General features: G+C 43.2%; 3 protein-coding genes, 1 long non-coding RNA gene and 2 pseudogenes across 5 annotated transcripts; 5 read left to right on the plus strand and 1 right to left on the minus strand.

Moving 5' to 3' along the window:
* The first annotated feature begins 6,417 nt into the window (after positions 1 to 6,417).
* On the plus strand, positions 6,418 to 7,340 carry OR8A1 (olfactory receptor family 8 subfamily A member 1). Its single transcript, XM_025893992.2, is given in 2 exon segments — positions 6,418 to 6,727; positions 6,730 to 7,340. Coding segments are annotated over 2 exon segments (918 nt in total). The 5' UTR covers positions 6,418 to 6,420.
* A 14,939-nt stretch (positions 7,341 to 22,279) lies between these two features.
* Positions 22,280 to 22,903, plus strand: LOC112840441 (uncharacterized protein C1orf50 pseudogene; annotated as a pseudogene).
* A 7,951-nt stretch (positions 22,904 to 30,854) lies between these two features.
* LOC141374548 (uncharacterized) lies at positions 30,855 to 49,192 on the minus strand. Of its 2 annotated transcripts, none has more exons than XR_012381541.1 (2): positions 48,836 to 49,192; positions 30,855 to 34,022 (listed from the first exon to the last, which is right to left on the minus strand). It is a non-coding gene; the product is annotated as an uncharacterized lncRNA (long non-coding RNA). The 2 variants fall into 2 exon arrangements; XR_012381542.1 differs by having other exon boundaries at positions 48,804 to 49,192.
* Positions 39,243 to 45,755, plus strand: PANX3 (pannexin 3). The gene is made up of 4 exons (XM_025893859.2): positions 39,243 to 39,532; positions 40,722 to 40,864; positions 43,326 to 43,540; positions 45,068 to 45,755. The coding sequence occupies exons 1-4, from the start codon at positions 39,352 to 39,354 to the stop codon at positions 45,705 to 45,707; spliced, it is 1,179 nt and encodes a 392-aa protein (XP_025749644.1). The 5' UTR covers positions 39,243 to 39,351; the 3' UTR covers positions 45,708 to 45,755.
* A 53-nt stretch (positions 49,193 to 49,245) lies between the features above and the next one.
* Positions 49,246 to 60,720, plus strand: TBRG1 (transforming growth factor beta regulator 1). The gene is made up of 9 exons (XM_025893467.2): positions 49,246 to 49,604; positions 51,440 to 51,510; positions 52,151 to 52,383; positions 52,972 to 53,108; positions 53,403 to 53,549; positions 58,709 to 58,806; positions 59,069 to 59,179; positions 59,559 to 59,701; positions 60,393 to 60,720. Exons 1-9 carry the CDS (start codon positions 49,455 to 49,457, stop codon positions 60,536 to 60,538), a joined length of 1,236 nt encoding a protein of 411 aa, XP_025749252.1. The 5' UTR covers positions 49,246 to 49,454; the 3' UTR covers positions 60,539 to 60,720.
* Positions 53,563 to 54,932, plus strand: LOC112840235 (adenosine 5'-monophosphoramidase HINT1 pseudogene; annotated as a pseudogene).
* Positions 60,721 to 60,948: the final 228 nt, after the last annotated feature.

Raw genomic sequence — 60,948 nt, forward strand, 5'->3', positions numbered from 1 at the left:
AAGTGGTGGCAGTAGTGAGGATGACGGGGTTGTTGGCTATCAGATATTTGAAGGCTGGCATAAGACTCTTAAGTTTCCCAAGCTGAAGATGACTCCAAATAAAAGGAAAACTAACACACCTGGGAGACAAACCATGCTTCACAGCAGAGGCGTGCACCAAGACTAATTGCTCCTTCAGCAAAGACTCCCGGCCCCGAAGTGACTGCGTCCCAGGAGGTTCTGCCTGTGTGCTATATAAAGAGACCCCCAGTCTCCCAGGCTCAGTGACCTCATTTTTCATAACCGTGCTGGCCCCTCAGAATACATTTAGGACTAAATACAAATCTGTATGGTTCTCTCCTTTCTTGCTGTTTATTTCCTGACAACTGGAATCAAGGCATCCCGTAAAATTTCCAAGAGACCGTGTTGTTTTTTTCTCACCACAGGTATTCAGTTATGGATTTAAAGCAATTGTATGAGAAAAATATTTCTTCCATGAACTCCTATTTCTAGTGCAGTCTTCATTTCTAACATTTGTCGACCTTCATCTCTAAGTGTCTTTTCTTTGTGTGCTGCGTTCTCATCATCAGCAATCCCAAGCTTCTGATGGTCTGGTAAAGCTCGAGGTAATCATTGTAGTAACTGATATCAATTACACAGATCATGTTTGCCTATTTTATACCATTAGATGATTATAGAAGTAAAAAATTAACTTATTGCTGTCTAGGATTTTCGCCATCTGCACCACACTGAGTGGTGTTTACCCTACACTGCTTTGTAAAGCAATTTGATTTCTGGTAATGGTATATTCAAGGTGGATTTTCTATGTTTCTTATTGCTTTAAGAGGTGAAAATTGGGTACAGGGGATATGTAAGATATTTTAACCTATTGTTATCCAGAAGAAATTTGTTTTCTCCTCTAATAAATGGGAAAAAGTTAGCTACTTCTGAGACGAGTTATTGCGAAGTTAAATGCCATACCACCAATAACTTAACATATGAAGTTTACAATGCAATGCAGATTTTCTTGTCTTCACACCACATCCTAAGGATTTAAAAACTGTTATATCTAAGAAAAGGAAATACAGTTAGTGCCAGAGTTATTATTATTATAGGAATCAAATGAGACAATGTATTATAAAGTACTTTTTAAAAGAGGTTACAAAATGTTTTTTTAAAAAATGCACATACATTTATACACATGTAAATATATATATATGTATATATATATAAAATCTAGAAATATAGTCACTGCCACTATTAGTTTCCAGATCGCGGGGAAATGGTGTTTTTACTTTTGCTCATTTGTATTTTTTTTTTAAGATTCATTTATTTTAGGGGGAGGGGCAGAAGGAGAGAGAGAGAGATCGAGAATCCCAAGCAGACTCCACGCTCAGCAGGGAGCCCGACATGGGGCTCGATCCCACGCCTCCAGGATCATGACCTGAGCCAAAGGCAAAGGCTTAACCAACGGACCCACCCAGGCTTCCCTGCCTTTGTAATTTCTTAAATGCCCCTGAAATTCACAATGAAATCCATCCTGCATCTCCAAAAATTCAATAAATTAAGTTTACTAAATAATAATAAAGTGCTACCCAAAGATAAGCTACAGCAAAACAATACAGTTTAATGGAAACAAAACAGATGATAGAAGTCCTGGGTTATAGCCTAGGTCTGCCTCTACTAACCATATGATTTGGGGTAATGTTTAGAGTTCCAATTTACTAGAGGATGAAAAAAAAATAATGTAATATTCCTCTTTTCTCATCGCTGTGCACAAGCTAAGACATCGAGCGTAAAGCACTTTCAACCACCACATCGCTTCGAACTGTAGGTGTGCGGATATGCAAGGCTGCATACTTGGGTGTGCAGAAATGAGCTCAGAGATCAGGTGAGAAGGGTTTGAGTTCTAAGTCACTGATCATTAGTATGCTTCAAGCAAGTCACTGAGGATCTGGCACTTCTGTTTTCTTAATAGGAAAATGGAAATAAAAATCCTAGTCAGAACACATTTCTCCTCATACCCAAAATTTTAGGAGTTAGAGATTGACCTTTGAGGGCATTATACAAAAGTTAGTAATTATATGCGGAAGCAATAAAAAGAGTGAGAACTTAAGGTTTTTAGCCTAAGCACTATATCTTAGAGATGGGATGTCTGTAATTATCAGGTCCAGCAAGGATGATCCATGCTTCTTAGGGACATGTTGACAATTTGAGTACCTTGTCATTAGGGAGATCGTGGAGCCCGGCTTCATGTTACAATCTGAAAATCATCATCATAACAATAATGGCCTTTGGGCACTTACTCTGTACTATATTATGTGCCAGTGCCCACGCTGCACCACAGATCAATTAAATCTGAACCTCTATGGGTGGAGCCCAGGCATCAATACTTACAAATGCTCCGGGTGATTACAGTATACAGTCAATGTTGAGAACCACTGTCTTAAAGCCTCAAGTCCAGTGAAAAACTAAGAACAAATTCCAGACACCTAATGACAACTCACTTTTATGGGAACTGAGTGCTTGAAAAACAATTTCTAAATATGCATTATCCCATGTTATTTTTACAACCACCTTTGAAATTGATATTACTGATTTCTTTTTTTAATTTAAATTCAATTAGCCAACATATAGTACATCATTAGTTTCAGATATAGTGTTCATCACATCACATGCCCTCCTTAATGCTCACCACCCAATTACCCCATCCCCCCCACCTCCCCTCCAGCAACCCTGTTTGTTTCCTATAGTTAAGAGTCTCTCATGGTTTGTCTCCCTCTTTGATGGCTTCCCATCCAGTTTTCCCTCCCTTCCCCTATGATCCTCTGCACTGTTCCTTACAGTCCACATATGAGTGAAAAAACCACATGATAGTTGTTTTTCTCTGACTGACTTATTTCACTCAGCATAATACCCTCCAGTTCCATCCACATTGATGTAAATGTTAAGTATTCATCCTTTCTGACGGCTGAGTAATATTCCATTGTGTGTGTGTGTGTGTGTGTGTGTGTGTGTGTGTGTGTGTATACCACATCTTCTTTATCCATTCACCTGTCAATGGATATCTCAGCTCTTTCCACGGTTTTCTATTCTGGACATTGCTGCTATAAACAGTGGGGTGTAGGTGACCCTTCAGATTACTACATTTGTATCTTTGGGGTAAATACCTAGTAGTGCAATTGGTGGGTTGTAGGGTAGCTCTATTTTTAACGTCTTGAGGAACATCCATACTGTTTTCCAAAGTGGCTGTACCAGCTTGCATGCCCACCAACAGTGTAAGAAAGTTCCCCTTTCTCCACATCCTCTCCAACACTTGGTGTTTCCTGTCTTGTTAATTTTATCCATTCTGACTGGTGTGAGGTGATATCTCGTTGTGGTTTTGATTTGTATTTCCCTGATGCCGAGAGATGTTGAGCACTTTTTCATGTGTCTGTTGGCCATTTGGATGTCTTCTCCGAAGAAATGTCTGTTCATCTCTTCTGCCCATTTCTTGACTGGATTATTTGTTCTTTGGGTGTTGAGTTTGATAAGTTCTTTATAGATCTTGGATACTAGCCCTTTATCTGATATGTCATTTGCAAATATCTTCTCCCATTCCATAGGTTGCCTTTTAGTTTTGTGGACTGTTTCCTTTGCTGTGCAAAAGCTTTTTATACTGATGAAGTTCCAAAAGTTCATTTTTGCTTTTGTTTCCCTTGCCTTTGGAGACGTGTCTTGCAAGAAGCTGCTGCAGCCAAGGTTAAAGTGGTGTTCTACTCAAGGATTTCAATGGACTCCTGTCTCACATTTAGGTCTTTCATCCATTTTGAGTTTATCTTTGTGTCTGGTGTAAGAAAATGGTCTAGTTTCATTCTTTTACATGTGGCTGTCCAATTTTCCCAGCACCATTTGCTGAAGAGACTGTCCTTTTTCCATTAGATATTCTTTCCTGCTTTGTCGAAGAATAGTTGACTATTGAGTTCTGGGTTTTCTATTGTTTTCTATTTATCTGTGTCTGTTTTTGTGCCAGTACCATACTGTCTTTATGATTACAGCTTTGTAATGTAGCTTGAAGTCCAGCATTGTGATGCCACCAGCTTTGGTTTTCTTTTTCAACATCCCTCTGGCTATTCGGGGTCTTTTCTGGTTCCATACAAGTTTTAGGATTATTTGTTCCAGCTCTGTGAAGAATGTCGATGGTATTTTGAAAGGGATTGCATTGAATGTATAGATTGCTCTGGGTAGCATAGACATTTTAACAATATTTATTCTTCCAGTCCATGAGCATGGAATGTTTTTTCCATTTCTTCGTGTCTTCCTCAATATCTTAGTAAATGTTCTGTTGTTTTTAGAGTACAGATCCTTTACCTCTTTGGTTAGGTTTATTCCTAGGTAGCTTACGGTTTTTGGTGCTATTGTAAATGGAATTGATTCCTTAATTTCCATTTCTTCTGTCTCATTGTTAGTGTATAGAGATGCCACTGATTTCTGTGCATTGATTTTATATCCTGCCACTTTGCTGAATTCCTGTATGAGTTCTAGCAGTTTTGGGGTGGAGTCTTTTGGGTTTTCCACAGACAGTATCATATCATCCGTGAGGAGTGAGAGTTTAACTTCTTCTTTGCCTACTCAGATGCCTTTTATTTCTTTTTGTTGTCTGATTGCTGAGGCTAGGACTTCTAGTACTGTGTTGAACAACAGTGGTGAGAGTGGGCATCCCTGTCGTGTTTCTGACCTCAGGAGAAAAGCTCTCAGTTTTTCCCCATTGTGAATGATATTCGCTGTGGGCTTTTCATAGATGGCTTTTATGATATTGAGATATGTTCTCTCTATCCCTATAGTATGGAGAGTTTTAATGAAGAAAGGATGCTGTATTTAGTCAAATGCTTTTTCTGTATCTATTGAGAGGATCATATGGTTCTAGTCTTTTCTTTTATTAATGTAGCGTATCACATTGATTGATTTGTGGATGTCAAACCACCCTTGCAGCCCAGGAATACATCCCACTTGGTCGTGGTGAATAATCCTTTTAATGTACCATTGAATCCTATTGGCTAGTATCTTGGTGAGAATTTTGGCATCCGTGTTCATCAGGGCTATTGGTCTGTAATTCTCCTTTTGGGGTGTTGTCTGGGGTCTTTGTCTGGTTTTGGGATCAAGGTAATGCTGGCCTCATAGAACGAGTTTGGAAATTTTCCTTCCATTTCTATTTTTTTGAAACAGCTTCAGAAGAATAGGTATTAATTCTTCTTTAAATGCTTGGTAGATTTCCCCCTGGGAACCCATCGGGCCCTGGACTGATTTCTTTGTCAACAAAAAACATCTTGGAATGCAAGGACTCCTCCGAGGCAAGGAAAAGATTCATTGCCCTGCAGTTTGCAAACCAAGGACACATGGCCTAGGGCTACAAACCAAAGTAGCTCTGTCAGGGAAGTTCAGGCTCGGGGTTTAAACAGGCAAATGTCTAGGGCAGTCTCTGTGCCCGTCATGGACGTTGGTCAGACTCAGGTCCCAAGCTGCAAGTTTCAGGAGCAAGGCGGCAAGCAGGACATAAAGCTCGCTATTTCCCGGTAACAGTTTCAGGACAGCGCAGCCGCTGAAGAGCAGGATAAGATGCGTTGCAAAGGGTTTTTTTCGAAAATGTTGCTGAATTTTGTGCAAGCCTGTCATCTCAGGCTGTGCTGACTGGTTTTGTTCCCTGTGGTCATTCGGCCTGACTAAAATTTTAGTGTTTCTCCCTTGACATGAGGGCACCCATCTTGCCTGTTAGCCATTACTGTCTAATTATTGGGGCTTTTTGTTCTCATCTTCATCTTTCAGATACAGACATTGACTTGTCACTCAGTGATACAGTTGTAACTACCATATTATCCTGACACTGTGGTTTTGAAATGGGTATTTGTGCATTCACACTCAGAGACTGTTTGGGAATTGCACGGATGACAGGGAAATTTTATTTCTGAAGCAAAATACATCTCCAAGTACAAAATATGAAATATGCTGCTTGTTACCTATAGGATAGAGGTTCTCAAACCTGAGCATGCATCAGCATCACAGGAGAGAGTGTTAAACCCAGATTGTTGGCCCCACCCGCAGGGGTTTCTGATTTGGTAGGTCCTGGGTGAGGCCTGAGAGTTTGTATCTCTAACATGATGCTAACGCTGCTGGTCCAGGGAACACACTTTAAGAACCATTGCTGTAGGATATCTGAGAAACATAAAAGTGGTAAAAGTCCCAGATCTTGCCCCCTTTTTCTTCTCATCCTCATGATCTTTGAAACACCCAGAGGCTGGTCTTTCACCCTGCAAACAGCAAGATGAGGGGAGGATTCATCAGGAAAGAGCCCAGGATCACCCAGCTGACCCCAAGTGCTCAAAACTAGCTTCACCCAAAAGTCCAAGGTGCAGCCTTTCATGGGCTCTTCTCTCCCATCCCCACAGGGCTCCCAAACACAGGAGAATGGCTGCAGAAAATCACTCTACAGTGACCGAGTTCATTCTCAGGGGATTGACAAATCAGCCAGAGCTCCAGCTCCCCCTTTTCTTCCTCTTCCTTGAGATCTACTTGGTCACCATGATAGGGAACCTGGGCATGCTCACACTGATTTGTCTGAATCCTCAGCTTCACACCCCCATGTGCTACTTCCTCAGCAATCTGTCACTTGTGGATCTCTGCTACTCCTCTGTCATTACCCGGAAAATGTTGGTGAACTTCGTGTCAGAGAAGAACACCGTCTCCTACGTAGGGTGCATGTCACAGCTCTTCTTGTGTTTGTCATTGCCGAGTGTTACATGCTGACAGTGATGGCCTATGACCACTATGTCGCCATCTGCAGCCCTTTGCTCTACAATGTCATCATGTGTCATCAAGTCTGCTCCCTGCTGGTGGCTGTGGTCTATGCCATGGGGCTCATTGGCTCAACAATAGAGACTGGCCTCATGTTAAAACTGTCCCATTGTGAACTCTTCATCAGTCATTACTTCTGTGACATCCTCCTCATGAAACTTTCCTGCTCTAGCACCTATGATATTGAGATGACAGTCTTCTTTTTGGCTGGATTCAACATCATAGTCACCAGTTTAACAGTCCTTGTTTCCTACGTCTTCATCCTCTCCAGCATCCTCCGCATCAGCTCCACAGAGGGCAGGTCCAAAGCCTTCAGCACCTGTAGCTCCCACCTTGCAGCTGTGGGGATGTTCTATGGATCTACTGCATTCATGTACTTAAAACCGTCCACAGCCAGTTCCCTGGCCCAGGAGAACGTGGCCTCCGTGTTCTATACCACAGTGATCCCCGTGCTGAACCCCCTGACCTACAGCTTGAGGAATAAGGAGGTAAAGGCTGCCATGCAGAAAACACTGAGGAGAAAAGCGTTTTGAGGTAAATGTTATTCGTTCTCAATTTTAAAATTAAGTTGCTTTAATACCAGAGGGAAGCCCCCTGAATGCTTATCCAAGTGTGATGGGAAATAGGCGCTTGACTACATGGTTGCCTCCCCTTCTTCTCTCTTCCTTCCCTCCCTCTCTGGACTCTCATTTCTGTTTGAAATCAAATTATTTCAAGTTCATGTTTTCTTTCACTTGAGATCCAGTTTCTCTGTCCTGAACCCTTTGGTAAACATTTACTACCTTAACTGTAATTTAACATAAATTTTAAACTTTCAGCACTGAGTTTGAAAGTCATCCATTGTTTTATTGCCTTCCCTATAGAAAATATTACTCAACCCAATTCTTTTTTTTTTTTTTTTTGTGCCAGGGAGTACACAGGCAAGGAGAGGTGAGTGTGAAAGCCACCAAGAAGTGAGACACAGATTCTTGTTCATCCAGACCTCTTCTGTCTTCACTCCTCTCTACTCGTTCTTGCCCAAGAACCTCTACATGATCCCTTTATGTAATTTCGTAGTAACAATAAAAATTGTAAGAGCCAGTCACATATTTTGAGATGCTTACTCTGAGCCATGCAACTCCCCTAAATGCTTTATATGCATTATTTCAATGATGCCTCACAACACGTAGGTACTGTTGTTATCCCCATCTCACAGATACGCAAACTTGGTTCAGTAACTTGCTAAGGTCACATAGCTGGCAAACAAACAACACTGGGATCCAAATCGAACTCAGAGCCCACAGTCAGCTCTCACACACTATCCCTTCACCTGTAGGCCGACACTCCTTTTGAACAGCCTCTTAAGCTTGACCTAATTATACTTTTCCAGTTTTAGATACCTCCAAAAAACCAATTCGTCAGATCCCCACCTTTTATCACCTGCCTTAGCCTCTTTCCCTTTGTAGACAACTTCTTCAAGATGACTAAGGAAAGATTACACCAGAGTGACCAACTTGGCCCTGTTTGATGGGCCCTTTCCCATCATTAGCACTGAAAGCCCTCCATCTCGGGAAATCTCTCAGTCCCAGACAAAGCAGGATGATGGGTCACCCTAGATTACACAGGGTGTAAAACCTCTTGCTGCAAAACCTTTTGTCCTGCTTAAATAATTGATAGATCTACTGTCAGCCTCTCAGTAAATCCAGTGGCCATGGGACAAATTCCCCCCTGCTCCCCTTGCTTATAATGCTATCAAGGATAAAAGGGTTTTAGACTCAGCGGCCTGACATATAGGGCAAAGGATTTATGGACATCCTCTTGTCATTTATAGCTGCTTTTGGTATGCTTTTGTATCAGGCTGTGGTTTATTATGGGAAACAGAAATAACTAGTCTTCTCAAGCAGAAAGGAATCTAATACAGGAAACTAGTTGCTTACAGATTTTTTGAATGACTGGAGGAGGGAGGTGGCCCCCAGGGTGACTTCACAGTAGACATGACCTAGGGGTCCTACTGCCCCTGTCCCTGCTGCCCCCATGAAAATTGCCTCTCACACTCACGAAGAGCAGAACCTAGGATGCGCATCACCTGGACACCTGTCAGAAATGCAAATTTTCAGGCCCTCTGTAGGCTCCAGGCCTATAAAATTAGCCACAATCTTGTGCTTTAATAAACCCTCAGGTGATTCTGAGACAAAATGAAGTATGGGAACCCCCTCCTACCACCTTTCCAAGGACAATTAATTCACATCCCAGCGCTCCAGCTACCAGAGCATCTGGGTATGTAATTTTTAGTTTTTAACCTGACCAGAAGGAGAGTAGAATGGGTATTGAAAGAGCCATTCACAAGTGGCTACCCATTTTTTCCTGACCTTTCTCCTGAGATCAGATCACTACCACTATAGAGGCCCGCTGGTTAGAAAAAAAACATAGGAAAATACTTGTTCGCTGAAGGTGAGAAACCATAAAGCCAAATAAATTGGTGAATTTCATTATATCAAAAATTAGGACATTTGTTCAGCAAAGGACACAGGGGATGGAGTTAATAGAAATAGAATGGAACGATATCTAACTAGCCTATATTAGAAACACGGGCAAACCAACAAGAAGAAAAACATCAACAGAAAAAATGGGCAAGGTATATACAACAAACACTTTCTTTACATGACAAAACCTGAAGTGCCACCAAGCATGTGAAAGAGATGCTTAAACTAATTACTAATCAGAGCAGTGCAAATTAAAACAATGAGCTCTCTCTTTACACCCACCACTGGGTACATAAAAGGACAGGGTGCGGCAGAGACTTGGCAGCAGTTAGAAGCAGAGGATTAGCTACGGGCAATAGAGCCTAGAGCTCGAGGGCTGTGCGAGATCTACAACACATTGCTTGTGTATATAAAATTACATGCACACAAACCAGAAAAAAAAAAAAACACATTTAGAGAGAAAAAAATAACATAAAATATACATTAAGTAGGTTAGAATGGTTACCCAGAGAGATAAGACGCATGGAAGTAGGGAGTGGGGAAAAGAGAAACAGAAATAAAAGTTCCTTTTTCTAGACTCACCCGCCCCCCCAGAGGCATACCAATCAACACGCCCCAAGAGCCCTGGCTCAGAGCTGGCCACTGACCTGCTGAATGGGGAGACAGGCAGGCCCACCCTCAATATCTGTGAGGCCTGGAGAAAGCTTCTCTAAATATCTGGAAGTTAAAAATCAAGCTAACAAAATGTTAAATATTTTCTTCTTCCTACCTTGACAAATATACCTTCATAACAAGCTAAAATGCCAGGTTCAAATTTAGAAATCTCAGAATGCTAAGAGTTCTGCACCAGAATGTGATATTAAAGGAAGACTGTGCCTGGTCTTCAGCCCCCTGCCCACAGCCCCAGCATGCTCCCTCCATGTTCCACCACCAAGTCTGGCCCCCTCCACAAGGGGCCTCACGCAGACACATTTACGGATATCCTCGCATCCAAACTCCATCCATATCCCCCTGTACGCAGCCATCCCCTGGTCATCCCTTTGGTCTCGGGGTGAACAACCAGCTGTGTGACCTACTTGTAGGGGATGGACCTTAGGAAGAGCGTTATAAGCAGGCCAAGGGTATGTGAGCAGGGAATTCTGGTATCCCAACATTGAAAGCAAGTCCAAAATGAAGTACAGAGGTTCTGGCTGAGCATGTCCCCTCAGCTCTGTTCATCCTGTGGGGAGGGGCACAGCCAGAGAAGGGCCGAGGACAGAACACCTCTCACCAAGTCTAAGAAGGCTGTTATGGAGGCCAGGTGACCTTTGCCCATGTGTCTGCCCATAGCTGCTTCTCTCCCTGACTGGCTAGTCCTACAGTTGAGATGTTTGTCCTTCATATTACACTTTACAAAGCATCTTTTTTTTTTAGAGTGAATTCAAATTTATTTGCAGAAGACTATTCTTTATGAGAAAGCATATTAAGTTTTAGATAACTTTGATTTCAGCTTTCTCAGGGGTTTTTTCTACTTGTTATGGGTGTGGCATAGAGTTTTCTTAAAAAGAGAGGAAAGCTATGTGAGTACATAAGCTCTTTTCTCATTTTTCATACCATCAGAGATAGAGTGTGTACACAAGGAACATCCTCTCTCATGTGTCCTCTGAGAAGTACACTCAGCCTAAACTTCAAAGGGTCTCTTTCTTTTTTTTTTGCCTGCAGTTAACAATATGGTATTGTATATTTAAAAATTTGCTAAGATTGTAAATCTTATGTTCTTGTCCCCCCAAAAATTTTTTAAATAGGAGACAGAAGGAAACCTTTGGAGGCGATGCATATGTTCATGGCATTGAGTGTGGTGATGGTTTTCACGGATGTATACTTCTCTACAAGCTCATCAAGTTGTATGCATTCAATGCGTACAGCATTTTGTATGTCAATCACACCTCAATAAAGTGTTTTTCTTTTAAATGGCATCTTAACGCTCAACAGCAATCAATACTTACCATCTTGTGAGATCACCTTATATAATGTTTACAAATAAGAAAAATAGGGGGCGCCCGGGTGGCTCAGTCGGTTGGGGCTCCAACTCTTGATTTTGGCTCAGGTCATGATCTCGGGGTCATGAGGTAGTGGGATCGAGCCGCATTGGACTCTGTTCTCAGTGGGAAGTCTGCTTCTCTCCCTCTCCTTCTGCCCCTCCCCCAACTCACACGCACATGTGCTCTCTCTCTTTCAAATAAATAAATAAATAAAGCTTAAAAAAATAAGAAAAATAGGGCTAAGTGAGTTATCCGAAGTGTGGAAAAAACAAAGACCACCAAATGAGAACAAGCAAAGGCTATTTATTCAGAGCTTGCCATAACAGGGAGCCAGCCACTATTGCTGGCCTTTGGTAGAGAAACTCATAAGTAGGCCAGGGAGTGAGAAAAAGGGGAAAGGCTTCAGTGGTGCTCTAATTGGAGGATGTTGGCATGGGGAAGCTGGAGGCAGGCTAACTAGAGCCGGGGCTCCCTCTGGGATTGGTTGGGGGAACATACTTGGCTTTCTCTGGTCCGGAGTTGGAACAGAAGGCAGAAATCAGCAAAGCTGGCAGTCAACAACTGAATCCTGACGACTCTGGGCTAATTATTGCAGAGGCTGTGGTTTGGCTTCACAGGCTGGTTGCTGCAGAGGTTGTGGGGAAGAATTCTATTTTTACACAAGGTCTGGCCATTATGCGTTTGTGTATTCAGATCCTCAAAAGTTACACAGCAAAAAACTGATAACTATGGTCCCTGGTCTTTTGACTGCAGCTATCAAAGTTCATGCTTTTTGTGCTTCTGTATCCTGCTATGCATTCCAGAGCTTTACAGAAGGCTCTCATGTAGTTGAAACAGCTTGGGAAAAGTCCAGGGCAAGGGTGTGGAAAGGATAGTCTTTAGCATCAAATGCTTAATCTCAGGAAACAAACTGAGGGTTGCTGGAGTGGTGGGGGGTGGGAGGGATGGGGTGGCTGGGTAATGGACATTGGGGAGGGTACGTGCTATGGTGAATGCTGTGAATTGTGCAAGACTGTTGAATCACAGACCTGTACCTCTGAAACAAATAATACATTATATGTTAAAAAAACAACAAAAAAGAAGAAGATAGCAGGAAGGGAAAAATGAAGGGGAGGAAATCAGAGAGGGAGACGAACCATGAGAGACGATGGACTCTGAAAAACAAACTGAGGGTTCTAGAGGGGAGGGGGGTGGGGGGATGGGTTAGCCTGGTGATGGGTATTAACAAGGGCAGGTTCTGCATGGAGCACTGGGTGTTATATGCAAATAATGAATCATGGAACACTACATCAAAAAAAAAAAATGCACAGCAGTTTTGGAATAGGAACCACAGTCCAGAGTTAAAACCTTCATTAGGAAAAAGAAGAAAATGCAGTTGTAATAATCCCAAGCAGAGTCTTGGGGTTCCATTCTCATTCAGAACCTTCAACACATTTAAGCAAACTCTGCTCAGACCCCACACCAATTATGGAGGGTCGCTGGCCCATAGCCTCCCTTTCCCTATCACCACACTGAAAATTCCTTTGTGAGGGTTTAGCACAAAGCAGTGGAGCTCCACCAGCTCAGGGGCAGCTCAGGGTAAGCAGTCTGGCACCAGGCCCAGCTGAAGTCGGATCCTCTTCCAGCAAAGACTCTCTCAAGGCCAAGCCTCCCTCTAATTACCCAAGGCCTGAACAGTTAGAGAAGCATCTCCTGCTCCTAGCGCAGACACCTGCTCAGAGCCACCTGCTGAAGCTGTTCTGTCCTCACCCTGCCTGTCCTGGGGTCCCTCCTGCTGTCTCTGCCTCCCCACCCTTGCCCATCCCTACCCCAGGGCTCAGCAGTATCTTGGGGCTTGTACACACAGCAGCAGGGCACTTGCACTCTGAAGCCCTGGTGGCCAACGGGGAATCACGGTCATAGCCTTGGGCTTCCTCCTGCCACTCATGCTGCTGGCCCAGGAGTTCCCCTCCAGTATGTTGCTGCCACTACATAATGCAGTGGGAGTCTCCACCACCTCATTTCCTGTCTTTGCACGGAATTTAGAGTAAGGCAACTCCAAGTGTGAAGCATACGTTGACCAAGTTTCATTACTTGGGGCTGGACTGAAAGCAATGAAGGAAGCAGATGAAGCAAGTGCTTAGACACCAGTAAATCAGGACACCAGAAAGATTTTAGAAAATATCTCTACAATCTCCCAGTCAAAAAAAAAGCCAGAAACTAATTTCAGAATAGAGGTAATTTTTGCTTCATTTCAAATGTTAAAATTATATTTTGAATTTCATGTGGCTGAGGGAGAGTGGGCACTATGATTGTTTCATGGCCTGAGACCCCAGTGTAATTGAAATATGTCCTTGACTAGTATCATGTGATCTCATTGATATGAGGAATTTGAGAAACAAGACAAAGGAATCATAGGGGAAGGGAGGGAAAAATGAAATAAGATGAAACCAGAGAAGGAGACAAACCATAAGAGACTCTTAATCTCAGGAAACAAACCGAGGGTTGCTGGAGTGGTGGGGGGGTGGGAGGGATGGGGTGGCTGGGTGATGGACATTGGGGAGGGTATGTGCTATGGTAAACACTGTGAATTGTGTGAGACTGATGAATCACAGACCTGTACCCCTGAAGCAAATAATACATTATATGTTAATAAAAAAATTTTTTAAAGGAAAAATAAAATGAAATATGTCCTTGACTGACAGAGGAGTGGGTTTCAAACTTTAGCCTGCATCAGAATAACCTAGGAGGCTTAGGAAGACAGCATGCAGGGCTGTACCCCAGAGTTTCTGATTTACTAGCTCTGGGGCCAGGATTGAGAACCTGTATTTCTAAAAAGTTCCCAGGTGATGCTGATGCTGCTAACTTGGGGATTGCACTTTCAGAAGCACCGCTTTAGTTAAAAAGTGTCCATGTGAGCCACTTTATCAGTATGCATAACCTTTTCGGCTTGTCCATTTCACCAGGAAGTTCTTCAACCTCCTTATTTAAGGTTGGGTTGGGATGGGCAAGGAATGAGTCCGCGAGACTGGCTGCCAGCATTCTAAAAACCCAGCAATGGAAAGAGTATCAGGATGTCACAATTCGGTACATAAGATATTGGTAGTGTTTCCATTTTACAGCTAAAGTAAACTGAGGTTAACAAAAGTGAAATAATTAGTTCAAGCTCAGGGGTTAGTAAGAAGCAGCACAGACATACAAGTGCACATCGCAACAGTATATCTCAAAAGATCGCGCTCGTTTTTAAGACACCACGTCCTTATTTATGTTAAGATTGGAAATTCGTGTATAAAGCCACATGGGCTCAAAGTGATAATTATCACCTAGATGCTCAGAGAAATGCAAACCTTGTAGCGGCATCAGACAGCACAAACTGCATGGGCTTTGTTGTCGGGCTGAGCTGAGTGCAAATTCTGATGCCTTCATTTACTGCCAGAACAAAAGGTGCCCCACTGGATTCTATTCCTATAGAGAAAAGGTGTTGCCAGTGCCAGTCACCTACAAGATAAGTGGATTCTCATCCAGGAAACCAACATTGTAAGAAGAGGGGCCTAGGTGGAAAAAGAGAGAGAAGCTGGCATCCCTTCCCCAGTTTGGACTTTGAGAAGTAGACAGGTCAAAGGTGATCCTGCACAGTGAGGGTAAAGGGTGGCCTCTGACACAGGAGCTGGCGTGTGGACACCTCTGTGGGACTCCCGAAGCTGCTAGTGATTAGACAATATCTCATAAGATGTATTCTGTTCACATGCTACCTGCTTATTTCCCTTCTGCCATCCCCTAGCCTCTAGGACAGTCATGTTGGAACCTTCTGGCCTTGTCTCAAGAGGCACCACAGGGCAACAAGGTTGTGCTCATTTGTCCGGTGTTGAGGAGAAGCAGTGGCCCTCTGAGGCCTGGCATGCTGGTGGGTGGACAGCAGAGAGGAGGGACAGGGAAATCTCCAGGACAGGGTCTGAGTCACTTGGCGCAATCACCTCTCCCCACCCTGAGAGTCCATCCCGGTTCCGAATTTGAATGTTCTGAGTTTATTTTAGGAAAAATGGCTTTTTTATAGAAGATTCGGCAAGTACACAGCAGTGACCAAGAGGCACATGAAAGAGAAATAAATATTTCTGTTTATTAAAATAACTATTAAAGCACCCATTCAGGAGGGCACGTGACATGATGAGCACTGGGTGTTAAACGCAACTGATAAATTATTGAACGATACATCTGAAACTAATGATGTACTATATGCTGGCTAACTGAATTTAAATAAAAAATAAAAATAAATAAAGCATCCATTCATTAAATTGAAAAATATTTATTGAAATTATAAATAATTCTGGCTATTATAAGCAGGAAAATAAAACCTATCACTAGAGACACATAAAAATAGTGGATAAGCAATATTAAAGCGATCTTTTATTATATGGTATGGTTTGTGGGAAAGTAAGGGAAATTGCTGTGAGGGGAAAAAAAAATGTAAGAAAGCAGGACTGTGACAGTGGACATGAAGCTGGAGTCAGGGTTGACCAGCGGGTGTCCTTGGGCCAAGAACCTGGATTTGCACACATGAGGGGCAAGAGATGAAGCTGGTGGCCCTGGCATGATGCTGAGTGGGAGCCGAGGCCATGTCACCTCCCACCACACTCACAAACCCATGCTCAAAGAAAGTGAGACTTGAGAGAACGAACCAGAAAAAAACTGCCCCCACACAGACAGAGGTCAAGGACCCAGGCTGGTCTCAGCCTTGGCTCTGGAGGAAGCAGGGAAAAAAGGAAAACCCTCTCCCCTGAGAACCCTAACCACACCTGCACCTGCATGTGTGTGGACCTAGAATTCACACCTCCTCTATGAGCTGCAAAACCTCACACCAGACATTTATCGTAAAGAGGCCCTAGATGTTACTAGATTGAATTAGAAGTGTGGTAATGCTCCAAGGGAAGGTACAGGGTTGGATGAAAGCATTAAATGGGGGAATTGAACTGAATTTCCAAGGTCAAGGATAGCTTCCCTGAGAAAGTGAAATTCAGAGAACTGAAGGATAGGTTGTAGTCGATACTGGGCTTCCCAGCACCAGAACCCCCTTCTCTGTCTGGAAACCTGCCCTGGTTTGACTATTGAATTCTCCCCATTTGGTAGCTAATAAGGCCAGACAATGCTCCCCAGATCTCTAAAAGGTACAGAGAGACCTCAGCCAATCAGATTCCCCCATGTAGGATTTGCTTCCAGAGCAGGTGGTACAAAGAAGCAAGGAGAATTTTGAGTCCATAATGGAAAGACAGAGATGATAATCTCTCGCAACCAGCGGTGCTACATTTGTAATGGGACCAGTGATAATGGCCAATGTCCAGTGTGACTTAAAGCAGCACATTCCTTACTTGAGGCCATAACTGTGATTCTAGCCACCAGGCTTCCCATGGTTCCTAAGTATTTCCTAAACTTGGCTCCCTAGGTTCTGTACAGTTTTGTGAATTGCCCCATATCTTTCCAATAAATTTCTTCCCTGCTGAAGTTAACCAGAGTCAGATTGCTTCTTGCAGCTAAGAACCATCATGGGCTGTAACGGGAGCTAAACAATTGGAGCTCCCAAGGGAAGGGAGGGAGGCAGAGAGCATTCCAGGCTGGAGAAGAGCTCGCACATCCTGTGACTGGTCAGTAGCCCTTCCACCATCTTGCTAGTGGGGCGAAAACAGCCCTCCCCTCTTGCTTCCACACAATACTCAGTATGTACTTATACTTGGGTTTTTTTCCCTTCCAGGTTCTTTTTATTGGTGTAGTACACCCCGCCCCCCAAAAAAGTACAAATAGGCCAGATTCCAGAGATTATTATTCTTTCAGAGAGTAACATCTTTGAGGAAGTGGGTAGGGGAAGTCTGTAGGCCATTTGTCTCACAAGAGCTATATTTTAAAAAGATAAACTCATCCTCTAATGTCAGCAAAACAACTCTAACCACGTTTGCTTGCAACCTAGATATCTATCTATGTACCTGCTCAAGATTTACTGGGAACCATCTCAAAATAACTTAATACATCCCCCAAATTATTTTCAAACTCAAATAAGGCTAATGACATCATTATTGTTTACAGGCTAACATGGGGCATAGTTAGCATTTATATTTTAAATGAGCCCTGTTTATAGTAGCAGTCTTTTATGTGACATACACACGCACACACACACACGTACATGCACGTACACACACTGTTAGGAGTAGCTCATTTCCTATTTTATACAATATCTTTTATGACTTTATGTTTTAAATTATTATAGTGTATGATATGTGGTGTGTCTTTATTTTTATGACAGATGATTGGTCAGACCTTTATTTATTTTATACTCAATCTTCACTCAGAAACCACGTCCTATTTCTTAACATCATTACTATGGAAATACATGATTAAGTTTTACAGTGTGCTAAGAACTCTTTGCTCAGAGTCCTAAGTGATAAGTAGAAGGTGACTAGCAGACGATGGGAGTATTTCCAGGTAGGGAAAGCCACATAAAAAAAAAGACATGGAGGTACAGAAAATACAAGTATATTGAGGGAAAGGTGGGTGATACGGCTAAATCAGTGAGTATACTGAAGAGTAAAATAAGAGAGCTTTGGCTAAGAGTGGTGTGATTCTTGGTCTTATGTGTCAGTTTGGCTGTATCATGTTAGGAAGTACGGCTTTGTTATTGTCTTTATACGGAGATTAAGTACGGTTCAAGGAGATACGTTTGGATGCCAAGTTGACAATGGATGGACTATGAGAGCTGATTTTATATGTCAGCTTGTCTAAACTATAGTATCCAGTTGTTTGATCAAACACTAGTCTAGAAGTTGCCATGGATGTATTTTGTAAATGTGATTAACATTTATGATCATCTGACTCTAAGCAGGTTATCTCCATAATGTGGGTTGTTCTCATCCAATTGGTTGAAAGCCTTAAAAGCAAAGAAATTTCCTGGAGAAGGAATTTTGCCTCCAGACATAGAATCCTGCCTGAGTTTCCAGCCTGCTGGTCCGACCCAAGAATTTGAGATTCAAAACTACAACGTCAACTCTTACCTGAATTCCAGCATGCCAGCCTGCCCTACAAATTGCGGACTTCTTTGTTCCCACAATCACGTGAGCCGATTCCTTAAAACAAATCTGTAGATAGATAAATCCTATTGATTCTGTTTCTCTGGAGAACTCTGACTGATACATGTGGCTACTGATAATTAATTAATCGTCCTCCCTTCCACACGCTGAGTGGTGAACTAACTGCGAAAGAAAACAGGAGCCACACAAAACAAGATAAAGATCAGCCTAAATACTGATGAAGTTGATAGGACGCACCATCACTGCTAGCCAGTTGGAGCACCCCAGGGAAGGGAGGGGGAGGAGAGCATTCCAGGCTGGAGAACAGTTCTCACATCCTGTGACTGGTCATTAGCCCCTCCACCATCTTTCCAGTGGGGTAAAAACAGCCCTTCCTTCTTGCTTCCACGCAATACTCAGTGTGTATTTATACTTGTCTTTTCCCTCCCAGGCTCTTTTTGTTGGTGTAGTAAACCCCCCCTCCAAAAAAAAAAAAGTACAAACAGGCCAAATTCCAGAGATTATTGTTCTTTCAGAGAGTAACATCTTTGCAGAAAAGGGTAGGGGAAGTCTGCAGGCCATTTGTCTCACAAGAGCTATATTTTAAAAAGATAAACTAAACACCTTAGAGCTGTAACCGTAAAAGGACTCTCTAAGTCCCTCCCTACTTCCCCAGATTAACTTTACAAACCAGCATAGTCTTCCCTGCAAAGGGAGGGCACTCTGAAGAGGAGGAAACTCCTGAGGACAGGCCTGCCCTAAAAAGAGAAGGCACAGGGAGTGGGGCCATACATCACCAGTACTGTCTCCTAGCCCCAACACTCAGGACTCATTATTTTCTCTTGGGGTTGAGTCAGGAGGGAATGTGGACAAAGAGAAAAGACTCCTCCCATTGTTCATCATCCTGGGGCACAGAAATTACACAGGCACCCTCTACACAGGAGTCATCTGCTTTCGGCCAGAGCCATGGCCCCTTCACAGATGGGGCAATCATTTGCCTGCAGCAGGTTCCCTCCTTGTCACATCTTAAAGACTCCCTTATAAAGTTCCACTAAATATAGTTCAATACTGATACTACTGAGACATACCTTTAATTTTTAAACTACCTCCAAGAAATAATTGAGAAATCTTAAGATACAACCTCTTTAAAAGACTATTTCCCTCTTAGCCTAGCCATTTCTTTCCACTGGTCGGAGTCTGGATCTGTTTCTGGGAACCCCTGTGCAATTTGGGGTAAATATACAAAGTGTGTCTCAAGTCAAGAGCAACCCAGAGAACTCCCAATCCAATTTGGGAGCTCTTTTGGGAGAGGAGCTCTTTGTTGGGGGGGAGGGGAGCAAAGAGATGTGCACCTATCAGTCTTAATCTTTAGCTTCCCTGTGTCCTGTCCTTCCTGTGGGCTGCTGGGGCAGGCAACTATATAAGACCTGACTTAGTGCACAAGATCCATAGGGCAGAGCAAATCTGGTAGGCGGTGAGGCAGGGAGCATAGAGAATGGTGAATAAGGCACAGGCGCTAGAAAAGCAAAGGCAGGAAGGTAGGCAGGAATCATTTGCCTGCATCCTGGTGATCTTTACATACATAGTAGGGCCACAATCAGTGGCTGGTGGGAAATAAAATAGTTCCCACAGAGGAGACTAGCCAAGAGGTAAGGTTAGAGTCTAGGTCAAGGAAATTGAGGGCCTGCCCAGAAAACTAAGACAAGGCCACTCAGAGTCCCAGTAGAAAACAGCACAGTCAAATTGGATGGTTTACCCTACACTCAAGTTCCAAGGGAATTTATGAAGAACATGAAAGCTGGGGCGCCTGGGTGACTCAGTCAGTTAAATGTCCAACTCTTGATTTCAGCTCAGGTCATGATCTCAGGGTCGTGGGATTGAGCCCCACATCAGGCTCCTCACTCAGTGCAGAGTCTGCTTAAAATTCTCTTCCTCTCCCTCTGCCCCTCCCCTTGCTCATGCTCTCTCATGCTCTCTCTCTCTAAAATAAATAAATTTTTTAAAAAGAGAATGAATGCTGAAGAAGTGGGGAAGGGTGAAAAGCAAAGAAGAGAGAGTGACCAGTTTTTTGTTTGTTTGTTTGTTTGTTTGTTTTGCGACCAGTTTTAAATGGAATCTGTAGGTAGGTAGTGAAACTTTGGACCTGCCCCCATCAGAGATGATACCTTCAGAGATAAAGTGAATGAAAACCTGAAATAAAGATACTAAGCCTGACAACTACAAAGGGAGGAGGTCTTCCCAGGTCTCAGTCTTTGAACCTGGTTCGAGGCCAAGTTCTGAGTAGCCTGGGCAACTACTCAATCTCTCTGACATGCTGTCAGTACTGGATTCTGGCGCACAGTCTAGCGCCGCCCCTCTTGGACTGGAGCTATGCCCTGGGGGCTGAGGACCTGTGGACGCTTCAGACCTGCAGATGAATTTAAAAGGGAAGAGCACACTGAAGTGTGGAAAGGGACAAGAAAGGATAGCCATTACTCCCTCGCTCCTCTTCCTTTGCATGGAAACTAGACCTTCTCTTGATTTGGAGATAGAAATTCTCCAAACAAGAGGAAAGGACAAATCCAAACCAACATCCACATCCAAAACATTCCACTGTGGGACTCTAGGTTGGGAAGGATGCCAACAGACGTGGAATGCAGCCACTCTCCCAGTGATGACATCGGAGCTGGGGCTGGGTCTTACAGGCCCCTCTCTCCTGCTGCTAGAAGGGGAAATGCTCAGATAACAGAGGCGAGGGCGGTCCTGAACCTACGTGCTTCTTTTCCCTGTCATTCCAGGAAAAGAAGAGCTTAGTCCCTTTATTTTTCTTGTTAGCCTGGCAGGAATTCTGAGCTCAAGACCATGGTTTCCAATTACGGCTGTTCCCAGAGGCTCCTCTCCAAATGCAGGAGGAAAATATCCTTTGTCTGTATCATTGTGGCCATACGATGATTTACTTTATTTTATTTTATTTTATTTATTTGGCAGAGAGAGAGAGAGAGAGAGCCCAAGCAGGGGGAGCGGCAGGCAGAGGGAGAGGGGGAAGCAGACTCCCCGCCGAGCAGGGAGCCCAACGCAGGGAGCCCAACGCGGGACTCGATCCCGGGACTCCGGGATCATGACCCGAGCTGAAGGCAGTCACTCAACCAACTGAGCCACCCAGGTGCCAGATTTTATTTTATTTTTTTAAAGATTTTATTTATTTACTTATTTGACAGAGGGAGAGAGACGGTGAGAGAGGGAACACAAGCAGGGGGAGTGGGAGAGGGAGAACCAGACTCCCCGCCGAGCAGGGAGCCCGACGCGGAGCTCGATCCCAGGACCCTGGGATCATGACTTGAGCTGAAGGCAGATGCCTAACCAACTGAGCCACCCAGGCGCCCCGCCATAAGATGATATTTTAAAGCGTTTTATTTTACATGTAGATAAATTGGAGGCCTCAGTAGTAATCAAGAGGTGGTTCCTTCAAACACTGTCCTAGATACTATAGAAAAGGAAATCATGGCCTTTGAGATCATACATGAAGCACACCTTAACGGCTACCATGCACAATTTCACTCCAACCCTGGCACTGCTTACCTCAGGAACAGTGGAGGCAGGCGCCTACCCTGTCCCCTCCCCCGTTTGGTGGATGCCTCGCAGGAATCCCCACACTGGCGCTCTTCAAAGACGACCGAAACAAAGTAACACAACTTATAGATCTGGATATTGGACAGGGTTGTAACATTTATCACGTGACAAACTCTAGTGCTTGCTTTTATTTTACTTTTTAAAGTAAAATACACACACTATTTTACTATGTATATGTATATATATCCCTCCATTAAATAAATTATACATGCATATGTGTATATATAAAAATGTAAATATATATACATATATAAACATATGCATATTTGAATACATATTTATATACATTTTTATATTTCCATGAAAAAGAAGTAGAAGATGGTGTTTAAAAATCAACAAAGGCCTGGGTGGGGAGGTTTCAGGTGTTGTCATGGAGGACGCTGCAAAGCTGGGGCCGGCGGAGGAGGTCCCCGAAAACCAAAGAATTCAGCCGGCGACCGGTCGGGGAGGAGCTCTGGTGGAGCGCACCTCGACCCCCGGCGGCCTGGCCCTGGTGAGCCCCTACCACACCCACCGGGCCAGGGACCCCTTAGACCTCGTGGCGCTCGCAGAGCAGGTGCAGAAGGCTGATGAATTCATCCGAGCAAATGCCACCAACAAACTGATGGTCATAGCTGAGCAAATCCAACATTTACAAGAACAAGCCAGGAAGGAATGGGGGACAGGTTGTCCACATGACTTCCTTGGTGCCTACAAGCTACAGTATGACTTGTCCTGGACTCCATATGAGGACATTGAGAAGCACGATGCCCAAATCAGCATACTGAACACGTTGCTAAGCCAGCCTGCAGCCCTGCCTCCAAACACTGAACCCACCTTCCATGGACTGACTGAGAATGGACACTCATAGATAGCTCTCACAGCAAGGACCTTCCACCTCTTTGTTGCCCTCATTCTCGGCCTTGATGGGAGGTGGCATGAGAATTGAGGTATTGTGGGTGAATCATGAACTTCTTGAATAAAGGCCCTGTGTGGAGCGCCTGAAAAAAAAAAAAAAAAATCAACAAAGGCCTAAACATCTTCGGTATCAGTTCAGACTGGATGATTCCTTTAGCTACTGCCACCTGGTGGCAACATACCTAAAATTCAAGGACAGAAATCAAAGAGCCTGCTCAGGAGCTCCCTCTAGCCCAGGAAAGACTTGACAATTAGACAGCTCTTCAAAAACGCATGGAAAACCCAGATTTTGATTTACAGGTACATCTGCACAGAGGTGCACTGGCTATGAGCAGAGAGATGGACAAGGAATGGCATAACATTTAAAAATGAACACCAGCCCTTGAATGTAGACCTAAATGGAAGGTATAAGTATCCATCTCTGTTTTAAATTTTTGACAATAAAAGAAAAAGAGAGGGAAAGGGTATTGGGAGGAACATTTTTAGTGTAATGAAGCTTGTACACTGAGAAAAAGAGGTAGTAGGAAGAGAATATTGAAGGTACAAGGAAGAAAATGGAACTTTCAGGATTCGAAATACCTGAGGGGATGTGATGAGGTGGGACCGAGAGCACGTGAAAAGGCATTCTGCCAAATTCAATACCCATTCGTTATGTCTAAATATTAAATACATAAAAATCAATAGACAGTTCTTCAGATGAATTGAAAACATTCTTAATGTAAAAATATTCATTGCCGTTATAGGCTGGATTGTGCCCCACCCCCTCCAAATTCATATGTTGAAGACCTAATATGACTGTATTGGAAAAAGGGCCATTAAATAGGTAATTAAGTTACAATGAGGCAATAGGGTGGGCCCTAACCCAACACCTCATCCAACTGGTGTCCTTATAAAATGAGGAAATTTGGACACCAAGAGAGACACCAGGGATGTGTGCACACAGGGAAAACCGCATGAGGGCACAGGAAGAAGACAGCCATCTGCAAGCCAAGTAGAGAGGCCCCAGGAGAAATCAAACCTGCTGACGTCTTGGTCTTGATTTCTAGCCTCCAAAACTGTGACAAAATAAATTTCTGTTGTTTATGTCACCCAGTCAATACTATTTTGTTATGGCAGCCCTAGCAAACTAATACATTTCCAGTAAAACCTACACCAAGAAGAGGATGCCCACTGTATTTAATATTGTATAGGAGGGAAGAGAAAATGCCATTAGGCAAGAGAACGGAATTAGAGGCAAAAGAATCTGAAAGAAAGAAGTAAAACCATCTGTATGTGCAGATGACATTATTATATATCTGAAAACTTCAAAAGAATTAATGAAAGTATACTAAAAATAATACCAATAAAATTGCAGGAATAAAATAAAAAATACTTCATATACAAATAGTAATCTGTTGGAACATATAATAATAGATCTCATTATAATAGAAAAATAAAATAAAATTCCTAGGTAAAAATCCAACAAGAACTTTATAAAACCTATATGGCTAAAGATATAAACATACTTAGGACACAAATGAGATCTAACAAACAGGAAAACATTCCATGTTCTTGGATTAGAAGACTCAACCAAAATATATCAATTCTAAGTCTGCTTATAAATGTAACATGTTCTCAATAAATATAGCCTCGGTTTTTTTCTGGAGAATACAAACTGATTATAAAGTTTATAAGAAAGAATAAATAAACAACAAGAATAGCATGGAAAATCCTGGGGGGGGGTGGGATTGGGGGAGAATGCACAATGTGTAAAATCTAACCCTAAGATATGGAAACATTACAAAGCTTCTATAATAGCACATGAAGAGAATGGTAAATGGCTGGAGTAGAATACAAAACTTGCATAAGGACTTGAGAACAAGTAGAAATTTAATATTTGATGAAGGTAACATCTCAAGTCAGTAGGAAAAAGATGAGTTTCCATTTTTTTAAATAGTGATGGTACAACTGGATAGCCATATGAACAATAATAAAATTAGATCCATTTCTCACACCATAAACAGTGGAAATTTCAAGTGTATATATTTATATCTCAGACAAAAAGCTAAAGTCTATAATATAAAGAGCTTCCAAAACTGAGAATAAAAAGACCTACAACCCAAGGGAAATGGACAAAAGACATGAATAGAGATTTCAAATATTAATTGCTTTTAAACACATGAAGATATGCTCAACTTTTCTCATATAAGAATTTTCATGAAAAGTATACAGAAGAGATACTTTAAGAAAAAGTGGGTTTGCAACTTCCTCTTCGAACCATGAGAGAGTAATAGGGTTCAGACTTGCCCTATGCCTTAAACTAGAAAATTAGAATATATGAAACAACTGTTTTCAGATGTTGTCAAAAAGCAGCAGAGGAATCTAGTTCCAGGAAAAAAGGTGGGGGGGAATAAATGTGATCACCCTGACTTTCTTCCTAGAGGCAATTTCCAAACAGGGGTGCAGGGAAAGCAAAGCAAACACAGCCTGGTAGTTGTGCTAAACTGCAGAGACAGATGCTAGCAGTTGGGGAGCCCAAAGCAGCTAGAATCTGTGGGTAGGATACTGGAACAGAGAGAGCTTGCACAGGGGAGCTCCAGAAACCTGCACAGAGGTCCACTTGAGACTACGGTTCCATGCCAAATCTGAGTACAGTTAAATACAATGAGGCCAGGTCTGGGGCAGGGCGGGAGGGGGAAGGGGAAAAAAAACCACTTCTTGGACAAAACCAATTACCAGAGAGTATTAAGCAGAATAATTCCCAGAGCTCATGCAGCCTGGGATCATTTGAATTCCTGCCAGACAGAGGGAAGAGATTTTAATAAATACATGGGGACTACCATAGGCTATTTTAGATGTATCTAGAAACGCTTAAAATCAAACTTTAAAAGAAAGTCTGCCAGAAGAAAGCCCAATACACTTTAAAGAAATACAATAAACATAAAATACACTAGATATGGAAGAAGCAGAAAAATCTGATCCAAAACCAAGAGGAAAATAAGTCAACAGAAACAGCCCAGAAGTGACAGAGATGATGGAATTGGCAGAGAAGGATTTTACAATTAACTATTATAAATATATTCAACATGCTCAATAATTTAAAGAAAAAATGAACATGACGCTAAAAGAAATTGAAGGTATAAGAAAAAACAAATGGAACATCTAGAAACTTAAATACAAATATCTGAAGAAGAATAATCGATTGCATTAACATGAGATTATATACTGCCGAAGAAAATATCAAGGCACTTGAAGACATAGCAACAGAAACTCTCCAGAAAGACAGAGAGAAAAAAGACTGACATAAAAGTTAATAGAACCTCAGTAACCTTTAGAACACTAGCAAGCAGTCTAACATAGGTGTAGTTTCAGTCCTGGCAAGAGAAAGGGGGGGAAATATTTTTTAAAATAATGGCTGAAAATTTTCCAAATTAGATGAAAACTATATATACCCATGTATCCAAGAGGCTCACTTAATCTACAAGCAGAATTGACACAAATAAAACCACACAAAGTTATACCATAATCAAATTGCTAAACAGCAATCATAAAGAGAACATTTTTAAAAGCAGCCACAGGAAAAAACACATTATATACAGAGGAACAAAGATAAGAATTACTACAGATTTCTCACGGGAAACAATGCAAGCAAGAAGGTAATGGAATAACATCTTTAGAGTGCAGAAAGAAAACAATTAGCACTCTAGAATTCTGTATTCAGTGGAAGTATCTTTCAGAATTGAAGGTGAAATCAAGATTTTTTCATACAAACAAAAGCTTAGAGATTCTGTTGTCAGCTGACTGCACTAAAAGAAATGTTAGGGGAATTTCTACAGGCAGAATGACAAAGATAATTTGGGGAGCCCCTGAAATTGTAAAAAGTAACCTTGTATATATAATATAAATGTAAACTTGGAGAGCACTTAAAATTATAAGTATGTGGATAAATATAAAAGAGATTTTTCACAATTTTTTATATCCTTAAAAATAAAGCAAGGAAAGATGATAGAAAGGGAAGGAAATGGGCTGCAATTTTAAGTAAAATGGTGAGATTAGGCCTCATTATAATTGAACAAATAGTTGAAAAAGACATGGCTAAATTGTGCTTGGTAATATCAGCTATTCTGATGTCCTGTTGGGTAAACATAGCTCAGTGAAACACCCCTCCCAGGCAACACAGTTTTGTCATGCATTTTAGTAACCATACCTTAATTCAAAGCACTGGATTTAAGGGAGAAAATTTTAGACATAGAGATTAGAGGAGCAAAAGACTTTCTGGGCATTTTAAGAAATCACAAGTCATATAATGAAGGTACCTATATAGGTATCCAATTCTGTTATTAAACACCCAGCCCTGGCTGCTCTAAATTCCATTCCTTGTGTAACTGGCTGTAGGAAGAGATCTGATAAACTCATTCCTTCAGGGACTAATACAGTTGGTACGTGACCGTCCGTACTCTACATTCCTTATTAGGTACATTTTTATTTTAATGAGGACAGACTTTTCGGCCAATAAATCTCAATTTGGGGAAATTCAAGTCTCAGGAAGTTGGTGAGCTAGATGTATTTTTGGTCAGAGTTAAGGGCTGGAGTCCCCTTGGAGAAATTATGAAATTATAGCACAAACACCAAAACCCGTCTTCTTCAAGGCCTGTTTATGTTGATGAGTATATATTCACACTGATCAATGATTGCTTATTTTTCTTTGTGGCCCTTACTCAACCAAGGCTCAGCAGTGCCGGTTGGTATCTTATTTATAGATTTTTGCTTAGAATTTTTCTACATCCGGGATGCCTGGGTGGCTCAGTCGGTTTAGCATCTGCCTTCGGCTCAGGTCATGATCCGGGGGTCCTGGGATCAAGCCCCACATCGGGCTCTCTGCTCAGCGAGGAGCCTGCTTCTCCCTCTAACCCTCCCCCTCTGCCTGCTGTTCCCCCTGCTTGTGCTCTCTCTGTGTGTGTCAAATAAATAAATAAAATCTTTAAAAAATTTTTTTTCTACGTCCTTCAATATCATTAATAAATCCCAAGCTATCTCCTCAGTCCCACTGCACAAAATTTACAAATAGAGAAAAGCAATTCATTATCACAAACTTCACATAAGCCCCATAAGGCAGAGTTTCCTTGGGCCTTGAACACGAATAAGACTTCAGGGGTTCATTAAAAGTTGAGTTTTCTCTAAGAACCTTTGAGGGCCCTTGCTGGGATGCTGCGACCCCAGGAGAAGTTCCTCTGACTTGCTGTCTCTTCAGAGGCTGTGGCCATGGAGGCATTATTTCAAAGGCATCTCAAAGCTATTAGAGCTACCCACTTATTTGTTTTATTTTTACTTTCTATTGAGGTAAAATTCACCATTTTAAGCATTTTAGGTTGTATATACTATAGTTTTTAGTACTTTTGCAATGCTCTGCAATCATAAACAGTCACTCCCTCCCCCTTTCCCTCAGCCTGTGGCAGCCACTGATCTGCTCTCCGTCCCTATTGATTTGCCTGATTCGGTCATTTCATATAAGTGGAATTGTGTAACATGTGGCCTTTTATGTCTGTCTTCTTTCACGCAGTGTAATGTTTTCAAGGTTCATCCATGTTGTAGCATGTGTCAATATTTCAACCTTTCTGTGGCTAATATTCCATTGTATGGATATACTACATTTCCTTTATCCATCCATGCATCTGTTGATGGACACTTGGGTTATTCCCACTTTATAAATAACACTGCCTGAAGGTCAGTCAGAGGTAAGAACTTAGGGTCTTCTCAGATTTGTTCTGAGCATGTGCCCGTGCTGGGCATGCGTGTGGTCTTCTAGATTCTCAGGAATACATGGGAGCTTTTCAAAGGCCCTATTTCCCAAAACATGTCATTCGCTAGTCTTTCTTCCCAAGTTTTATGGCTCATCTATTGTTTGCCCCAACTGTTATCCTTGCAGTCACTGATGCATTTGCCTTTAAACATTCATTCATACATGTTTATGTATGAATTCCTCCCCCTACAGCCGCCTCGGCCCTGGGAGAAGTCCAGGTTAAGTGAAGTAGAGGCAAGCCCTTTGAGCTCACCTTTGAGAGGACCACCAGAGGGGTCGAAACAAATAACCATAATTCTTGGAGAATTAGGTTCTGTTGCGCTCCCTCCAGTACTGGCATTTATACCAGGAATGCAGGCTGTTGTCTTCAAGGCCAACACCCAGCAGGGAGCAGGAGATGCATCCAGGATAAAGTAAAATGCCACAAAGCTGTCCTACTGAGATTTAGCTTTTTTCCCTTAATTGTGTGTCTCTGGTTGCTGCTACAAACTTTTGGTTAGTATCCAGAGTTTCTAGAAAGTTAATTTCAAAAGTCTTTTGTCAGTTTATTTATTGCTTTTGTGCATGAAAGGACATGGGGAGTTCCCTACTCTGCCATTTCTGCTGACATCACTCTAGAATCACCTCTTTCCCTCTCAGATATATCCTAGTTCAATGATAAATTATATGGCCCTGCTAATTATTCAGACCATATCCTTTGGAATCAGTCTGATCTCAGCACAGATTCTGCCTCTGCCGCTTCTTAGCTGAATGACAGTGGCAAAGTTGATTAACCTTTCTCTGACTTTTAAACCCCTTATCTTAAATGGGATAATAAACACAACTCAAAGAGTCATATTTATGAATAAATGGGGTGCCATTCCTGGCGCCATAATTTAAGGTATAAAGCTTATGATACAATGTGGGTTTCCCTGTCTTTACTAGTGAAATCTGAAGCCAAGCCTAGAGGAACACGTTTAAGGCAGGCATTGTTAGCGGAGAGGGGTGGAGGGAATCATATGAAACCATGTATTTTTTTAATGCAACACAAAGAGGTAAGTTATAAACAGTGTCTATAATATGGTCTCATTTCAAGGAAAAAAAAGGCACATGTATCCACACAAAAATATCTGGAAGGTAGATATTAAGTAATTAAGAATGGTCATTATTAGATAGAGGAAATATGGTGTTTTGAATTTCTCATTTTTTTCTTACCTACTTACATTTTCTCATTTTTTTCATGTACACATATTGCTTTTGAAATTAAAAAAAATGCTTATGAAACAGTAATAAGATCCCTCTGTTTATCTCCAGAAATCCAGTAAATCAATTTTACTTTAAAAAATAAAATCTTGGGGCGCCTGGGTGGCTCCGTCGGTTAAGCGTCTGCTTCGGCTCAGGTCTGATCCCGGGGTCTTAGGATCGAGCCCCGCATCGGGCTCCCTGCTCGGCGGGAGGCCTGCCTCTCCCTCTCCTCCCCACTCCTGCTTTCTCTCGCTATCTCTGTCTTTCTCCCAAGTAAGTAAATCAAATCTTTTAAAAATAAATAAATAAAGTCCAACAAAAAGTCAGTTCTAGCAAAACAGTGTGTTACAGGATGGGCTGGTGGCCGGGGGTCCTAGGTCCCAGGCCCAGCTCCGTATCTTACTAGCTACCTGGTAACTTGAGTAACTTTTTGAGCTTCAGTTTCCTGGAAGATTAAAAAAAAAAAAAATTATCATACTAATACAGCATTCCTCTTTTTCCATATGCTGTGCTAATAGCAAGACATCAAGAATAAAGTGCCTGAGAGACACAGGTGTATATATTTAAAAGGCTACAAACTTAGAACACAGCGGCTGTCAAATGTTCATGTACATCAGAATCGCCTAGAAAAGTTGTTAAGACTCAGATTGCAGGCTTCATCTCCAGAATTTTGATAGATCTGGGTGGGGCCCAAGGTTTATATTACAAATTCCCAGGGGGTGCCGATGGTGCTGATCTGGGAACCACATGTTAAGAACCACTGAACTAGAGGCAAGGGGAAAAAAAAGTTCTTCGGTTTCAAGTTCCAAGTCATCTCTCAGTTCTGTGACCTTGAGCAAATCTCTTAATCTATCTGCTCTTGAGTTTCTTCACCGATAAAAAACATATTACAATTCCTGCTAATAAGTACCATCTGCCCCCAAGATATTTATGAGGATTAAATGATTTAAATGTGTGAAAGGAATGCATAAACTCTACTGAATTATGCAAATGGCATTAATTATATAAGTAAAGCAACTAAAGTAACTAGAATTTAAATTATTTTTATTTTAGGAAATAAATCTTAGACACAGATGTCTGTCAGTTTAGATTCCCAACAATGAGGATGCACGCTTCTAGAAAACATGTCTAAGATTTGAGTACTTTGCCCCTGTGGAGATACTAGCGCTTTGGTTAAATACCATGATGTGAGCATGTAAATAATAATAATAAACAACACAAGAGTTAACATTTATTGAACACTTGCTATTTACCAGGTCCCACGGTGATTTAAACCTCACGATCCTATGAAGTAGCTACTATAGTAATTCCCAAGCTCTAGCTAAGGGAGCCTAGGCTTCCTGTGGTCATATAACTTGCTCAGGGTCACACAGTCAAGATGGGAAACAGACTTAAATAATATGCTTACAGTGCTATTTGTTGATTCACTTAGTTATTTAGACATAATTTAGACATTGTTCGCTAATTCAGGGCCCAGAATAGTTTCTAACTCATTATAGTTATTATGAGTTATTTGCTAAGGGAATTGGATTTGATTTGGATTTAGTTCTCTTACACTCACTGAACCCCCAATTCTTCTCTCCTACCCCCCCAACATAGGTACATCGCGGTTTGAATTTCTTAATACTTAATGTGTACTGTACTATGAGTATGTTTCTTTCCTGATTCTATTTTCTTTTTTCTAGAGTGAATGCTGTCCCCGTGACTTTCTATGTGCTTCTTCCTAATATTTCTGCCTACTCTACTCTCAGGGTGGAGAATGACATAAGATGGGAATTTAAGGACAGACTTCTTGGGACCCCAATATAAAGGATCCACAGAGGAGGGGGATCTGGTTCCCCACTCAAATCATTTTTCTTTTGATCTGTGAACATATTATGTTCTATTCCTGGTTTCACCTACTTCTAACCCGGACCTAACCTGACTTTTCCTGAGCTCCTCTGAGTACAGAAAGACCAATAGATAGAACTCATCTTTTTTCTCAATTTTATTGAGATAAGCTCTATTCCAAGCCTAATCTACCCAATTTTTAAGCTATAAAATTATTCTGATTCCTGAATTTTTCAAGCTATAAAATTCTCAGTTGATATAATCTCATCTTTCTTTAATAGAACACCATAGGGAGTCATAGATGCTGACTTTCCAGCATCATGGGGCTTAACCCAACTACCAATTTGGATTCAGTTTCACATACAAAGAAAATCTAGTTACTGGCATAAATACACAAAGTACTATATCCTACTTCTTTTCCGCTTTTTTACAGTTTCCAAGACATACACTCACAAGCATATATAATTTTTCACAGATAAGTGTGAGAATTTACATCTTTTTTGTGGATATATACAATTCCTTGTTTTTTATTTCTTTCCTTCATCTTTGGCTACATCATGCATATATCACATGCGGGCATGTAAAACAGTTTCTTCATGGTCTTCTAACTTCTACAACTGTGTGCATTAAAATTCAGTGAGTCGGGGCACAAGGGTGGGTCAGTTGGTTGTGCATCTGCCTTTGGCTCAGGTCATGATCCCAGGGTCCTAGGATCGAGCCCCACATCGGGCTCCCTGCTCAGTGGGGAGCCCACTTCTCTCTCTCCCTCTACTGCTCCCTCTACTTGTGTGCTCTCTCTCTGTCAAATAAGAAGTAAAATCTTAAAAAATAAATTAATTAAATAAAATGCAATGAGTCGATCTCCATTAATACTGATATGCATAACCACACATACCCTCCTTAATACCCATCACCCATGTTGGCTAATTGAACATAATAAAAAAAATACTGATATGCATGGCTTGTCAGAATGCAGACTGTACCCCTTTTTGACCACATGGTACTGTCACCCCAACTACTGCCCTCTGATTTAGCTGGTAACTAACCTCTCCTGCTGTATTGAATCATAGAGCTTCAGGTCCAGGGAAAATCTAAAGTCAATTTCCAGCTGCCTAATGGCAATTCATATTTCTATAGCAACTGAGCATTTGAAAAAGATATTTCCATATGCATTATCCCATTTTGGGTTTACAGAACACCTTAAGAGTTGATATTTTGACTTCTCACTTTGTAGATAAGGACAGGACTTGTCATTCAGTCCTTGGTATAACTATAACCACACCACGTTGTACTCCCTGGATTTAGGATAATGTCAGCTTTACATTATCATGTTCTGGTGAATATTTTGGGATTGCCTCTATGAAAAAGGAGATTAAATTTCTGAAGCAAAATACACGTCCAGACCCAAGAAATGCAACACAAAAAGCTTTATCTCTAAATGTATGAAAAGACTGGAGGCAGTAAAAACTCCAGGCCTCGGCCATTTCCTCTAACCATGCTGATCTCTGAAACACTGCCCAGCTCATCTGACTCCTAACAAACACTGAGTGTAGTGAGATGAGTAAAACACAGTTCAGTGGGGACAGATGCTCATACCTGGCCTCCTACCTGGAAGAGAACTGCTGCACAACATACCTCTACGGGGAGAGAGTTCATTCTCAGGGGCTGCACAAGGCAGCCAGGGCTCCAGCTCCTCTACTAGAGAGCACCACGGTGGGGAGCCTGGTCTTGATTGCTCTAATATTTCTTACTTCTCAGCTTCACACTCCCGTATACTACTTCATCAGAAACTTGTAATTTGTGGATCTCGGCAACTGCTCTATGATTACCCCTAAGGTACTGATGAACTTTGTGTCAGAGACACCATTTGAGGACAGCATGTCACAGCTCTGTTCCTAGCTTGTGTTTCTCAGTGGCTGAGGGTTACATGCTGACCACAGTATGCTGTCATCAGGTCTCATCAAGCCAGATCCCGGCTGATAGTTGTGGTATTTATAATGGGGTTGACTGGTTCAACAATAGACATTGTGCCTGGTATTAAAATTGTCCTTTTGTGAGTTATTCATCAGCCATTACTTCTCCCATATACTAGCATGCGTGATATTGATGTGACAATTTTCTTTTCGGCTTAATTCAACATTGTCGTCGCTATTAACAATCTTTGTTTCCTATGCCTTTTCTCTCCAGCATCCTCCACATCAGTGTCAGAGAGGGCGAGTCCAAAGCCCTCAGCAAAAGCTCTGAGATTCTTCTATGGGTTTGATGCATTCATGCTCCGATTGTTCCCTCTTGGATTGCTTGCTATAGGAGAAGCCATTGAAATATCACATATCATGAAGCCTCTGGAAAACACCACTACACCGTCCTGCAAGAATGGGAGTTAAAAGACCAAACAGTGTCTTAATATTAGTATGAAAATAGTTTTGACCTTATGGACCCCCTAAAAGCTCCTCAGGTACTCTCAGGGGCTCCTGGACAACATTTTGAGAACCTCTACTTTATATTCAACAAGACTGACACAAATTTTAAAGTCGAATGGTGTTAACTATCGGTGAAGATGTGGAAATGTAAGAAACTTTATGCACCGCGGCCATTCTAGAGAGCAGTACGATATGACTTAAGACGAGGTAACTACATGCTGCCCTATGACCTAAAACTTCTAGGTCCTCCATATATATCCCAGTGGAATTCTCTTGAAGGACCACAAAAGGAAATGTACATTTTCTGTGGCATAAGCAAAATGTGTGTTCATCAACAGGCAAATGAGGAGGTAAAATGAAATATTTTGCAGCAGTAAAAACAACAGGTTAGCTGTGAACATAGCAACATGAATTGACTTTAGAGGCACGGGGCTGAGTTAAAAAAAAAAAAGAAAGAAAATGAGATATAAAACACAAAATCACTTATGAATATTAAAATTCTAGTACATAGACTTTTGGGTAAAGTGCAGTATGTCATGGCAGGGAATAAAAGGCTATATTAACTATAGAATTACGTTTTTTTATCAGGATATCAGGAAGCTATGGAAGAAATGAGGACAAGATAAATTAGACTTCCAGATGGGACAGCCCCATTTCAAGGTAAGAGGACAATGTCCAGGAATTTTTACCCTGGAGGAATTTTCTGCTTGTGGGTGCCAACTCACCCTGCACTAGACCAACAGTGAAATCTCCTACACTCTGCGGTATTTAGGAAACAAAGACACTGCACAGGGAAGGAGCCTGCATTCAACTCACTGATACAAACTCACCCAGTCCGTCTGTCCTTCAAAACAGGGGTCATATTGTGAAACTAACTACATGCAGTGGGAGGCTAAAGGATTAAGCTGAAATCCTCTAAAGAGGATAATAGAACCTCTCCAGTCTTTCAGAGATTAAGAGACAAAGACCCAACAGACTCCCAATCAAAAATCTGGAAAGATCAGGCTCTAAGATTAGAAAAAAACTAAGTTGTGGAATGAATCTTATTAAAACCCCAGCACTGACCTAACTCAGCTCAGTCCCTGATCGGATTCAGTGATCAGCATCTTACCCTCTGTACCTAACAAAAGAAAGGGGAAACATCTCTGGCAAAAGATAGCATCATCTAGAGCCATCTCTGGTTCTTACAGTTAGTTCTTTTATCCACAATGTTCAGCATATAGTGCAAAAATGACAAGGAGGTAAGACCACTTGCAAAAAGGAGACAGTAGAAGCAGATCTTCAGATCATCCCAATTCTGGAGTTGGCAACAAGGATTTTAAAACAATTCTGATTAATATGATCAAGAAAATAGAGGATGGATGAATTAGATGAAAGTGTGGGGTTTTTCACCAGAAAATTAGGATCCTTAAAAAAGAATAAAATGGAATTTTTTGGAGTGATGAGAACGTTCTAATCTTGAGTAGGTGTGGATTACACCTGTGTATGCATTTGTCAAATTCTGTGTATGCACACTTAAGCTTTGTGCATCATTGTACATAAATTTTACCTTAAAAGAAACAAACTGTAAACATATTTTAAGTATAATTAGTGATATGCATGGTGAAGTATTTAGGGAGAAGTAAGTGAATATTTGCCATTACTTTGACATGTACCCAGAAAAATAACATAGATTGATGGGTAAATAGAGGGATGGGTAGATAGATGTGTAAAAAATCAAGCAGAGTGGGGTGCCTGGGTGGCTCAGCCGTTAAGCGTCTGCCTTCGGCTCAGGTCATGATCCCAGGGTCCTGGGATCGAGCCCTGCATCGGGCTCCCTCCTCAGTGGAGAGCCTGCTTCTCCCTCTCCCACTCCCCCTGCTTGTGTTCCCTCTCTCACTGTGTCTTTCTCTGTCAAATAAATAAGTAAAATCTTTAAAAAAAAAATCAAGCAGAGTAAAATATGCTAATGGTAGAAATATTATAGATGTTCACTGTATAAGCTTTCAACTTTGCTTTACATTTAATGTTTTCATGATAAAAATATTGCTACAATATGAGAGGATATAATAAATACTATATGCAAAACAAATTTGACAATTTGGATGAAAAATGGATAATTTCCTCAAAAATTCAACTAGTCACCTGTAGTGTTTTTAAAACGTTCCACATATTTCTTGACACTCCCTTCAAAATGTGGTGCCTAATTCCCCTCCCCTTGAATATGGGCTGGATTTCATGGTTCCCTTCTATTGAACAGGAAAAAAATAGAAAGAGCCCTTGCAACGTCAGAGGTGAGGTCCTGAAAAGCATTACAGTTTCCTGTTTGATCTATCTGTTGGAGCATCTGCTCTGGGAAAACCAGCTGCCATGTTGCCCCCATGGAGAGGCCCCCATGATAAGAAATGGAGGCCTCCTGCCAACACCCAATGAGACTCCAGCCAATAATCACTGGGTGCACCTGGATTTGGATCCTCCAGTCCCACCAAAGCCTTTGGTTGTCTGCAAACCCATTCAACATCTTGACTATAACTTCGTGAGAGATCTTGAGTCAGAACAACCCAGCCAAGCTGCTCTTAAATTTCTGATCTACAGACTCTTTGAGATGAACTTTATGCACCATGGCCATTCTAGAGAACAATATACTGCTTAAGATAAAGTGACTATATGCTGCCCTATGACCTAAAACTTCTAGATCCTCGGTATATATCCCAATTGAATTCTCTTGAAGGACCACAAGGGGAAATACACATTTTCGGTGGCACAAGGAGTATAAGCAAAATGAGTGTTCATCAACAGGCAACTGAGGAGGTTAAGTAAATATATGCCTGTTCTAAGCCCTCAGTTTTAGTACAGTTTTTATGCAGCAATAGAAAACTAGTGTATTTAAGCTAATAGAAGAGAGACCAGAAAATCTGAATAGTCAAATATTTATTAAGGAAACTGAATCCATTAACTAAAACTTCCCCACAAAGAAAACCCCATGCCTAGATGGCTTCACTTATGAATTCTTGCAAATATTTAGTGAAGAGAATTGACACCGATCTTGCACAAACTTTCCCAGAGAACAAATTAAAAAGAAGTATTTTCTAATTCTTTTCATAAGGCCAGCATTACGTGCCAAAGTGCCTCCAAGAAAGGAAAACAGGATCAAGCTTGTTCTTTTTTGTAAATATAAATGTAAAATCTTTAACCAAATTTTAACAAACTGAAACCACCGAAAAAACCAAGAATAAATGCAGAGCAAAAGAAGCCAGACACAAAAGAGGATATCCATATGATGCCGTTTCTAGAAAAGTATAAAGAAGACAACACTAACGTATGTTATTAGAAGTTAGCATAATGATTATCTTTTGGGAAACTATACTTAGGAAGGAAGACAAAGGTGGCTTCTGGGGTGTTAGCAAGGTTCTAGTTCTTGATCAAAAAAAGTTTATTGAACTTTACGCTTATGATATGTGCATATCAATGTAAATTATACTCCAACAAAATGTAAAATGATTTAGGCAAAAAGAAAATACACACATACAAGCCAATAATGAACATTTGGCAAAAACACACACAGTGAAAAGATACAGAAATGAGAGTGTGGAGAGACTCATGCGAAATAGAACAGATCCTGTTCCCATGCCTGGATCATTCCACTTTGCACACAGGGCAGCTCTGAATCAGAGTTGGCCTCTAGCCTGGGGATGAAAGAGAGGCAGGCCCAGCCTGGACATTTGTGAGCTCAGGAAAAACAGTTCAAATAGAGGCCCACAGACCATATATCTAAACATTTTAAAGTTATAAATCAAGTTGTTAAATATGTTCTATCCGCCTACCTTGTCACACATAGACACACACACACATAATGATAATAATCATTCATGATCAGGAATGCCAGGTTTGAATTTAGAATCCTCAGACTTCCCAGATCCCTTCTTCCCAAACCACCTAAGTCCCACATTGCCAGAGCCTCACAGTTACATGTGTGGGCACTCCACGACTTTTAAATTCTATCCAGATCCCTACAACAAGCAGTTTAAGCCCAGGAGTGCACAGCATGATCTACCCCTTGGGAGGATGCACCTGAGGAAAAGGCCTGTACCGGCCCTGGAAGCAGGCCGGGGCCACCTCAACAGGGAATTACAGTGTCCCAGGTGCTGGGAGAGTGGCCTACAGCCGGAGCATGTGCTCCCAATGGACACTTCCCCCTAGCCCCAGGGACTCTTTGCCTTGTAAGGATACAGCCAAAGGGGCCCAGTGTGAAGGCCAAGGTCAGGTCCTCTCTTGCCAAGTCTAGAGGTGGTGCTAGAGACAAGAGTGCCCTATGCCCAGTGTTTGCTCTTCCACACACCCAACTCCACCAAGTTGAAATAGAGTTGACATTTGCCCTACACTTTAGTTTACAAAGCACCCTCACATACAATACTCTTAATCAATCCTCACAATCTTGTAAGATTACAACATAATACCATTTGATAGATGAGAATACTGAACGAAAAGTGACTGCCTAAAGTCACGTAATAAAAAAAAAAAAATTGAGTACTGCTGGGTCTACAGTGGGAGACTTTTTCCTCCAAATTTTAAAGGCCATGTTCTTTCCACTATTCAATACTGCCACCCATCCCCCAGCTTTCTAGAGAACTGACAGGGCTAAAAAAAAAATTGTAAATAGATGGAAATTGTATGTATGTGGTTGAAACACTGTGGGAGAAGACCAGAGGCAGGGAAGGAAATCTAACAGCAAATACAGAGTAGTTTCTGGGAAAGAACCTGGGCCCAAGGCGAAAATGATCACGGAGACAAAGAATACAATGTAGGAGCAACAATCCTAGCTAGGTCTTGGGGGCCCCACTCCCACCCTAACCACAAAATGAGGGCCTTCGACAGATTTAAACAATCTCCACCCAAATTCCACACCAATTACATGGGGGGCCCTGGCTCCACAGCCCTCCTTCTCGCCACCACCCCACCAAAAATACTTTATTAATGAGAGGGCAGCATAAAGCCACGGGGCTCCATCTGCTCAGGGACAATCCAGAGAGAGCAGCCTGGCACCAGCCCCAGCTGACGCCCGACCCTCCTCCAGTGAGGACCCACTAAGCTATGCCTCCCTCTAATTACCAGATGCCTGGCTCAGGGCCTGGCCGGTTATTTAGAGAACCAGTGCCTGCTTCTAGCACAGATCCCTGCGAGGCTGGGGCTGCAGGCACTGTCCGCTCAAAGCCAGCGGCCTGAAGGGGCCATCTCCCCACACCACTGTCCTGGGACCCTTCCTGCCACCACCGCACCCCGAAGGTCCCTGGCACCATGTCGCTCGCGCACGCAGCTGCAGAATACATGCTGTCAGATGCCCTGCTGCCCGACCGGAGAGGCCCCCGCCTCAAAGGACTGCGCCTGGAACTTCCCCTGGACCGCACGGTCAAGTTCATAGCTGTGGGCTTCCCCTTGTTGCTGATGTCCCTGGCATTTGCCCAGGAGTTCTCCTCCGGTAAGTGGCCTCCAAGACCCAGTGTACGAGAGACCCCGCTTTGTTTCCCTCTGTGCCTGGGCTCTGAAGTGAGACAGCTCCCACACTGTCCAGCTTTTGTGACTCTGGCCTGGGCATTACCCAAAAGGCAGGCGATGTAGCGGTTAAGGGCACCAAGAGAGCAGAGGCACCGAAAATTTTGAAAGTCATTTCCCAACTTTTGTAATAAAGTTATTTAGCTTAAAGCTCAGTATTTCATATATTTTATGCATTGCAATAAAATAAACTTTTATTTTGATTTTCATACGGATGAGAGAGATTGGAGTTCCATGTTTTCAGGACACAGGACCGCTAACGGTCCTAGTCAGCCATGCTTTAGACGAGTCTCTTACCACCTCAGCCTTCTCCTTCTCTCCCCCTCCAAGGCTTCCAACTTGAGGACATATGTTAAGAGCCTGACATATCATACGTGCTAAATAAATCCATTCCTTCTTCTCCACAGACTGTGGCCACACACACAGACATGAACAAACACGTACATCTGCTGTTCTAGGCACTAGATTAACTCAGCAAATTTCCTCTGTTAAAGAAAAGGTAGACTTCCTGAGAACTGGGATTTCTGACTTTCTTTCCTGGCTATGCGATTAGCTTCCTATGTTTCCCAACGAGTTATATCAACCTTGCACTGCCTCTTCATTCACCCACAAGATGGAGAGAACCATTGGTTCCCATTTCTTTCTCGCTCTAGAGAATGACGGAAAAACAAAACTCTCCCCCGACCGAGCCCACTATCCTTTCAGCACAACCTGCTCACCCTTTCTCTTGATGTGGGCGCAGAAGCCCAGGCAATTAACCCTCTAAAGTTTAGAACCTAGAAGATGTCAGTCCTCTCAGGAAGGTCTCACCCCCAAACCCAGGAGTGTGGGGCACCCCCACTGCCTGCGTGTCTGGGAGTCCAGGGGGAGCTCCGAGAGGAAAGAACCCACGTCAAAGGCCAGTCACATGGGCAGGCCTGAGCCAAACAGACCTGTGGTGACTTGGCCATGCGGCCCCCAGAAACTGGGGCCTAGGATGGAGAAAGTGCCTGCCAGAGACAGAAATTGGCAGAGCTGTGGAGGCAACCCCTGGAAGGCTCTCAGCTGGGTGATCCCTGGGTCCCCATTCCTCCGCTCCAGCTCCGGGCTGCTTCCAAGCTGTGTTCCTATTCCAGGGCCTCCCATCCGCTGCTTCTGTCCCAGTAACTTCAGCATCCGGCAGGCCGCCTATGTGGACAGTTCCTGCTGGGACTCGCTTGTTCACCACGAACTGGATGAGCTGGGCCAGCACAAGATGAAGTCCCTGTGGCCTCACAAGGTAAGGTGGGCTGGGCTCCATCTGGCCACTGCGGGGCGGGGCGGGGCAGGCCAGAGCCACATCATTGTCTTCTCTCTGGTCTCTTCACCACCCTGCCCCCTGCTTTTTTATTTTCATCATTGACTCTCATGTTTCTTCAAGTGTCCAGTGATCTTTGGTCGCCCACTTTTATCTGATTGGAAGCTTCGTGCCTATGGGTAAGGCTGGCTGACCAGCCTTCTGATTACAGTGAAGGCTTTGGGCCATTTCATTGGGGAAACCTCAAGTATCAGTGTGTGTAATCCTTTCTCTTAGGCCGGTCCCCAAGAAGAATCACTGGACCCTTAATCTGTGCAAAGGGGTCAGGGGGCAGTGGGTACTAAGCTCGGCTGCCAACCCTCTAGGAACTCAGCTGTGGGTCTCAGCACCTAGTGAATACTAGGTGAACTAATGCAGTTCTCAGTGCTGTTCCCCTGCCCTCAATGGAGCCAAGTGCAAAAGCTCTTTGGTTTAAGGTTTCCAAAGAGTGAACCACAAGCCTCTGCCAGGGGATGGAAAGGGCAGTCACTTGATCAGTGCGTCATGTTACAGGGAGGATCGGTGGGTCTGTTTTTTCAATACTCCTGTTAGCAGCCCCACCTGTACCCCCATTTTCAGAGGTACCTCATATCTGCAGTTCCTGGGTCTTTCCAGCTCTGTGTTGCAAAAACAGCTGGCTTGGCCTGCCTCAACTCCCCATCCTGCCCACGGGCCACTGTTTCCTAGCATGCTACTGCTTTCCAGCTTGCAACATTTTATGGCTCTTGTCTCCTGTTTTCCTTGTCCTGATAGAATTAGGTCTTTTTTTTATCCCCTTATTGTCATTCTTGTGGGGCTTCAAGAGGGAGAAGTCATCATGGGTTTCCAATTCACGATGTTGAATCGGAACTCACTCATGACATTTTCCAGTTATGACAGTTTACAAGGCCTCCAAAGGCCGCACAGGTCTGGGACTCAGACAAAACCAGAGACTTAATGGAAAGAGTTCATGGGGGTCTCTGTCACTGGAAGTGTTCAAGCGGGACCCAGACGGCAACAAGGTCAAGATATTGCAGATGGGATTCAAATGGCAGAAAAGAGTTAAACGGTCTGTCAGGATCGCCTGAGTGCTCTTTATACCCAGATTCCCTGGCTCCACTACAAACCCACTGAAACAGAATCTCTGGGGGTGAAGTTTATTTTCAAGAAATGCCATTTCTTGAACAGGAATGAAAAGGTCCTGATTTTCTCGAGTGGACTGGTATAGTTTTCCTAACCTGTCTCTGGTGTTTAGTTCAGAAACACACACACACCTTTTTCTTCTCTACCTAGCTGCCACCAAATATGCATCCTTCCTCTTTTTCTTCAAACTCTCCTCTAATATAAAAAGCAACCCTGCTTCAAGAAAAGCCATAGTCAAGTAGCCTTTAAGGGAATAAGCCCCAAAATCAGACTGCCTAGTTCCCGATCCTGCTCCCCCACCCACGAGATGCGTAACCCTGGCCAGGTCACATAACCTTCTCGTGCTTCAGTCTCCTTGTCTATAAGATAGAGATATTAATAGTGCCTGCCCGGCAGCATCCTCCTGATGATCAAAAGAAATATGCATGTGAAGTACCTAGCACAAATGTAGCTTCAAAAAGCTTATAACAAGTAGAGTTTTTACTGTGGCCAAAATAGTGGCTTATCTCAAGTAGCATATTGTCTAGTTGAGAACACAAGACTCCCACACACGTCAATGTCAGCTTGTGTACATGCATAACAGAAGTAGCCCCCAACGAATCCCAAGGCAGTCCCTGAGGGTGTCGTTTGGCATGACCACGACTGCAGAGATGAAAGGACCACTGCACAGGAGAGGAGTCAGGGAAGGCATGGAAGATGTGGGATTTGACCTCCTCCCCTCAGCGACGTTGGGGCCCCTGGCTGGGCTTTGAAAGCTAACAGACTCTGGATGCCTAGCAATAAGAACTTGGAGCAGTCAGAGAAAGAGAGGTTGATGGAGAATGAAGATTGAGGATGAAGGTCGCTCTCCCCCTAAGATGCGACGCCGTGACCACAGTTGGCCGTGATCTCTGGTTAGCGACCCAGGCTAACACTCATAGGGAATGGGGGGTGTGTTCTCATGTTCTCTCTCTGTCCCCTTCTCCCCCGCTCTCTCCTTCCTTCCCTCCCTCTGTCCTTCTCCCTCCCTTTGCCCTCCCCGGGGTCCTCCACACCTACAGAGACTCCAGATCCGAGGAGTGGAGCTGGGGAGCAGAGAGATCCACCATCCCTTCTCCTCTGGGCTTCACTATATTCAGCCAAGTCGCAGAGAGCCTTAAGTCCTGGGCCTGTGGTGGCTCATTCCCCACACTGCCTCCCCTTTCTGAGGCAGGAAGCAGGGAATGAGAGCCCCTCACTCAGAGCTCTCTCTACAAGGCCCCTGCACCCTGGCCTCCCTCCTCAGCTCACTCTCGCCCCACAGGCCCTCCCCTACTCCCTGCTGGCCCTGGCTGTGGTCATGTACCTGCCCGTTCTGCTGTGGCAGTACGCAGCGGCGCCGGCCCTCAGCTCAGATCTGCTCTTCATCATCAGCGAACTGGACAAATCCTATAATCGCTCCATCCGCCTGGTGCAGCACATGTTGAAGATCCGGCAAAAGAGCTCAGACCCTCATGTTTTCTGGGATGAGCTGGAGAAGTGAGTGGCCTCTTCCACCCCTTTCTGAAGGACTCAGCTGCACGTTAACATGATATCCTTGCAGGGTCATCTTTAAACTCTCCTCTGTACCATCCTTCTCAAGAATCCAAAGTGTTTAACACACCATCTCACTCACTTTCTATCATTTCTCTACAGGGAGGAGAGAAAGCACTCTTCCTTAGTTGACAGATGAACACCCCGAGTCACAAAGGGACTAATGTCTCTAATGTACCACTTCCATATACCATTCCCCCCGCTCAAACCCTCCCCCCCGTGCCTCCAGAAAAAGACCCAAATTCTCCCAACTATTTGTCCAAGGCCTTCTACACACTGTCACCAACTACTTTTTCACGCCTCTGACCACCAAGTGACAGAGACCTCCCACTCCACCCAGGCAGTCTCCTCCTCTGCTCCTGAATAACCCTTCATTCACTGAAGCATTCATGAATCCTTTACTGCATCCCAGGTGCTGTTCTGGGTGCTTCGGACCCATCAGTGTGTGCTGTGTGTTGGGGGCAGGGGTGGGGAGGAGACAAAGCTACCCCTACCCATAGGGGGCTCACATTCTACCGAGGGGAAACAGACAACAAATAAACAGACACGAAAGCAAACTACATGGCAGTAGATAAGTGGCATGAAGGGGAAAAAATGTAAAGCTGGGCGAGGGGGTCAGCAAAGCTGGAGGGTGGTGGAGTAGTGCAGTTTTAAGTCGGGCGGCCAGGGGACGCCCCACCAAGAGAAGCGTTGAGCTGAGGCTTGAACCGTATTCTGTCTCGTGTTTGTACGCATGCTTTTTCCTCTGGAAAAAGCTCCTCTCCCATCTGTCTTTCTGAACTCCATCTACCTCTTGAAGGCCATCTCTAAGACAGTATTCTCTGTAAAGGTTTCCGAACAGTTTGGTCCATGCCATTACCTCTCTCCTAACTTTAACAACACCATGGTTTGTATCCATCATTTTAGCCACAAATCAAGCATGATTTTTATTTCCTATTTGCATATCTTATCTGCCTCTTCCCCACAAGCCAGACCATAAGCACCTTCAGAGCTGAGACTGGCTTACATGTGCCTGAACATGACAGGTCTCAACAAATACCTGTTAGCATGTTTATTTTTATAAAATAGGTGAATTGGCCTAAAAATCATCCACACAGTATACAGACCAAGAACCAGAATGTGGCTATCTAGACTGCCAGTCCAGTGCTAATTCAATAAGCCTATTGCTTCCTAAGGATCCCATTCTAGCTTGAAGCTTTAGTCTGCTTTGTTGGGCAGAAATCAAGTGTGGCCATCGGTTATTCACTGATCAGTCACTGGGTTGACCACATCGCACCCATTAGTTGGAGAATGAAGATCTATTCACACACCTCTTTGGGGAGAGGAGTGGTTATGCTCAGGGAAGGCAGATTTCCATGTGAGCCAAGAACGCTACCTCGGATGCACAGATTCCATTACGTCCCCACATGGCTCTCTCAGGATATGGTTCTAGATGGTCTCTCCTAACCCTGCCTCCCTTCTTCCCCTGCCCAGGGCACGGAAAGAACGGTACTTCGAATTCCCCTTGCTAGAGCGGTACCTGGCATGCAAGCAGCGCTCACATTCCCTAGTGGCCACCTACCTGCTGAGGAACTCCCTCTTGCTCCTCTCCACCTCAGCCATCTACATGTACCTTGGCCACTTCCACCTGGATGTCTTCTTCCAAGAGGAATTCAGCTGTTCCATCAAGACAGGGCTGCTAAGTGGTGAGACCCACGTGCCCCATCTGATCACGTGCAGGCTGACCTCTCTGTCAGTTTTGCAAATTGTCAGTCTCTCCAGTATAACAATATACACCCTGTTGGTTCCAGTGATAATATACAACCTCACACGACTATGTCAGTGGGACAAACGACTACTATCCATCTATGAGATGCTCCCAGCTTTTGATCTCCTCAGCAGAAAGATGCTGGGATGCCCCATCAATGACCTCAATGTGATCCTTCTTTTCCTCCGAGCCAACATCTCTGAGCTCATCTCTTTTAGCTGGTTGAGTGTCTTATGTGTTTTGAAGGACACAACCACCCAGAAGCACAACATTGACACAGTGGTCGATTTCATGACATTATTGGCTGGCTTAGAACCCTCAAAACCTAAACATCTCACCCACCGAATAGGTGATGAAAACCCTTAGTTAAGAAACCATGGAGCAAGAAATTTTGTGGAAAGTAAAACTCTCCCTCCTTCTTCACAAGCCTCACACACTAATGTACAAAAATACCCACTTTAGAAATGCTAAGTGTGGATTCAGCTGAATCATACATCCTGTATTATGTTTTCCTAAAGGTGAGAAGATAAAATCAACGCATGAAAACAAATCTGTAAGTTAGAGCTGAAGAGTCAAAGAACTAAAAAAATTAGGTCTAGAGCATCCTACGAGGATAGGAAAAAAAACACTGAAACTAAACTAAAAGTCTAGACATTCTACAAGGAGAGAAAGTTCTAAAGGCTATTTATGGAGGCAGGTTCTTCTCTGTATATTTACTCCATGGCCCTTCTAGGATGCACACTCAGCTTAACCCAAAGAGCATGTGGGGCAATCTGCCAAGTGAATAAAAACGTGAAATCCCTGGAAACCCTGTGGTGTGGCCTGAAATCCTAGGAACTTGCCAGCTTGCTTCGTGGAAGTCACTGACCCTGCCCAGACCCTGTGGCAGCCCGCAGAGTGGGCCAGAAGATAATGATGCAGGAACTTGGGCGCCTGGGTGGCTCAGTTGGTTAAGCGACTGCCTTCAGCTCAGGTCATGATCCTGGAGCCCCAGGATCGAGTCCCGCATCGAGCTCCCTGCTCAGCAGGGAGTCTGCTTCTCCCTCTGACCCTCCCCCCTCTCATGTTCTCTCTCTCTCATTCTCTCTCTCAAATAAGTAAATAAAATCTTTAAAAACAAAATGATGCAGGAACTTACCTGCTCTTGGGGTTTAGGACAGCATAGAGCAAGGCCAGGGCCATGCGTCAGCTGTGGGTGGAGCTGTGATGGTTTTCATCATAGACCAGAAATTCACTTCACCAAGGGCTGGGGTTATGGGCTGTGGACTCCTTCAGGACTCCTAATGGGCCCAGGTGTGCTTCTAATCCTCCAGGGGATGCTATGCCTCCTCCACCTAGAGCCAATCACTGAATAGCAACCACTTAGAACTAAATGGGAATGACAGCAAAGTGCTGTTGAGCCCCTTCTCTCTCTTCTGACTCATTATCCCATTTTAGCTTCTAACTTCCATTTCTGTGTCTGGACTTAACAGAACCTTGGTCCGACTTCAGAGGCCCCACTCAGCCCACAATACCATGTTGTCTTTCATTGGATATTTCTTTTTAGAGCTGCATATTTCTTCAGAGAATTTTTGTATAGGCCATTTAGACCCTTCCTCATATAGGTGAGCAGAAAAATTATATTGCTCCCATGCGTCTGATGATGCTGAGCCTTTAAATGTGCTGTCTCCCCTGCCCAAGCTGCCCTCCTCCGTTCTTCACCGGTCGGCCACTAGCTCTCCTTCAGAGTCTGCCCAGCCATATTTTCTTCAACATGGCTTCCCTATCTCCTCCCCTGTTCCCTAACTATGTGCTGCCACATCATTCAATACCTACCCCTGAGATAAAAGTTATTACCCTGTATTAATACTGCCCAGGCACCCAGACAGGTGCCTGTTTTTTCCTCTTAACTAAGTTTCCTAAAAGTTGTGTCATAGTGGGCACTAAATAAATACTCTTCTGAATAAAATAAGTGATTGAACATTGCTTGACAATGTTATATTGTTTGGAGCACACAGACCCAGCCCCTAAATAATCTTGTATAAAAAAAAGCTTTGTGCACAAAGATGCACTTCACAGCAACTGAAGACCAAACAACATGGAAGTAATCATGTAAAATTATGCCATAACTAGAATATTAAGGATCCGTTTGAAATTATGCTTATAAAGCAGTCATAATACCACAAAATGACTATAATAATGGTAAGTGGAAAAAAAGGAAACATTGTGTTATCTATCATACATAAAAATGCATGGAAGTATTAAACACACATGTTAAAAACAGCTCACCCTGTGTGGCAACATTATGGATTTTTAAAAATCTTCTTTGTACTCTATTTTCTAAATATCTAAAACTTGCACACAGTGTTTTGTAAGTTGTACGGAAATGTTTCTAATGATGAAAAAATATTTTAATGCAAATTCCACTGAAATCCATTGGCCAGAGCAGCTTGGAAACTAAAGCAATGATCACACTTTCCCTCCCACTAGGTATGATACCAGCACATGAAGAGGAATAGTGAAAATAAAGTCAGATCACAAAGCCTGCAAGGACAAAATACAGCTGGACAGCAAATAAATCATGCAGTTGGCAAACAGATTTAAAAAAAGAAAATGACAATCTCTTCCTATCACTCAATTATCTTTTCTCAGGTTCCAAGAAGCAATCTATACTAGCAAAGGTATGATTGTGGATATTTTGTAGGCTAAACATATTCCTGGCAGTTTCCAAAAATGATTCTATTATGGCTGCCTTGAGTTATGGTTGTGAAAGCACACTGGCTCCCTGAGGAGTTGCTCTATTAAGACCCAGCCTAGTCCAACCAGGGCAGCCTTCAATATGGAGGGACATAAAAGAACTTTCCTAAGACTCCTCTTTTGTTAAAACCATTTTGTCAGACCCTGTCACTATTTTTTACAGTTTCCATAAATGACATACCTGGGTCATCAATTCTAAACCTCTCTTTTTGAACTCTGATTATAAGTTACTTATAGCCATTAGCGTTACATTTTTCTCCAGTAATTCACTTGTTTTAACTATGTACATAGTTTCCTTAATTTCCATATACAACTCTAGAAGTCTACGTTTTGAATATGTAACTGTAATTATATTTTAGGTCAGTAAGAGTACCTTACAACTTAGAACCCTCATTAGCCCCCGTTATTCTAAACAGTATATTCAGTTTTAAACAGGAAAAACCTATGAGGCAGAGGCTCACTCAGCTAGTTAGTGGCATTGCTGCAATAAGCAAGAATACATGCCTTTCATCTTCCAAACCTGAGCCTTTCTTTACCTATACTGCTCCGTAAACCACTGTCTTACCCTCCTTATTTGATGATTTTAGATAAGACCTCGGTTACAAAGTTAGCACTATATAAACGTACTTTTAGTTTCGTCAGGGAAACGTTTACTGAGTGCCTACTTAGTGCTAGCATGTTATTAAAATTGCGTGTTAGATCTTGTCTTCCCTATTAGATTCTAACCTGTGGAGGCAGAGGCCTTTTTTTCTACTCACTAGTGTCGTCCCGGATCCTAGTAAAACCACGGCCCAATAGGCTCTCAAGAAACCTTTCTGCGAGCTGTATACAAGAAAGCCGCAGTCCCAGCACTTGGGTTCAAGTGCGTCCCGAAATCCGGGAAGACGGGTGTTAAGAAGTGTGGAAAACTGGCGCTGAAACCCAGTGGGCTGGCGGGAGCAAGTGTGAGATTCGCGCGGGGAATACCGGGGGTGGGGGGTTAGGCGTCAGCTCCACGGACTCGAGCTAGGCACACAGCGCGGAGTCACAGAAAACCGTCTCCGGACACCTTCAACCGGCCCCCTTCCCCGCTCGGGTCCGCCGACCCGCACAGCCGCCACCACCGCAGCCTCACCGCCCCGGAAGTTACCCGCGGCCGGCGCCGTTACGTAACTTCCGGGCAGGACTTACTTCCGAGGCAGACGCGGAAGTGAGGGGAGGCCCGGGGCTGAGGCCGGTTGCCGGACTTCTGGCCCAGCCGCCCGCCTTGGGAACGTTCCGGAAGGCTAGATTCCTAAGAGGCCGGATCCCGGCAGCCCAGACGAGACGAAGCCGGCGCTCCTCGGCCTAGGAGCCGATGCCGGCCGCGCCCTGGAGGCCCCGTAGCGGGGCCGGACCATGAGCCTGCTGGGCGGCCCGGCCTCGTCGCCGCGGGCCCCGCTGCAGTCCGGCAAGGCCAGGATGAAAAAGCTCCCGAAGAAGAGCCAGAACGAGAAGTACCGGCTTAAGTACCTGCGGCTGCGCAAAGCGGCCAAAGCCACCGTGTTTGTGAGTCTGACCGTCGCTCGGCCCTTCTCCGCCTCGACATTCATAATTCGCGACATCTTTCCCCACACCGTTCCCCTCCCAGAGTGGCAGGAACAGTAGTGTTAGCTTTTGCAGTACACGTTACTTCTCGTTAGCCTTGTGTCCTGGACAAATTAGGTAGTTTCTGTACTCTCTCTTCTCTTTCCCGACCCGTGAGAGCCAACTACCTTTCGGAGTTGTGAAGATTAAGTGAGGAAAGTGAAGTAAGTGCTTGGCACCTAAAAGAGGTGCCAGTGAGTTTCAGTCATTGTCGTTCTTACCGCAGAACTCTTGGAAAGGCGTTTGATTCTCAAGAGAATCCTAGAGTGAGGCATTTTTAAAAATGGCTACACTGAAACCCAAAGAGATGATTTGCTCAAGGGCACTGTGTCAGAGCCCTGATTCCAACTTAGACACCCTGGTCCTGGTTTACTACTTCCGCTACACAGCCTATGCCCCAGCACCCCGAATACACGCAACTGACCTCTTTCCTCGTGAAGCTTTCAGTAATTTACCTCCCTTCTAATCCCTTGAGTCTCTCAAGTATTTCTGCTGTTCTTTTATTGTAGAGGCACTGAGTTTATTAAGTGAACTGGCGTGCCAGCCACAACGTGTGTTGCGGTATTCTGGCTTGCTCCAGCTTGCCTCAGTGCTGGGAAACAGGGACTGGAGTCCTCGAATGTGCTTCCATGGCTGAATCACCACCCTTGCCTCTTCTTTCTACCAAAAGCTTTGAACATCTCTCAACATTTTTGGAAGGATAAGGGAAGGTTTGAAAATTAGAACGTTCTTTCCAAAAGCCTCTCTTTAGCACTTGCTGTGTGCTCTGGAGACAAATGAAGAAAGTAGAATTAAGAGGACTTAAGGATACTTCGTTGGCCAGTCCCTTTCTTTTATCCTCTACATGTCAGAGGTACCTAAAGTCTGAACATTTAAGAGTTTGAGGTCCACTTGTGGAACGTCCAGATGAGAGTATTTCCTTTACAACTGATGCTTGGGAAACAGATTGAGTCAGAAAGATGATACTTGAGTACACATAAGTAGATTATGAAGTTTAAGAATTTTGCATACTAGAGTTGATTTTATTCTGTCCGGCTTTTCTCTTTAAGGTTCTCATTCCATGGGATGCTTCGGGTTAGGTTGGTTTTATAAGCTCCCCAAGAGTCAAGGCACTTAGGAACGGATATTTCTCATATTTGTAAGGATTAAATCTAAGCATATATGGATTTAAGCAGTATGCCCTTTTCTCTGCCAATACCCTAATTAGGGTGATCATACATCTTGGTTTGCCTAGGAGACCCTTGTCTACCATACTGTACTGGCATAATAGTTAATAGCACCCCCTTTTCACTCAAATATGCTCCAGTTTCAATAAGTTATTAATTACCCTGCCCATAGTGGAACTTGACTCTACCTTTACTGTAGGTTTTTTTAATAGTTTGTCTGCAAGGTAGAGTAGCTCGTCCTTCTCACCCAGCAACACTTCTTTGGTTTGAAATACAGCTCCTCTTGGAGCGCCTGGGTGGCTCAGTCTGTTAAGCCCCTGACTCTTGATTTCAGCTCAAGTCATGATCTCAGGGTCATGAGATCGAGTCCTGTCTTGGGCTCCTCGCTGGGCATGGAGCCTGCTTAGGATTCTCTCTCTTTCCCACTCCCTCAGCCCTTTCCCCCCACCTTCCCCTCCATCTCGTTCCTGCGTGTGAGCTCTCTCTCAAAAAAAAAAAAAAAAAGAAAAGAAAATACAGCTCCTCTTCCCAGCGTAATACTTTGATCTTTTACTCTTTTTATGTGATTATATCCAAAAATTTTTCTTAAAGGAAAATGCTGCTATTTGTGATGAAATTGCTCGTCTGGAGGAAAAATTTCTTAAAGCAAAAGAAGAAAGACGGTGAGCTGCCTTCATTTTGTGTTCAGAATCACATTTTCAGTGATTGATATGGTGTTACTGTTCTGGGAATTTTTCTCCAGTGGAATTTTTGTGCATTACAACCCATTGGCTACTGATCAAGTACAGAGAAACTCACAACCTCTATCTAGTACTGGTTCCCATTTACCCAAGTTGTGTTGGACCCTGGGGATGAGACAGCTCCTCTATTCATCTTGCAAACACAGCCCTCTTGCCACATCTAATGAGCTATCTTCTTTTAACTCACCAAGGGAGAGAACGAGAAGGGATAAAAGAAACTGCCTCTCATTCCACAAATACTTAGTACATACTACTCTATGCAAAGCACAGTGGGTATATATAAACTATATACATAAACAGGTCCTGGTATGTGCCCTTTGGAAGCATAACACCTTTCATCATCAACATCTAGAGATGCAAGAGAGAGAAGCTACGGTCCTTATCTTTGGCTCCTTGACGTATTGTCCTCTGGAGCTTCATTATTCCCTGGCCCCAAGAACATTATTTTTATGAGTGTAATAATCTTAGTATATAATTCTGGCTTTTCCAGTACTTGAATAAAATACCAGATTGAGATAAACCAGAAGTTCATACCTCTGCTCCCTTTCCTTCCCAACCTCAGGTATTTGCTAAAGAAGCTCCTCCAGCTTCAGGCCCTAACAGAAGGGGAGGTACAGACTGCAGCCCCTGCCCACAGCTCCAGTTTGCCCCTGACTTACGGTGTGGCCAGCTCTGTGGGAGCTATACAGGGAGCTGGGTCCATTTCTGGGCCCAGCACTGGGGCTGAGGAACCATTTGGGAAGAAATCCAAGAAGGAGAAAAAAGAAAAAGGCAAAGAGAACAACAAACTGGAAGGTACCTTGGGAGAGGATATCACTTGCCCCTGTGGCCCAATGACTAATGGCAAAGACCTGGAACTAACTGATAGACACACACAACCACAGATATCCTTAAACCCTCCTCTGATCCTTAAATAGCCCTAATAGCCCTCGGGAAGCAAGTGTATTAGAGCCACTTTGGGTGGAGGACTTCTAGACAGACCTGGTTAAATGTGAAGGGAGCAGGCTTAGGCCTCCTCCACACACACACACCCCCAGTTCTCCAGGTTGCCTTCAGCTCAGTCTTTCCTACAGGCAGGGAAATGGGCTAGGTAGCCTTTTGAGCACACAGGTGGCTTGGGAAATTTCTGAGCTGATAAATGAAGTAAGAGGTCTTAAAAAGTGGAAGCCTTTTAGGTCCTCGGCACTAATATTAAAATTAGCCACTGCCAGGTGGGTGGGTTAGAAAGATACTCTGGGCTTTGGGGGAAAGTCCCATGTGCCCATTCAGTGAGTATATAGAAGCAGGATGGGCTTACTGCTCTTAGCATTCATGTGTAAATTTTTCCCTTCCCCTCAGTGTTGGGAGGGGCCTAAAGTGGGTGACCCCAGATTTGCGTTTCAGTTCTGAAGAAAACATCCAAGAAAAAGAAAATGGAGGGAGGTGCTCGCAAGCTGGTTCAGCCCATTGCCCTGGATCCCTCAGGACGGCCTGTGTTCCCCATCGGACTGGGGGGTCTAACAGTATATAGCCTGGGGGAGGTGAGTGAGACCAGCGATACATAGAGAGGAGAATCAGAAATATGGGAATGGGGTTGAGCCTTCCCTCCCTGTTCCTATTAGCCGCAGCCCCTTGCTGATCCAGACCAATCCCAGAAAACCTCCAGTGCCTAGGAAACCAGGTCAGTTTTATCTGCTGCCCAGCCTACACACTTTCTCTCTGTGATTCGAGTCACTCTTTGCAGCCCCAAAGTGGTCTTAAAGGCTACCACAGTACACTGGACTCCTGAATTCTCCAGCGACCTCAGTCGCAGATTGGGGGACTCTTTCTTATAGATCATCACCGACCGACCTGGCTTCCATGATGAGCGCGCCATCTACCCCGTGGGCTACTGCAGTACTCGGATATATGCCAGTGTCAAGTGCCCGGACCAGAAGTGTCTGTATACCTGCCAGATCAAGGATGGTGGCATGCAGCCTCAGGTACCCACTCTACGAATAACCACTCTTTTCCTTTTTTTTTTTTTTTTTTTTTTTTGAGAACCTAACCTCTGTGACAGCCACTTAATAGGTATTACCTGTTTTGACCCTTAGAGTACATACCTATAATAACCATTTGGGTAACTACAAGATGCAGAAAAGCGACTGGCCCTAAGTCAGACCTTTGTTATTAAGTGCTCAAGCTGGGATTTGAATCTGTCTGTCTGACTCTCCTGACGCCCTTTGCTTTGAACCCTGCTGCTTGTACTGTTGCTATGGTGACTGTGAGGCTGAGCAAGCCTGCTGACGTGTGACATGCAGGCCTGTATACCAGAACGATGATTTTGATACTCTGCCATTTCAAGAAGGACCCAAATGGAGGAAGCAAAGAAACTACATATTGGTTTCTGATTGCACACACTCTGAAGGACCTGGGAGACATGAACCTTAGTCTTATGAAATACCTTTGTTCATCCTTCCCACTGCTGTGATTCGAGGCAGTTCATTTTCCCCAACCATCCCCTCTGATCATTGGGAAAAAATAGACCATTTTCAAAGTTCCAGGCTTCACTGTCTGGTGATGTTACAGGTCACTAGAAAGTTGGGTGGAAGGAGGTAGAGGCAAGGAAAGGAACCTTGGAGCAGAAGCTGAGAGCCTGCCTGATGCACGTGGATGATACTGCCCTGCCCCAGTCCTGGTTAGAGCGCTGTTAGGTACATGGGAGTGTTCAGATGACCTGACCATTGGAGGAGTTCTGTTTAGAAAGTCCTCTAACAGGCTGCCCCGGCTCCTCCCTCCTCTCGAGCTTCTCCCCGGGGCAGCCACGCAGGAGGGAGGCCAAGATGGCAGATGAGATCGCCAAAGCACAGGCCGCGCGGCCTGGTGGCGACACGATCTTCGGGAAGATCATTAGCAAGGAAATCCCAGCCAAAATCATTTTTGAGGATGACCAGTGTCTTGCTTTCCCCTCAAGCACCAACTCATTTTCTGGTGGTACCCAAGAAACCTGTATCTCAGATTTCTGTAGCAGAAGATGATGATGAACGTCTTGGACCTTTAATGATTGTTGGCAAGAAATGTGCTGCTGATCTGGGCCTGAAGAAGGGTTATCAAATGGTGGTGAATGAAGGTTCAGATGGGGGACAGTCTGTCTATCATGTTCACCTCCATGTTCTTGGAGGTCGGCAGATGAATTGGCCTCCTGGTTAAGCATGTTTGAGGGATAATTTTCCCTTCTCTGGGCAATGGTCAATATTTCCCAGTTCCAGTATGTTAAACAGTATACTTACTTTTGCCTGTGTATGGAGAGATTGAGGAAATAATTTTTAAAACCCATAAATAATAAAAGACAATGTTGTATGGTTTACAGTCAAAAACAAAAGAAAGTACTCTAACAGAAAGACTCATTGTAGCAATATACCATATTTATAACAAATTTATAAATTCAGTGCAAATGTAATCAAAATTTAATAGGATTGTAATGGATATCGACAAGCTGATTCCTAATTTCTTTAAAGACAAACTGCTGAAATATTTCTGAAAAGAAGAGTTTGTGGGGTTTTTAGTTTCCTTTTTTTTTTTTTTTTAAAGCTTGTTAAACCCTCTGGACATTATTTTCAGGTACATTGTGAGGTTTAATTCCTTTTTTTTCCAACTAACATGAAGTGGTATCTCTAGTGTGCATATAATGCATATTATACTTGAGTATGCTTCCAGATGGTTCTTTTTCATCTCTTTGTTTATAAATGCTAATAGGACTTTTAATTACTTTAGCTTTATAGAATGCTTTATACTATATGTTAACAGAAAATATAAAGAATATTTTTATAATCTTTCAGGTGAAAGCTTTTCTTGAGCAAGGCATGAAATGTAGAAGCCATAAAGGAAAATAGTGAGATTTGACCATTAAAAATTTAATAAATGACAAAAGACCCAGTAATCCAAGTTAAAACTCAAGCAAAAAACAGGAAGAAAATATATAACAGTGGATTAATATCCAGATAAAGTGCTCCTGTGGTCAGATATAAAAAGGAGTCAGATATACAACAGGTATTTCATAGAAACAGTGCAGATGGTTGGTAAGGACGGACCTCATTAGCAATTACGGAAATGCAAATAAAAAGGTCTTACTTTGCTCATAGGCAAACAGCAGAGAGATTGATAATATTTAGTGTTGGTCAGGGTATAGGAAAACAAGTATGCATTTAGTATGAGTGAAGATTTCCAGTCTTTTGGAAGGCAACTTAGCAATATCAACAAGTTTAATATGTGTGTCCTTTGACCCAGAATACTGCTAGGTATTTGAGTATTTCCTAGAAAAATGTGCAAATGTGAATAAAAGAGTTACATATAACAATATACATTATGGCATTGTATGCAATGGCAAGAAATTAGAAATAGCTGAAATACGCATCAGTAGGAGAATGGTTAAAAATTAAGATTTATCCACCTTATGTAATATTATGTAGCAGTTAAAAGAATGAAGTAGAGTTACACATACAAACAAGGAAAGCTCTCCAAGACCAAAATATGAGATTTTGGCCTTTTATTTGCTCTTTGTGCAAAACAGAATAGTGTGCGTAGAATATAAAAGATTGGAATTGATATGACCCAGTACCAAATAAGAGAGCCATCCTGGAATATTTGAAGATAATTACTTGCGTTTTTTTTCATGCATGGCTAAGAAATAAATATAAACCATCAGTATCTTCAATTTGCAACATATGTCATTGGTTGAAGTAACAAAACCACTGACTAAAACTCACAATTATTGACAAAATTGAAAGAGCTCTAAAATATGACACAGTATAATTGAAATAAAAACTGCAGAAGAGGGGCACCTGGGTGGCTCAGTCGTTAAGCATCTGCCTTTGGCTCAGGTCATGATCCCAGGGTCCTGGAATCAAGCCCCACGTCGGGCTCCCTGCTCGGCGGGAAGCCTGCTTCTCCCTCTCCCACTCCCCCTGCTTGTGTTCCCTCTCTTGCTGTCTCTCTCTCTCTGTCAAATAAATTAAAAAAAAAAAAAAAACTGCAGAAGAAAGCTTAACAGGGCGCCTGGGTGGCTCAGTTGGTTGGGCGACTGCCTTCGGCTCAGGTCATGATCCTGGAGTCCCAGGATTGAGTCCCACATCGGGCTCCCTGCTCAGCAGGGAGTCTGCTTCTCCCTCTGACCCTCTTCCCTCTCGTGCTCTCTATCTCTCATTCTCTCTCAAATAAATAAATAAAATCTTAAAAAAAAAAAAAAAAGAAGAAGAAAACTTAACAGCTGCAGAAACTATACTCAGTAAAGTAGATTTTGGATTCTAAAAAATGATTAATCACGTGATTGTTCGAAAATATACAGAAAATAAATTAATCCTGTTTGGAATAATTTGATTAAAGTAATCATTAAAAAGCTGAATACTGGTTTTTTTGTTTTGGTTTTTGTTAAGTTTTTATTTAAATTCCACTTAGTTAACATACAGTGTAATATTAGCTTCAGGAGAATTTGGTGATTCATCACTTACATACAGCATCCAGTGCTTATCACACGTGCCCTCCTAATTGCCATCACCCATTAACACCCCCCCACCTCCCCCCTCCAGTAAACCTGTTTATTCTCTGTAGTTAAGAGTCTGTTTTATGGTTTGCCTCTCCTTTTTTTCCGCCCCATGTTCTTCTGTTTTGTTTCTTAAATTCCACATATGAGTGAAATCATAGGATATTGTCTTTTTCTGACTGACTTATTTCACTTAGTATAATACATTCTAGCTCCATGTCATTGCAGGTGGTAAGATTTCATTCTTTTTGATGGCTGAGTAACATTCTAGTGTATGTATGTGTGTGTGTGTCTGTATGTGTGTGTATATGCCACCTCTTCTTTATCCAATCGTCAGTCGATGGACATTTGGGCTCTTTCTGTAATTTGGCTATCCATGTTGATAATGCTGCTGTAAGCATCAGGGTGCATGTTTCCCTTCAGATCACTATGTTTGTATCCTCTGGATAAATACCCAGTAGTGCAATTGCTGGATCATAGGGTAGTTCTATTTTTAACTTTTTGAGGAAACTCCATACTGTTTTCCAGAGTGGCTGCACCAATTTGCATTCCCACCAACAGTGCACGAGGGTTCCCCTTTCTCTACGTCCTCACCAACACTTACTTCCTGTGGTAATTTTAGCCATTGTGACCAGTGTGAGGTGATACCTCATTGTTAATTTTTATTTGTATCTCCCTGATGATGAGTGATGTTGAGCATCTTTTCATGTGTCTGTTAGCCATCTGTGCATTGTCTTTGGAAAAATGGATACTGTTTAACTGAACTTTATAGAACACTAGTCAAGGAATTTCATTGGCTAAATAGAACTTCTTACGGAAATATTTTCTTTGCAAAAATTCACTGAACTTATAGAAAACTGGTCAAGGAATTAAGTTGGCTAGATAGTATTTGTTACAAAAATACTTTCTCGGCAAAAATTCCTCAGTATACTTTTGATTTAAGGGGTTTTTTTAATAGCTATTTTGCTTCAATATTATGGATATTATAGATATAGATATTATAGATATTTGCTTCAAGATATTTTGCAATTCAAAAAATAAATGAGGCTTGCAGTAAAAATGGCCTTCCTCCTAGATACTACAAAGTAAACATAAGATTACATGATCTTATTTGATCTCATGTATTTCTAAAATACCATTTGTGGGGTGCCAGGTGGTTCAGATGGTTGAGCATCCAACTCTTGATTTTGGCTCAGGTCATGAGATCGAGCCCCGAGTCAGGCTCCCCCTCAGCAGGGAGTCTGCTTTCTCTCTCTCTCTCTCTCTCTCTCTCTCTCTCCCTCTCCCCCCCTGGCCCCCTTTAAAATAAATCGTTAAAAAATAAAAGAAAAATACCATTTGTATTTGTACTGAATAGATGTAAGTAAGTAGATAGGAAAGGTATGTAACAAATTAAGTGTTGAGCACTGGAGAGCCGTCAGGCAGGGTGTATATAGAACTGAAACAGAGGACTTTGTGTTTTCTTGGACTCATTTGAATTTTTAACAGCACTAGGAAATTGTGCCCACCTTCTAGTGTCATACGTCGGCTTCAAGAGCTAGAGTGAAGAAGTAGTTACAGTAGGATGACTTTCTACTACTTCCTCCTTCGAGGTTGATCTCATTGCCCTTTGACCTTTCTCAGTTTGAAATTGTTCCTGAAGATGACCCCCAGAACGCCATTGTCACCTCTTCTGCAGATGCCTGTCACGCAGAACTGCTCAAGACCATAAGTGCTGCTCTGTAAGTTGAAGCTTGAAGACAGACAAGTCTAAAGAGATCCCCTTGTGGTACAGTGAGACGTTCTTGTGTTTAATGTCTGGAGAGCCCCCATCTATAGAAAGCTATCCTGCATCCTTTATATTTACCAGAAATCCTTTGGATTTCTCCAGAGTATCCAAGTCAAGAAAGTGTGTTCTCTGCATTCATACCCACAGTCCATTCCTAAACCCATTCTCCTCTCCCTCTCAACTTGTAAACTACAAATCCTTCCTCGCCTATTTAGGGGGAAACTAATGCCCAACCTGCTTCCGTCTGGAGCTGACTTTTTTGGGTTTTCTCATCCAACTATTCACAACCTGATCCAGAGTTGTCCAGGAGCTCGAAAATGCGTCAGGTAAGTGTGATCAAATCCATTCCCTTGAGAGAGCACTGTGACCGGCAGTTACTGCTTCGCTCGTTCTCACGCTTACTGAGCTGCCTCTGTGTGCAGAGCGTGCTTGCTCCATAGCCAGTGTGCCTCAGTGTTAGTCCTCAGCCTCAACTGAGCAGGAGCCAGCCCCCCACTGTACTAGAATTACCAGTGTCTGTGAGCACCATGACAGCAAAAGGGTTGCGAAGTCCTGCAGACACCGATCTTCTCTTACTTTGTTAATATGATTTTTAGGTATATATGGGAGAGACCTAGAGGAGAAAATACCTGCTCTCTCTGAAAGTAAGAATGGCTTATTACGGCTAACAGACACCCCTTACAATAATGCCCCTTGATCCTGCAGTTACCAGTGGGTGAAATTTGATGTGTGGAAACCCGGAGACGGGCAGCCACCCCAAGGGCTGCCAGAGAATGATGCAAGTGTAAGCTTCGAAGCCTTTCAGAGACAGGCCTTTGGTGAAGATCATAGCGATCCCATTCTGCCAGGTATCTCAACTTTACCTTCTGGTTTGAAAATGGACTGTTTTTAGGCCGCCCTCTGCTCTTCATTCAGAGTGGACTACTACAAATAGCTGGGCAGCAAGGGATAGAAACTCTGCTGCGCCGACCAGAGAGAGCCCCGGGCGCGAGGACGGGCTGGCTGGCCTGCCGGGCTCCCCAGCAGTGCTGGTGGCAGTCATGGGGAGTGGCTGCCATCGGGGTGAGGCGGGGCCCACGAAAAAATTAGGCTTTCTCTTTTTCTAACCTAAGTAAGACCCAGGCGGGGCTCCAGGGGAGAATCTACCATGCAGGACTGACATTTCAAATGAAGCGAAGGGGATCAGGTCATGGCCTTGGTCCCGCCTGTGTTTGGTGGATTCCCCACCACAAATGGGTGGCACCATCAGGGATCTGGCCTTGGGTGATACAGGGAGAACTCTGGACTGGAAATAATAGAATTAAAATTCTCACTCTCTCCCTCTAATATACTGTATAACCCTAGGCAAATCACGTAATCTATTTTGGCCACGGTTTTCTTTGTTGTAAAAGTTAAGTTTCTGTCCTGTGTTACCAAACAAGGGCAAGATTCGGCTGACAGACATTAAGGGTGTTAGGAATTGAAAGGACACCCGTGTGTCTTGATCAGTCCCCTGAGATTCCCAGGCAGCAGTGGAACTGAAGGAATTTTCTTCTCCAGGATCCTTGGACCTTCCAGAGCTTCAGCCCACACCCTTCGTGTCTTCTTACGAGCCCGTGTTCCTGACGCACGAACCCCTGGTGGACACTCACCTGCAGCACCTGAAGTCTCTGTCACAGTGTAGCCCGACTCCGTCTTCAGATTGAGCAGGAGGGGGTCGCATACCACGTCATTTAACTTAAAGTAAAACTCCAAATATGGAAGAAGACAGCAGTTCAGGAGCGAAGGACATACCAACACATTTTGTCATGGAGACTCCTGTGGTGACAGTGTTCCCTGGGAAAAACTTTAGCTGCTTTATTTTTAGCAATAAATTTCTCTTTACAAATCTGCTTATTTTCATCTTGTAATCAGGATTTTTTTTGCTTAGCCCTGCCTGAGGTAAACTTAGTGTTCTGTAAGCCCGAGTGAGAGAAGGCTGCCAACTCGGGAGGGAGAGGGAGGAGTCCGAAAGCCCTGCCCCTGGATTCTGCTCCTAGCTCCAGGAATGAAGTCCTGGTCCCAGCTACCCAAGAAGCTGCTCTGTTTTCATGTCGCTAGGATCACAGCCCGGTGC

Source organism: Callorhinus ursinus, unplaced genomic scaffold, assembly GCF_003265705.2.
Source record: "Callorhinus ursinus isolate GAN/ISIS: 27379988/994484 unplaced genomic scaffold, GSC_fseal_2.0 scaffold19, whole genome shotgun sequence".
NCBI classification, from domain to species: domain Eukaryota; kingdom Metazoa; phylum Chordata; class Mammalia; order Carnivora; family Otariidae; genus Callorhinus; species Callorhinus ursinus.

Bases quoted from the DNA above. Each gene is read 5' to 3' on its own strand.
- PANX3 (XM_025893859.2), top strand. From the start codon at position 39,352: ATGTCGCTCGCGCACGCAGCTGCAGAATACATGCTGTCAGATGCCCTG. The intron at 39,533-40,721 runs GTAAGTGGCCTC...TTCCTATTCCAG, and splicing joins TGCCCAGGAGTTCTCCTCCG to GGCCTCCCATCCGCTGCTTC. The intron at 43,541-45,067 runs GTGAGTGGCCTC...TCCCCTGCCCAG, and splicing joins TTCTGGGATGAGCTGGAGAA to GGCACGGAAAGAACGGTACT.
- TBRG1 (XM_025893467.2), top strand. From the start codon at position 49,455: ATGAGCCTGCTGGGCGGCCCGGCCTCGTCGCCGCGGGCCCCGCTGCAG. The intron at 52,384-52,971 runs GTACCTTGGGAG...TTTGCGTTTCAG, and splicing joins AGAGAACAACAAACTGGAAG to TTCTGAAGAAAACATCCAAG. The intron at 53,550-58,708 runs GTACCCACTCTA...GACCTTTCTCAG, and splicing joins ATGGTGGCATGCAGCCTCAG to TTTGAAATTGTTCCTGAAGA.